Below are 60,948 nucleotides of genomic sequence, written 5' to 3'. Positions count from 1 at the left end.
TTGCAGCGGCACCTGCCCGTGGAGCTGAGGCGAGGGGGATTGTAGGCTGGAGCTCAGGGCAAGGCTCTGCCCCCAGAGGGTGCTGGCACTGCCCAGGCTGCCCAGGGAATGGGCACGGCCCCGAGGCTGCCAGAGCTCCAGGAGCCTTTGGGCAGCGCTGCCAGGGGTGCCCAGGGTGGGGTTAGGACGGATGATCTTTGTGGGTCCGTTCCAGCTCAGGATATTCCATGATTCTGTGATTCACCTTCCCACCCCAGCCCTTCCCCTGCCGAGCTGCAGGAGCTGTGGCTTTGCTTTAACCTCAGCTCTAAACCAGGCTCCGAGCTCCAGCTCCAGTGGGGATCCTCCGCTGACAGCCGTGAACCACATCTCACCATCAGGTCTCAGCATCCAGACAGCTGAAGTATCTTTATGATCATCACATACCCAGAGCAAAACACCCTTGGTCTTAAAAAAGATCATCTTTATTTACATTTTTCCAGTTCTTTACATTTGGGGGGTTAAAACCCAGGACAAAAATACTCCCCAGAAGCCGTGGTAAACATGGAAAACTGCGAGTTTACATTTCAAAACCCAGTTATAAATTGCACAGAAGTCTTAGGTTGTACAGAGCCATCACAAATTGTTGTATAAAACCCCAAAATCTGTAAAGAGAACCACAGGCATAAAGAATTACAGCCACGAGTAGTGGTACAAGAAAGGGCACAAGTTTTGTGGGTTTTACCCTGCCAGTCTCTCTTGGGGAGGAGGGATGGGACATTCCTGTTGCAGATAGTTGCAAATATTTTAAAATATAGAATAAAACCCAAATGGAGCCTAGAACACCCTGTATCTCCTGTCTTGTGCTGGCTCAACAGGAAAACGTGAAAATGTTCTAGCAGAAAATATTTGTTTTTACAAAACTCCTGGAAGTTCAGTGGAAAGCTAAAAAAGAATCATTGTCAAAAAGAAAGAAGAGCCTTTGCATCCCCCAACTCCCCTTTCCCCATCTCCTGCAGGCAATGGGACAGCAGATGCCAAAGCAAAGTTTAGTTTAGGACACAAACAACATTGAAAAAGCCAAAGGTATGGAGGTGGAACATGTGGAGAGCAGGAAAAGAACAAAACCATGAAGGACATAAAAGCAGCAGGGGAAAAAAAAGAACTGATGATATTTTTGGTGTTTTCCACTGGACACTGAGTTTGGAAACAATTAACTCACAAGCTTCTCTCGTGCCCCACTGCTCCCCCTCCCCATTTCAAACAAGCCCAAAAACAATTGCTTCAAAGATCTGAGCCAGGAATTAGAATGAATCCCTGCGTGCTGAAGTTCTTTCCCCAGAGCTGTGATCAGAAAAATGGGCTTTTCCTCTTTATTTCAGTGTTCAGCAAGAGGAGGGAGGGATGATCAAGGGCCTAAAGGAGCTCCCCAAGAGGTGGAACCTGAGAGGCTGTGGACAGAGGACAGAGGGGTTGATCCTGTCTGGAGAGGGTGAGTCCAAACTCAACCCCAGACCCAAACACTGGGTTTGCCCCACACCCAAAGCCCTCCCCAAGGAAATGCTGACAGTGCCACCTTGCAAGCGGCATCAAGGAGAGCTGGACCAACCCCTCCATCCTGCAGTGCTGGCCATTTCAAAGGGCTCCATAAAGCAATAGCCAGGCTCTTTGGGTCAGCCAAGGCAGGGCAGGAGGGGTGCAAAGCACTGATTGTCACTTGTAATGTCAATTCTCCTGCACAACGAGGCTGCTCAGAGCCAGCCCTGGCTGATGGCTGCTGCACCCTGCCTCTGAGGGGCCCTGCACAGCAGCTGGGCTGGGGAGCAGCCCTGGCCTCCAAAAGGATGAACACCACCCTGAGGTGTAGCTCCAGCCCATTCCTGCTCCCTCCACAGCAGCTGGTGGTGATGGACACTCCTCACCAGACAAGAGTGTCCCCATTTCCTCCCTGCTTTGCAAAGTGTACAGCAGGAGGTCCCAAAGACCAGTTTGTACCAAATAAAACTGGGGAGAGCAAGCTGAGGTGCACAGGAGCACTGCAGAGACAGGGCACAGCATGGGCTGGGTGGGGGCTCCTCCTCCCCAGCCTTCACCATGGATGGGCCAGTCCCAAAACAGAGGTGGAACAATCCCAAACAAAGGTGGAACAAGAAGATTCCCAAAACAAAGGTGGAACAATCCCAAACAAAGGTGGAACAAGGACATTCCCAAACAAAGGTGGAACAAGGAGGACAGCTGGGAGTCTGGAAAAACAGCCCAGTGGCTCTGGCCACAGCAACCAAACAGCAATCCCATTTTCCAGCCAAGGAACACGGGCTGGACACATCAGCAGCAGCTCAGCCCCAGAGATGGAGGAGCTGAGAGAGAAGGCCTGCTCCCAGCCCTTCCTGCCTCTCCCTGAGCCTGCCTGGGTCAGGAGCCTGTAGCCCAACCCAGCAGGTCCAGAAACATTCACAGCTCACAGGAATTTTTCCAGGGGTGTGGAAGGGATTTGGGTTGAAGGATTTGCACAGCCAACAGCAAGGAAGGCCATGGAGCCGCAGACTGAGCCAGGCAAGACTGGTTCAGCCAAGTGGGAGGAAGAGGAAGAGCACTGAGGAAGAGCTGTCCCTGCCTTCGGCCCATTGGGGATGAAGAATGATGCTCATGGCAGGCTGGACCACCCAGCAAAGGAGAGTCTGAACCATGGAAGCTGGGCAGAAGCATAAGCTGAGAAGAGAATGAAGAAGGATCTTTGTGTCTGAGACACAGATCACAGCCCAGGCTACCTGCAGTGACAACATTGAGACAACACCTGCATGTTTCAGCCATGGAATGACCAAAGTGGGATTGTGGGGAGGAGCCTTCTTCCACTTTCCATAAGTTTATCCCAAATGGCTCTTTAGGTGCTGGGGCTGGTGGTCTGCAGCCCTTCCAGCCAGACCTTGGCTATGCCATCTCCATCCTCCCAAAGGCAGAGGCTGCTCTCCCCCTCCTCCCCTCCAGGACTCCTGGGCCACTTGGACAAATCCTGGCTTTGGGACACGGGGCCTGAGAAGCAGCAGTGCTGCAGTGGCTGCTCTCTCCAGAGCCAAGCCTGTGGCACCAAATTCTCTCCAGCCATGGGGAATTTTGAGCCTGGCACTGTGGTCAGGCCACACCGTGTTTGTTTTCCCCAAGCTGCCTTGGCAGAGTTCACCACCCTTCCTGGTGAGAGCAAAAAACCCTTCATTTTGTAAGAAATCAGCAAGGTGCATTCCTGATTTGGCATGAACAGGCACATGGATCAGCATCAGAAATGGATGAAAAAGCACAGCATTTCTCATAGAATAATTTATTAAATACAGCATTAAAATTTGTATTTCTGAATTCAATCATTAAAAACAACTTCATCTCATATATATATATATATTTATATATATTCAGGGACAATGACAATCACTCTATCATCATTGGTGCATCTTGTGCCAGCACTGCTCAGAACGGCACCTTTGCTACACTACCCTTAAAGCAGTTCAATGCTTAAAAAAAAATAAAATAAAAAAGCATTTGCAAAGAAAGAGTGCAAAGCAGGGCCTGTCCCAGCTGCCTGAAGGGTGTGCAGAGGTGGCTGAGCATGGAGGCAGCAGCTGGAAATGCTCCTAAAGGTCTGTCAGGTATTGCCTGCCCAGCCTGGGGCCGTGTGGGGATGAGCTCTGAGGTGCCAAAGGTCTGGAGGCCACAACTCCAGCCTGGCTGGGCGCCTGTGGCTCTGAGGGATGTGGCTGTGGTTTCCTCAGCTTGGGCAGTCAGTGCTGTCAGAGCTAAACAAGGTGTGTGAGGGGAAAAAGCCCAAAAGAAAAATTGCAAGAAAACCCAGCTCGTTCCCCCAGGTGCCAGGTGCAGCAGAGGCTGCAGCTCCCCACGGGCTGTGTTCATTGTCACATTCTGCTCAGGCCCAGGGGGCACACAGCAAACCAGGGCCACCACAGGGCCCTGGCAGGGACAGCCACTCCCAGGGACAGCCCCACAGACAGGGGAGGGATCCCACGGGCAGGGCCCCTGGGCAGGCTCAGAGGTAGCATCAGACAGACTTTTGTGATTGATGGTCACTTAGCTGCAGCCTGGGAGGAGAGGGCACCCTGCAGGGACATGGATGTGGTCCCCCTGCTCCAGAGTGAGCAGTGCTGCTGTCCTGTGTGCCAGGGCCCAGCAGTGAGCAAGGGCAGGCTGTGTCCCACAGGGCTCTGTGGGGAGAAGGACACCCCATCCCACACCAGGATCTTCCCCAGAGCTCACCAGGGCTTATCAGCAAGTGTCCCCACGAGCCCCGCTGTGCCCATGGCCACTGACACTGCCATCACTGCCCCCCCAGCTCAGGTACAGTGAGGGTTTGTGCTTTTGGCTTTTCTAAAGTCCCTGACCTTCCGAACCTGCTTACTCCAAGAAACCTCCTGCTATCCTTAGGACCTCTGAGGACAAGGAGGAAGGGCTGTCAAAACCATTTGTGGAGAGCACACAGCCCCTGAAAGAGGAGAACAAGCCCACACAGCTCAGCCCTCCCTCAGAGTGGGGCTGTGCAGAGTCAGGAGTGTTTCAGATAAGGCATCGCAGGTGCTTTGATAGTAAAGCAGTTAGTGTTGACTACAGTACTGGAACAGGCTGGCCCAGGGCACAGGGCCACATCCAGCTCCCCAGCACTTGGAGGAGCTCCAAGGGGAGCTCCAGGGCCACATCCAGCTCTCCAGCAGCAGCAGGAGACTGCTCAGGTTCCCTGACCTCTCCTACACACATGCAGGCTGCTCTGGCTGCCCTTTTTGGTTTTTTTACCCCCTCCCTAGAAAGAGACTTCAGAAGCCCAGGCTGGGATGTGGCAGCTCCCCCCCAAAGCAGCCAGAGAGACAAGAAGACGCCTTGTGCTGTACCAGACTGTGCCACAGGCGGGTGCCCCGTGGTGCCAGGGTGGGCAGTGCCAGCGGGGTCGGAGCAGGGGAGGGCTAATTGCCATTGCTGATGCTGGAGTTGGCACTGCTGCAGCTCTGCTCGTAGGATGGAGGTGCCTCTGTGGGGGAAAGGAAGAATGAGAGGGGTTATGGTGGGTTTGGGATGCTCCTTTCACCCCAGTCTGTGTGACCCAGTGCAGAGTGAAGCAACCCACCGACACACACTCCCTGCCAGGGCCCCTCAGCCTGCCCAGCTGAGGTTACAGGGGGTTTGTAGGGTTTGAGCCAGCCAGTCCCATCCCTGCCCTGATGCCCATGGAGGTTAAAATCACCACCTCACAGTCTTGTTCTGTTCCTCCCTTTCTTTCCTAAGCATCCTCCTGTCTTCCAGCACCTCCAGATCACTCGTGCTCCATGTGCCCAAACCCAGGGCTGAAGTAACACACGGAGTGTTCTGTTACCCCAGTGCCAAGAGAGGGGCTCATTTGGGTACAAATGTGCTAACACACACTGCTGGCCTTGTCACCCCTGCACAGCTCCAGGAACCCAGCACAGGTCCAGGATTCCAGCACTCACTGCTGGCCTTGTCATCCCTGTAACAGCCCCAGGAACCCCACAGACACTGCTGGCCCTGCCACCCCAGCACAGCTGCAGGATTCCAGCACGCTGGGATTTCCCCGAGCTGCTCCACCCTGGACACTTTCTCAGCTCCCACCCCCACAGCTTCAGACCAGCTGTAGGCCCACTCCAAGTCAAACAGAAGATTTCAGTGACATCATTTTCCTGGCTGTGCTCCCACCAGCCTCACCACAAGCCAAGAAGTTTTTCTATCAGTGGGAGGCTGAAAGCTCTTTTAAGAACAGGGAGATCCTCTCACGACGAGCCCAGGGCAGGCCTGGGCGTGGATGTGGGAAGGACAGCTGGCTTTTACAGCTGGAAGAGGGGACTCCTCCAGAGGCTAAAGCAGGCAGAGAGATGTCACAATCCCTCTGACAGCAGCCTGCAGCAGACTGATTGAATCCCCAGATTCCCAGCAGTTCACAGCTAGCAGAGACTGAGGTAGGAGCTGTTTCCCCCCAGCTGCAGATCCCAGGAGTGCTGCTCACCATAGGGGTATCCCCACGTGCTGTACTCTGGGGGCAGGATGAGAGAGCTGGCTGTGGGGACAGGCACCACGTTCCCCTCAGCATAGTAGGGGACAGTGGCTCCCGTGGACAGGCAGAGGGTGGGGTGGTTTGGGGAGCCCGTCTGCTCCGAGTCCGCCCGAATCTCCTGGAAGCTCAGTCCTGGGGCGTAGCTGAAGGGCTGCTGCTGGGAATGGCTTTTGGTGGGGATGGAGACATTGTCCATGGGGTGATAGCCACTGGCAGCCTCCTCTTCCTCTGGGGGGGCACTGGGGACCACCACAGATGGGATGTGCTGGATGGAGCGGGAGGGGCTCAGCGGGACCCTGTTCACAGCAATGTTTCCAATGTAGATGGGGAGAGTGACAGAAACCTCTGGAGACTTGAGGGAAACCTGGAAGAGAAGGGAAAACAGTGGCATCCTCATGATACATGGCAATGGGAAGGTTCACCTGATTCCTGGAGCACCCAGACCACAGTGCTCAGCCTGGGAGGGGGCACAGAGCCACGGCCTAGCCTAGGGATACTCCAGATAAACTCACCTGGATGTAGTAGTCAATATGGATGAGGCTGCAGCCCTGCAGAATGGACTGGGGCAGTGCTGGAACCAGGATCTGCTCCTTCCATTCTGCATGTTTCCAGGCTTTCACCCCTGAGCCTTCCACCTCGGCGATGGTCCTCAGGTCGTAGATCCAGCGCTTGGATTTGTAGGCCACTTTCTGCACAGACAGGAGAAACACAGCTGGCTCAGAGGCTACAGGTGGTCTTCTGTCTCCCACAAATGTAAACCAGGACACAACCCCACCCAACTGCTTTGTCAAATAAGCACAAGCACAGACCTAAGGGGCATGTTCCAGAGCAGGATTATCCATTGTTGTGTGACAGACTCAGCAGGGATAAGCAAGACAAGTTCTACATCCTCTTTCCCCAGGAAGGCACAGAGGACCAGAGGTGGGGATTTGGCTGCCCCAGTTTCACAGAGGCCCCAATAGGGTGGAACAGCAGCACAAGGCAGAGGATGGCCCCATGGGCACCCACCTGGAGCAGACTGGCCACCACAGCGCCGGTGTCGCGGCCGGACTTGTTCTCGATGTCCGTGCGGAGCTGGATGGCCTGGCCCACGATGTAGCCCTTCAGGTCAGACGTGGCTGTCAGGACGATGTTGCCACTTTTCACAAGCTTGTAGTTGAACTTCTTGGTGATGGACATGGTGTTGGGCTGCTGCAGGATGGCACAGACAGAGGTGTTGGCTCAAGAGAGTCAGAGAGCCTCCGGGAAAGCACTCAAGAGATTCACAACAAGCAAGCAGAAATATTTGCATCTAAGAGGATGCAAAGAACCAGCAACATGGCAATGCCACAGACAACAGGTCTCACTTCTCCAGCCCCACAGATCTACTGTCCTATTAGTTGCTTTCCCCTCCAAATTTCCCCAAACCCAAGTGTCTCCAAGCACCTGGAGCTGTTGGCCAACATGTTTCTCTGCATGCTGAAAATTCAGATAAACCTTTCAAAGCAACACACACAAGGGTCAGAAATCACCTGGAGCAGGCACTGACACCAAGGCAGGAGAGATGAGGAGTCCTTGTCCTGCTCTTGCATAGTCACAGCACACAGAGCTGTCCAGCCACTCAGTGACTCCTCAGACAGCAGGACAAGGACAAGTGCTGAGTGTTGGCATTTCCAGCCATGCCCTCCTCGTCCTTACCTCAATGTCAGGGATGTCATTCAGGTTGAGAGGGCAGAGAACGTAGAAGATCTTGTTGCATTTGTAGTCCTTGGAGAAGCGAGGTGTGTCTATCACAGCTTTCACCTGATGCAGGACCTTGCCAAAAGGGCCTTCAAATGATGTAGGAGCAGAAGCTGGAGTTGAGAGAGAAAGAAGAGGTCATAAGGCTGAGCCAGGCCAGATTCTGAACTGGAAGTATATGCAAAATCCAAGTCTTACAGGGAAGGGCCTTCAGCCACTTTTCTGCATCTTACCTGGCAGCAGGAACTGGAAGGGAAAGTTGTGCTCTCCAGCTGTCAGGACCCCTGTGGAAACAAGAATGAAGTGTTCATGGGACAGGCTGAGAGGCTGTTACCTAGGAATGTGTGATCTGGGAGAGAGAAGCCACCACCCAGGAATCACACACCACCTGCTCTGCTGCCACTGCACAGCTCCAGATCCCATGGGCAGTGCTTGAGCCAACAGGAGCACCTGCTGCCACCCACCCCTCCCTGGGACAGCAGAGGTTCTGTAGGAAGATCTCCTGTAAATAAGGACATTTAGGGCAGGCTCTAAGTGATCCCAGTGCCACAGCAAGTGGTTATCCCAGGCTGTTGACACAGGACACAGAGCAGGGCTGCTGTGGGTTTACTTTTCCTCAAGTCAGTCCCCTGTCAGGCAGTCAGGGAGAATGTGAGAAATCACAGGCACTGTCTGAGAGTGGTAGAGAGTTCTGGTGGGCATCAAGCCACTCCATCCTCAGACACATACAAAGCCCTTCACAGACAGGGTTCAGGAGCTGGAACCAGAGTCCACCAACCCCTGGACCCAAGAAAGGACCTGCAATACCTCAGCCTGGCTGTTGGAACAACAGGAGCTCAGAAAAATATTGCTACAACATTAACCCTGGCACTCACTAACCACTGCTCTGCCTCGAGGGCCCAGGGCAGAGCCAAGATCCCGTGCATGGCTAAAACAACAGATTCCAACTCCCCAACTCCATCCACCCTCCAACACTCCCAGATCCCCTCCAGTGCAGTGTGACAGCTGAACTGAACCCACAGTGTGATCCAGCAGCTCCTGAGGTTGCCTTCAGTAAGAAAACCACCGAGGTTTATCCATATTTGTTAAATCCATGCATACACAAGAGGTTTTGTTTTTAGAGTGGCAGAGCTGAGAGGGAGACCTGGATGCCCAGTAAACTGAGCTGTGTTTGTTCTGCTTTGCAGGATCATTGCTGGAGGTAGCAAAGCCCTCTCTGGCTGGTGCTTTTGTTGTTGCAAGGCACGGGGAGGCAGCTTGGCCGTTAGCAACGCTGGCTCTGCAGAGCTGACAGAAACCGAGTCCTGTCGCCAGGGGATTAAGTGGATTACATGGAAGGGGGAGTGGGGAGGAGAAGAGTAAATCCCCCCCCACTGACACAGCAGCCCAGGCAGGACTTGGTGCATCATTCATGCTTTGAAAAGCCAGATCTCTGCCTCTCTGCTCGCTCTGCCACCCCATGGGGATGAGGCACAGTGAGTGTGTCCTCACAGTGCAGGGACAGAGGGATAAACAATCCAACACACACATCGTGGATCCTGCAAAGGGAGAACACCTCCCTGCAAAGGGACAACAGCAGAGATGGCTATTTGTACTCTTTGTACACTGTGGCCTCACAGAGAGGAGTAATATTTGCCCATTGCCATCACCTCCCTGCAGATTCCCCTCCTGTTCCCCGGACAAACCCGAGCTATGTAGGCTAAAATGCAGCACCCGGCGCTGTCACCAGGTGGAGGCACCAAGCCAGGCTGTGCCCTCGCTGCCAGGGCTGGGGCTCAGAGCTGGCAGGCCCGGAGGCAGCTGTGGGACCCCTGCCCTGCTCCCTCCTGGGCAGCCTGGCACAGTAAAGGTGCCAGGTGACCTTGGCTGTTGGGTCCGGGATAAAGCCTGGCTAATGTGAATGATTCAATGAACCCAGCCCTTGTTTGCTGCCCTGAGGATTTCTGTTAAGCATTGATCTTACACCCATTATCTCTATTTTAGAAAGCAAATGGGTAACTGGAATACATCGATTGTCCTGTGCAGCTTCTGCATTGCAGCACAGGGACTCTGCACCTGACAAGGAGTGGGAGCAAGGGCTGCTCCTGCCCTGCACAAGGGAGGGAGGTGGGAGCTCCAGAGGGCAGTGGCCACCGGGAGAATTCCACTGAGAATTTCCACCAGGAGAATTCCCAGCTGTGGGACATGCAGAGCCCCACATGAAGGTGCAGGCAGTAATTCTGAGTCTCCTACTAGGGGCATGAAAGTTCACAGTCTTTCCAGGACCCTTAGGATGAGCCCACAGACTCCACCAAATACAAGTCCCTATTCTACAGGGAAAAGAGACTGCCTATAACAGGCAGCACCATCCAAGAAGTCATTTCTGCCCAAGTCCTGCCCAGCTCAGGTGCACCAACAGAAAGCTGGGCTGGAAGTGAACCTGTGAGCACTTTCACAGTTTCTAACTCCCACAGCATCACTGAGCAAGGCCATGAGCTCTCCCAGGAACACGTGTGGGCAGCATCACCCTCAGAGGAGGTGGTTTGTGTGGCTCACTGGCACTGAGGCACTTTCTGCACAGGTAGCCCAAGCTCTGAGCAGGTCCCCAGGTGGGAACTGCCCACAGGTCAGCCCAGACCAGCCTGATGGTCCTGACCCAGCCCAAGTTTCCTGTTAGCTGTGATTCACTGAACAGGCTGCAACTCCCTCCTGCAGCTCCTGCCTGCAGCAAGCCGCCCACGAGGGCTGGACAAGGCCCTTCCTGCTCTTGGCAGCCAGACAGGAGATCCCAGAGCAGCCACCCCAGACTGAAGCTGCTCCTGCCACAGCTCACACAGACCAAGGGCAGCTCCTGGCTCATGGCCACAGAGCCCTGACCCAGTCCTGAGCTGAGCAGGGAAGCACAGGGAGCCCTGATCTCCACTCCATAGAGCAGGGAGATGCTGCAGGTAACTAAGAATGACTCTTGTTTACAGACCTGCTCCTTCCAGCCCACTCTCCTTCCCCAAAGAGGGAGGAGCATCTTTAGGCATCCTCTGTATCCCAGAGTGGGCATTCCAAGGCACCCACTGGTGCAGAAAGGAGCTCAGTGCCAGGGCTATTTCACAGACAACAGTTAACAAAATTAAGATGAAGAAAAGCCAGTGGTCCTGACTGAGAGAGGAGACTCCTGTGAAAGCACAGGCACGATCCAGAGTGCCTGGCAGTGTGAAAGGCAGCAGAGCCCACAGGTGAGCTGGGTCCTGCCTGCCTCCCGCTGCAGTAGAGGAAAGGCAGATATTCAGCAGGAGGAGGAAAGGCAGAAATTCAGCAGGAGGAAAGGCAGAAATTCAGCAGCAGGAAAGGCAGATATTCAGCAGCAGGAGGAAAGGCAGAAATTCAGCAGGAGGAAAGGCAGAAATTCAGCAGCAGGAAGAAAGGCAGATATTCAGTAGCAGCAGGAAAGGCAGATATTCAGCAGCAGGAAGAAAGGCAGATATTCAGCAGCAGCAGGAAAGGCAGATATTCAGCAGCAATCTGGGCTCCTTCTTGCTTCTCCTGCAGAGGCTCCTCCAGCACAGGCACAGCAAAGGCTCCATTTGCAACTTGGAATTACAAAACCATTTCTGTCTTCTGCCTGGTGGAAAGTTGGCAAATCCCAAACCAAGCACCCTTACAATGGGAAGGGAGGTGGCAACTTTGCTCCAAAAGGCTGAGCTTCCATTCCCAAATGCTGACTAATCTTGCTGTAATAGGGGAAATCTGCAATTTCCCTTGTCCCAGCTTCCCTGTGAGCATGGGCAGGGCACAGACTGACCTTGAGCCAACACCCAGGTACTTCTGCCATGGAAAACAGGAGCAAACTCAGCTCCCTGCAAGGGACGCTTGCAGTGTCAGTCCAGCACAGTGGCTGGACACTGTGTGGACACAGTGGCTGGACACAGGGCAATGTGTGTCTCGCCAGGCCTTGAACAGATCCCCAGATCAGAGCAGGGGAGATGCAACATCAGGCAGAGTGTCCAGAACCTTCCCACAACATCCCCTGTCCAATTCCAGCTTCCCAGCAGTGAGGGGAACACACAGCCCATGGGGAGCCACTCATCACCCCTGTGCCTCCAGCCCAGAGAGCTTCAAGCAACAATCCAGGACATTTAATGTGCTAATTCCATCTGCAAGTGGACTTTGTAACAGAGCCTGTTGTTGGCAGCAGGCAGGGCTGAGCTGGTTTCCAACCATGGTGGGGCCCATGGCCACCCCAACACCTGGGAAGAGCTGCTCTTGAGAGAGATCCATCCTCCTCCAGCACCAGAGGCTTTGCCAAAGCCCTCCCCAGCCTGGGCAGGGCACAGCAGGGCAGTGGGGGTTCAGCACTGCTCCAGGGGGCACTGAGACCCCTCAAACAGGGGCAGCTCACAGACCCTGTGAGGGGACAGGGCTGTGCCAGCCACGCCGAGCCAGCACCTCCCCATTCCCAGCAGCCAGAACAAAGGCCACAGTGTCCTCAGATGCAAAAAAGCTTTTCCTGAAGTTGATGTGCAGCTAAAAATACCTTGAGAAAGTCATTAGGCAGCAGAGGCAGCAGGCTTGGCAGGGTTCTGCTGTGGGGCCATACCTGCAGCAGCCTGTCCCCCTGATAGGAGCCAAGCCAGCAGAGATTGGCCACCCCCACACAGCCTTGGGAAACTTCCTCCCAGAACATTCCTGCAGGGAAAGAAGCTGCTGCCCCAGACAGCTTGGAGAAAGCTCAAGTGCAGATAGCAGGAGCAGTAACAACACACCCATAGTGCAGAAGAACCTTGGGGATGTCCCTGACCCCAGCAGAGATAGGGCTGGTGTCTCATTCATGGCTCAGCTGCTCCTCACTGGGGCTGGGGTTGTGCCACTGGATGTGGAGGAGTGCTGGAACATTTCATTTACAGAAAATTCCTTGATCCAGAGGGATCAAGTCTTCTGGATCCCCTACTAATGCTGGGGTGCCACCCAGAGAGACCCTGCCAGGCTGAAGGGGCTGGGCCTGTGGAACCTTGGGAAGTTTGGCAAGGCCAAGTGCAAGGTGCTGCCCCTGGGTCAGAGCAGTCCCAAGCACAGAGACTGGGCAGGGAATGGATGGAGGAAAGCCCTGAGGAGAAGGGTTTGGGAATGGTGGTAGATGAGAAGCTCAGTGTGCCCCAGCCTTGTGTGCAGGCCCCAGAAACTCCCCTGCCCTGGGCTGATCCCAGCGTGGGCAGCAGGAAAGGGGGGACTCAGCCCCTCTGCCCTGCTCAGACCCCACCTGCACCCCAGCCTTGGGGCCCAGCACAGGGAGGACCTGGAGCTGCTGGAGAGATCCAGAGGAGGCCATGGAGATGCTCCAAGGGCTGGACCCTCTCTGCTCCAGAGCCAGGCTGGCAGAGCTGGAGAGGAGAAGCTCCAGGGAGAGCTCAGAGCTCTGCCAGTGCCTGAAGGGGCTCCAGGAGAGCTGGAGAGGGACTGGGGACAAGGGATGGAGGGACAGGACTCAGGGAATGGCTCCCACTGCCAGAGGGCAGGGCTGGATGGGATATTGGGAACTGGGAATTGTTCCCTGTGAGGGTGAGCAGGCCCTGGCACAGGGTGCCCAGAGCAGCTGTGGCTGCCCCTGGATCCCTGGCAGTGCCCAAGGCCAGGCTGGGCAGGGCTGGGAGCAGCCTGGGACAGTGGGAGGTGTCCCTGCCCATGGCATGGAGTGGAATAAGGTGATTGATCTTTAAGGTCCCTTCCCACCCAAAGGCTTCCCTGCACAGCACAGGGCTGCACCTCTGCATGGCAAAGCTGCCACATCACACCCACGGGGGCTGAAACGACCCCATGTCTGCATTTACACTGTGAAACAAATGATCCAAGTCCAGTTCACTCCTCCAGAGCTGCTGAAAGTGTCTGAGCTCTGCTCTGAGCAGTGACCCCTCCCTGGCTGGTGCTGCCAGGCCCCTGCCCAGGCAGAGCTGGCAGCCAGAGGAATCCCCAGCCCTCCGAAGCCTTCATCCCTCCCTGCCCACACCCTGCCCTGCCTGCAGCTGCCCAAGGGCTGGGAAATGCCCTCCAGCAGCCTCTGCCTGGCACAAGAGCAGGGCTGGGGCTCAGGAGGAGCCAGCCCACAGGAACAAGGGCACAGCCCTACCTGCTGTGTCCCACCCACCTTCCCTTCCCAGGGCTGTCTGGCAGCTTTCTGTGCAAACAGCCCGGTCTGACAGCCCTGTGGGGCCAGCTCTGCTGGGCTGCACGTTCCAGCCAGTGCCACTGTGGGGACGCTTGCCAAATGCTCCTCCCAGGCTGCTGCCCCAGCCCCAGGTCCCCGTCTGGTGGTCACAGGTGGTGACAGCCACTCCTGCACAAGCGTCACGGCCACCATGACAAAACAGGGTAGCAGAAGGGAGTCAGGAGGTGCCTTGGTCACACAACAGACTCAGGTGAGCTCATTCCCCTCCTGTGAAGGCTCACACAGATGTGACACACAGCAGGCTGCAGGCCAGGAATCACACATGTGGCACAGCACAGACCTCTGCCTCACCAGGCTCCACTCACAGCTACGCACAGCAAAAGAGGTGAATAATCCCATTTATTCTCCCTCCAGCCCCCAAAGAGAAGGATAATATCAGCTCTGTAGCCACCTCTAGAAGCCTGGAAAGTGTCCCCACACCCCAGGGGACAGAGAGTGGCTGAAATGGGGCTCCTGCCCCAAGCCCTGTCCCTCCTTGTCACAGACATCTTTTCATGAAAAATCCTTTCCTTAGGATTTTTCCTCCTGAGAAGCTGAGAGACCTCAGGAACAAAATGCAAACATTGATTATCTGCTGCTGTGGAATGCAACAGGTGCATCTGTGATTGGTCTCGTGTGGTTGTTTCTAATTAATGACCAATCACAGTCAGCTGGCTCAGACAGAGGGCTAGAGACACAAACCTTTGTGATCTTTCTTTTCTATTCTATTCTTAGCCAGCCTTCTGGTAAAACCTTTTCTTCTATTCTTTTAGTATAGTTTTAATATATTATATATCATAAAATAATAAATCAGCCTTCCGAAACATGGAGTCAGATCCTCATCTCTTCCCTCACCCTCAGACCCCTGTGAGCACGGTCACACCTCCCCACCAGTCCCCGCTCCCCCCTGGCTGCTAGGACAGGAACAGGCTGCACCTTTGGAGCACACAGATTTTTTGGTTCCTCTAGCAGAGGAACAGCAGGCCAGACCATATGGCAGCTCCCCCCTGGCTATTTAACAAGTGATGCATTGACTGTGCTGGCCAATTCAAGGAGCACAGAAAGGTACCTGGTGCCTGCTGGCCCCTGTGCCATCACTTGCAGCAATGTGTCTTTCCTCCTGCTGCCTGAAGTCAGCCCTGGGGAAGGCAAGGTGCTGAGTTAGACTGATTCTGGTGCTGCTGATGCACAGCTTGAGTACTCTCCTGTCCAGGCTCTCCAGGCAGAGAGCAGGAAAGCAGAAGGTTTGTGTTTTCCACTTTGGGGAGGAGAAATGAGCAGCCCTAGCTCTGCAGTGTGCCACAGGAGCCCCAGTCCCCAGCTACAGGCAGAGATGTCAGTGTCACTGCAGTGCCAGTCCCCAGCCAGAGTGAGAGATGTCAGTGTCACTGCAGTGCCAGTCCCCAGCCACAGACAGAGATGTCAGTGTCACTGCAGTGCCAGTCCCAGCTAGAGTGAGAGATGTCAGTGTCACTGCAGTGCCAGTCCCCAGCCACAGGCAGAGATGTCAGTGTCACTGCAGTGCCAGTCCCCAGATACAGGCAGAGATGTCAGTGTCACTGCAGTGCCAGTTCCCAGCCACAGGCAGAGATGTCAGTGTCACTGCAGTGCCAGTCCCCAGCTACAGACAGAGATGCCAGTGTCACTGCAGTGCCAGTCCCCAGCCAGAGTGAGAGATGTCAGTGTCACTGCAGTGCCAGTCCCCAGCTACAGACAGAGATGTCAGTGTCACTGCAGTGCCAGTCCCCAGCCAGAGTGAGAGATGTCAGTGTCACTGCAGTGCCAGTCCCCAGCTACAGACAGAGATGTCAGTGTCACTGCAGTGCCAGTCCCCAGCTACAGGCAGAGATATGTCAGTGTCACTGCAGTGCCAGTCCCCAGCCACAGGCAGAGATGTCAGTGTCACTGCAGTGCCAGCACCGCCCTCACCCCTGTCCTGCCCTCTCTCCTCATCCACTTTTGCAGCCAGAACACTGAATATTAGATATAAGCAAGGGGCCAGAGCTCTTTAGCTCTCAGGAGGCTTTACCAGCATGAATTCTGTGCCAGGGCACTTGAGGTGGCGCTGAAGCTCTAGCACAGGACTCAACCCAGCCTCTGGTGAGTGGAGTTAATACAGGGGATTACAAACTGCCACAAAGGAGGGAAATGCACACATTGGCTTGTGCCACCAGCAGGCACAGGTGCCACAGAGGGAGCAGCCAAGAGCCAGAGGAACAACCTGCCAGCAAGCACAGGCAAAGCCAGGAAAGCCTCGGTGCTGAGCTCCAAGAGAGCTCTCCTGCTCTGTGTGGCAGTGATGGAGCACAGCCCCAGCAGGCTCCACACTCCCTGTCAAGGCAGCAACTCTCTGCTCCAGCTCTGCAAACACACAAACACACAGCAGGAACAACCCCCCCCATGGGTAATGCTGCTGAGATCAACCTTTCTGTACCACAGGAGGTGCAGCAAAGCACTCAGCACTGAGGTGAGGGCTCCACTGCACACAAACCCCTGTGTCAGCAGCTTCCAGAGACATTCTCAATGAATTAGCAGGATCTGGCAGTGTGGCAATGCTGCAAAAACCCCAGAGGATTAACTGCTCTACTGAGGCAAGAAATTGGGAAGTGCTGAGGAAGCTGCTGTGACCCAAGGCAACTGCAGAGCCCTGAATGTGGCTTTCCTGAGCTGAACCTGCAGTTCCTGCTCTGAACCCAGCAGCACAGCATGGCCAGGAGCTGGCACCAGAATATCCTCAGTGCCTCAGCACTGCCCATGGACACCCTGCTGCTGTCCAGGAGCATCACCTGCTGCTCTGAGACCTCCTGCTCACACAGAACAAGCTGCACAAGTCTCACAATTCTGTTTAGTCAGGTCACCAAGACTTTTAAATTCAGCTGGGAGCCAGGATTGTTACCCTGTGCCAACTGCTGGCCATGAAGATGTTGTGCCAGGCCGGCAGAGAACCACTCCAGGGAAGAGGTGATGCACAGCTGCCCCTTTTATAGCTCTGTGCAAGAAATGTGCCAGCAGAGGAAGCATGTGGAGCTGCCAGGAAATCCCTGCAGTGCCTTCAAGCTAACTAACAAGCTGCCAAAAGAAAGGTCAGCTGGAAATTACAGCCAGCTCCCTGCATGAGTTCAACTCAGGTACAAGGAGGGAATGAAAAAAACCCGAAAATGTACTTACAACCTACAACCCTTCCACAGGGCAAGAGTTGTGTGTGCAGCTGGAGATGCAGGCAAGGAACAGCCCCATGGGGGTACAGGCACATGATGGACCTGCTCCTGTCTGGCTGAACAAGGGCAGAGGCACAGCAGGGAGGGGGAGAGGAGCAGGAGGCTCTGCAGAGTGAATCACTCCATTATATTGGAGCAAGAGAAGCAGCTCTGTGTCCCAGAGCTGGGTACAAGCAGTGCCATTCTGTGCTCGCTGCCACTCGATCCCTGCACTGCTGACACCTACAGAAACCCCACAGCCCCCACCCCACCCCTCTTGCCTTTCTTTGTAAAAGGAAAAATCAACACCAGCGAGCAATCAAAGTCCAAGTGGGAAAAGTAAATACCCTCTTAGCCTCCCCCTCCAGGAGGCAAGTAACAACCCCCCTGTGACCTCTGTGGCACAGCAGCAAACAGAGCAGTGAGAGGCTCTGCAGCAGCTGGCACACTCCACACTTCCCAGCAGCTTTGAGTTCATTAAACCCTTGGCCTGTGTGTGATTGCCAAGGCTACAGCACAGTCCCCTGCTCCTCAGGGCTGCCTGGGCACCGAGGATGCCCTGCTTGGGTGGGGACAAGCCCTGAGGGGAGCAGGGTCCTCTGCAGCAGCACTCGTCACCAACCTGCTCCAGTGGCACAGCCAGGTCCTGCACACCCTGTTCCAAGGTGGGGAGAGAAAGGAAAGCGCCTTAAATAAGTGCCAAAGTGGGCATCTGGGTTATTTCAGGGCCTGCCTCCTTTAACATGCAATGAAAAAACCCCAAAGCAGTGTGTAATACACAAAGCAGTGGTAATACAAAAAGCAGTGTGCAACACAAAAAGCAGTGTGTAATACAAGCAGCAGTGTGTAATACAAAAAGCAGGGTGTAATACACAAAGCAGTGTGTAAGACAAAAAGCAGTGTGCAATACAAAAAGCAGTGGTAATACAAAAAGCAGGGTGTACTACAAAAAGCAGTGTGTAATACAAGCAGCAGCTGATGCCAGAGGACAGGCTGCCCCCTCACTTATTTCAATGCAAAGGTGTGTGGGAGGAGAAGTGTGGAGTCACTCTTGGAGGCTTACAGAGAAATCTGAGCCTCGACAGTTTTGCAAACTCCTCTCCCCTTCCCCCCACGTGTCCTCAAAGAGCACAGATCGGTGTTTTTGGAAGCTACTGCTCAGGATGTGGGAAGGGATAGAGCAAGGCAGGCTGTTTGTCAGCTGAGCCTGCTCCCTGCACCACCTCCTGTGTGCCAGCACTGGGGCTGAGCCACTCACCAGGATGAGCAAGACAGAGCCCCATTCTCTGTGTGGCCTTGGGGACACCTGGATCCTTCCTCAATCCAGGCCAACGCCATCAGACTGGATGAGCCCCTTTCATGAGAGCTGGGGATGGTGTCAGAGGCCAGCCTGGAACCACCCTCTGCCCCAGGGCACAGCCTGGCTGCCAGTTTGCCCCCAGCAGGGACATGCTGCTCCTCCTTACCTTTTTTTAAAGGCACTTGTTCAAAAACAAGAAGTAACAGCATTTCTGTAGTGGGGGCAAGGCAGGAACAGAAGAATCCTCTCAGGCAGAAGCAAATTCCTCCCTTCCCCAACTCATTTTCAGCGGTGACATCCCCAGTGTGGACAAGGCCTCTGGGGGCATGGCAGGCAGGCAGCCCCTCCACCTGGCACCAGGGCCTCCCACAGTCCCACCCTCCCTTTCTGCTGTTTGCTTTGTGGTGGGAGAAGGTGGGCACAGCCAGCCCACACCTGGAGTGACAGGCAGGGATCCACCCTGGGGGGTTTGCATGGATTTTTCTTGGGTTGTTGTTGTTAATTGCTGCTGTTAAGATGTGCAGGATGTCTCTGCTTCAGCCCGTGTGTCTGAAGAATGAGTCAGAGCTCTTCAGTTTTTGGTCTGGAAGTAGTTTATTAGTTCTTATCTATAAAGTTTTCTTTCTGCTCAGCAGGGCAGCCATAGGCACTCTGTGTTGTCCTTTTATACTACAAACTACGTATAACATATTTACACTGAATTCCCAATACCCATCACCTGTGTTAGACAGTGCACTTCTACTCTAAACCCATCCCAAAGTGCCAACAGCACTGCAGAAAATGGAGAAGAAGAAGAAGAAAAAAGGTTGGGCACGCCCAAGTTCCTCCATCTTGTCTCCATAATCCCCATACCAAAAATCCTAAAATCTACATTTTCACCCTGTGATCATTTTGTTATTATACTATTTAAACTTTTGTGACTTTCAGGTCCTCATACAAAGCTGGTAACTTGCTCCAGGGGTCATAATGAAACCCACAGGTGTTTTGGGCTGTGTGCCAGGGTCTCTGAGTCCCCGCGGGGGTCGTCAGCAACTCTGGACACCTGGAGGGATGCACTGAGCTCTGACAGTTTTTATTCTCCTGCAGGACCACACCAGATGCCACCAGTAACCTTTGCTTGTGGTGCTGTGTCATGGGTGGCTGCTGGTGCTGTGTGCTGGAACTGTGGGCCAGCAGCTCCTGTAGGAGCCCTTGCTTGGAAATGCTTCCAACTCCCCCATCTCACCCTGGGCTCCTGCCACCATCATCAGTGACCTCCCCACCCCACAGCCCAAGAGCCTGCAGGCCAGCCTGCCTCAGTTTCCCCTCCCAGCTGGGTCAGCCCTGCAGGGAGGCACCCAGGGAACACCCACGTGGGACACTCCATCTGTCTGGAGCTCCTTCATGCTTTTTCAGGAGAGGTCAGGGCAGCTGAGAGCTATTCCTGGAAAGCCTAAAAATGCCATGGCTGAGTCAGCACCGAGGCTCTGCCTGCACCAGGCCATGGAGGGCTCCCCCAACAGCCCTGCAGGGCTGAGCTGTGCCAGGACACTGCTGCCAGCAGCCCCTCAAGGAGGCAGACAGACAGACAGGCAGGCAGACACAGAGGCAGGGAGGTGGAGGAGCAGCCCAGACACACACAGGGAGGGCTGTGACAGCAGACAGCTCTCTCTCTCTCTCTGTCCCTGTGCTGCAGGCTGGAGCAGTGCCAGCCCCCAGGGCTTTTGTTCCACATCCCTGCAAGCCAGCACAGCAAATGCCAGGGTCAGCTTCAAAGCCATCTCTGCTGGGGGACTCGGATCTAAAGGCAGCATGGACACTGTCCCATCTCCATCCCACTGCTCCCCTCCACCCTCCCAGGGCCCAGCTGTCCTGCCTGGGTGCAGACATGGGACAAACCTGCAAGTCCAGGGCAGTAATTCCTGAGCATGAAGGGCAAATCCCCCATGGCTGCAATCCCACGTACACAGGGACTGCCCACCCTCTCCCCCTCTGCTGGGAATCAGGCTGAGAGCTCTCAGCAGCTGGGTCCACACAACTTTATGGACACAAAAAGCTGAAGAGCAGAGTCAGTGACTGTGAGTACCCAGCACACTGCTCCAGACCAGCTGCTGATACCTGGGCTGGGCTTTCCTCATGATCTCACTGCAGCTCTGCAAGGCAGGACAGGAACAGCACCACAACACCTCAGTTTCCAATCCCACAACTCCACAGGGGCAGAATTTCCCTTCAATTCCCTACACCTAAGGTAAACCAGGCACTGCTGTTTCTTGCCTCACTGCCTGCAGCTGTGGCAGCTCTGGAGACATCAGCTGCCCCTTCAGTGCCACTCACAGCCCAGGCTCTGTGAGCAGCTCCAGGGCAGAGCCAGCAGCCCAGCCCTGCTGCCAGCCCCAGGCTCTGCTCAAGGCTGGCAGAGCCTGTGATACCAGTGGGTGACAGAGAGGTGTACAGGAGTCTGGGTCCCAGAAAACCAACAGCCAAAAGATCAGGGTTTCCCATAAACACTTCAAGAACTGGGACTACCAAATTTTGGCCCCATTTGGATGTCAGGCCTTCAAAGGGCACACTTCAGCACAAGGTTTTTCTGTCCATCCTTCCCAGTTCACTCTAGTCCTAGTAATCAAGGGGATGGCTCCCAAGGGCAGCCTCACAAGAACTGACTGCCAAAGCAGCTATCAAAGTTTTCAGAGGCTGCAAGCCCCACAAACAGCACACCCACCTCTTCCCACTCCACCTTCCTGCCCAGCTTGCCCAGCACACAGATCTGACCACAAGATCACAGCTCTCCCTCCAATCATGAAATATTAGAAACAAAAGTTGGAAGGAGCATTTCTCAGTGCAGTTGCAGGTTTAAACCTCTCCACAAGTCCACACTCAGTTGCAGCCTTCATCTCCTAATTCATCTAAGTCTGCCACAGACATGTTTTATGAAAAATCCTTTCCTTAGAATTTTTTCTCCTGAGAAGCTGAGAAGCCTCAGGAACAAAATGGAAACAATGGTTATCTGCTGCTGTGGAATGCAACAGGTGCATCTGGGATTGGTCTCATGTGGTTGTTTCTAATTAATGGCCAATCACAGCCCAGCTGTCTGGGCTGTCTCAGTCAGACACAAGCTTTTGTTATTCTTTTTCTATTCTTAGCTGGCCTTCTGATGAAATCCTTTCTTCTATTCTTTTAGTATAGTTTTAATATAATATATATCATAAAATAATAAATCAAGCCTTCTGAAACATGGAGTCAGATCCTTGTCTCTTCCCTCATCCTGGGACCCCTGGGAACACCACCACATAAGCCCAATGGTGTGCAGCACCTTACAGACCCCTGGGACTGTACTCCCACCCTGACACCACAGCTGGGCTCTCTGTGCTCAGCACATCCAGAATCAGGCAGGAATGGTTCCCATTGCCCTCCCAGGCAGTTTATCTCTGACTGCAGCCCCCAGGCTGAGAGCCAAGAGCCAGCCACCCAACTATCTCCCCTGGCAGGGACCTGAGAGCCAGCAGCCCTCTCACCAGTTGCTGCAAGAATGAGCTCAGTCTCCCCTCGATGCTGAAAGCTCTGCTTGGGAAATTGCTGAGCTAGCAGAAACTGCCATTTCAGTTTTACCCGTTTCCTGTTACTTGACAAAACAGCATCAGAGGGCTGAGCTCCTGCTACCCTGGGCTTTTGCCATGTTCCTGCTACAGCCACTGCCTTCAGCAGGTGAATACTGGCACATCTTGATTTCAACAGGAGCCAGGGCACAGCATGAATTATTTGTGGTAAGGCTGACCTATTTATCAGCAGAAAGACAGCATTCATTCAGGCCCAGATCCCCCAGAGGCTCTGGTGTCGCTTTACCCACAGGACAATACAACCCCATCACTATTTCTGTCCATCTCACTGGGAGCAGGGGTAACTGCCCTAGGCTGATCCTGCCACGCTCCCAGAGCTTCTCCTGGAGCACAAGTGACACATCCACACCCCCTTTCACAGCAAACCACTGGCTTCTGCTGACCAGCTTTGATCAGTCTTGTGTGAGCACCATAAACACATGTGGGAAGCAGAGCAGGGTGAATGTTGCAGACATGTTTTATGAAAAATCATTTTTTTTAGGATTTTTCCTCCTGAGAAGCTGAGAAGCCTCAAGAACAAAATGTAAACAATGATTATCTGCTGCTGTGGAATGCAACAGGTGCATCTGTGATTGGCCCATGTTGGTTGTTTCTAATTAATGGCCAATCACAGTCAGCTGGCTTGGACAGAGAGTCCAAAGAAACAAACCTTTGTTATCATTCCTTCCTATTCCATTCTTAGCCAGCCTTCTGATGAAATCCTTTCTTCTATTCTTTTAGTATACTTTAAATGTAATATATGTCATAAAATAATAAATCAAGCCTTTTGAAACATGGAGTCAGATCCTCATCTCTTCCCTCAACCTGAGACCCCTGTGAACACGGTCACAGGTGAATTCACAGAGAATTGAGACAGGGAGTCCCTGTGACAGCTCTGCTTCAAAAAGACCAGGGTGAACCCACAGAGCTTGAGACAGGGAGCAGTCCCTGTGACAGCTCTGCTTCAGGCAGACCAGGCCAGAGGATGCCAGCAGTGTTTGCAGGGTGGCTGCCAAGTTCTGCTCAGGATCCTTCCCTGCACAGCTCCTGCTAAGCTCTTGTAGTGTCTAACCCTGGCTCCCATGCTCTGTGCACAGGCCAAGGCAGCCTGTGAGGGGTTTTTCACATTGAGGGGATGCTGAAATCTTGGTGATGTGTTTCTGTAAAGCTTCTCTGAACTCAGATCTGCACCAGGCCTTTGGGGACCATACCTTTGTCTGCCAGGGACAGCGTGCTGTTGAAGTACTGCTCCTCCACAGTCCAGGCTGTGTCATTGATCTTGTTGGACACCCCACAGGATCCAATGCAGCTCACCTTGATGGCTGTGGAGAGACAGGACACACGTCAGCACTGGGAGAAAGCAAAAGCTCAGGCTCAGACCTGCCTCAGGTACTGCACTGTGCAGGAGCAGTGCTCATGAAAACACTCACATGGTGGGAAATTGGAGCAGAGGAATCAGGCCATGCTTTCATTCCAAAAGTGGGTTTTCCAGCACTCCCAGCACAACTGAGCACTCCCTGCTACCCCAGTGCTATTTCTAGGTACTACCACCTTTGAAACCCTCAAGCTGGTTTCCTTGCACTGAGGAAGCCCTTAGCAGCAGTGACTGCAGCTCCCTGACAGACAAACCTCTCTCCCAAATGCAGCAGTGTTCCCTCCCAAAACGTGCACCAGCCTTGGCACTCCGGCTGAGAGCAGAAGCCTTGGGTGTCACTGTCCAGACAGGGATGAGCAGCCAAGGACTCTGCTGCTGCTGCCACCCCACAAGGAGCCAAGCATCCCATTGAGGGTCTCACCATGCCTGGGAGGAGGGAGCCTGGCATCCCATTGAGGGTCTCACCATCCCTGGGAGGACAGACATGTTTGGCACAAGCCCATTCAGCAGCTGAACAAGGGCTTCAAAGAGCCCTGTCTGAAGCAGCAGCAGAGAGCTGAACCCCCCAGTGCAGCCTGAACAAGCTCTGCTGCTTGTTTGATTGCTTGATTTCACAGCCCTGTCACCCTCAGAGGGCATTCCCAGCCCCTGGGAGCCTGCTCATGGGTTCAGCTTTAATGTCTTGCAGCAAAAATACTTTGCCATTAACACTTGTCCTGCATCAGGACCTCCAAAATGTCCATGCACACATCACTTCCCAGCCAGCCAGCAGTTCTAAGGGAGTGGTTTCCTCCTCTGTTGGAGACACAGGGCTCAGCAAAGCCACACAGCAAGGTCTGGAAGCACCAGAGGGGCCATCTGACCCTCCCAAAAGCAAGGACAGTAATTTGAGCTATGTTTGTGCCTTGCCTGGAGAAAGTCACCCCAAGAGCTCAGCCTGCAGCTCTCAGAGGAGCTCCCCACAGACATTTTCAGTTAGTCTTGGCCAATACTCAGCAGGTTGAAATTAGATTCTGATGTCGACACTGGACCACAGAGACAGACAAACGTGACAGACTGGCCTTGCTGCACAGCAAGAGATGATCTGCACTGCTGCCCCCACACAGGGAGGACACAGGCAGACCCATCATGGCACAAACAGAGCCCTCAGGGCTGTCCCAGTCTCAACACCTCCCACCTGAATCCCATCAGGTTTTGCAAGAGCTGGAGCCCACAGAAGTCCCTTACCCCAGTGGCCAGGTGAATAGTTCTGCTGGCAGAAAGGTGACAGGATCCACCAGACAGACTCTTTGCCTGTTTGACCCATCAGCTCTCCTGTGTTCCAGCTGCATCCACAGGAAGCATCTCCCTGGGAGGCAGGTGGCCAGTTTGTGTGGCTTAGGAGCTCTCCCCTCCTCAAATGTCCTCAGCCCTGTTGATATCAACACCTCCACCCACCAACCCAAACACTGAGGGCTGGATGTTATTGCTGCTTGCAAGCACCTCAAAAGGCTCTCCAGAGCACCTGCCTGGCCAAAGTGACTGACCCAGGACAAGGTGAGAAGACCCCAAAGGCCAAAGTGACTGACCCAGGACAAGGTGAGAAGACCCCAAAACCAGCCCTCTCTGCAGGGGCAGCTCATAGTTCATACCCCAGTCACAGCCAGGGGGTCATGCAGACAGGTGGAATGAGCTCCTCAGGGCTCAAAGTCTGTAACCCCACAAGGAAGAACAGCCTCCCCCTCAGATCTCCTGCCATACCCCCACAGCTGATGATGACTGTGAGATGAAGAGCCCCTTGCAGTCCAAATGTTGTTCTACACTCAAGGACAAAGGATAAGCAGCTCCAAATGCCAACTCTCATCATCCAACATCAATAGAGCAGCGAGGCTGACACATCACTGCCTTGTGTCTGGGATGTGCTTCAGCATTTGCAAGGCAGGCAAAGATCAGGATGGCATGGCCTGGGATGGGAACTCCCCCAGCACAGCACAGAGCACACCTGAGCTGATACAGGTGAACTCCTGAGGTGAACCATCACAATGAGCCCTCCCCACATCCCCAGGTGACATCCAATCCTCTCTGTTGGCAGGTGGCAGAGCCAAAGCCACAGACGGGCCTCAGCATCAGGAGCAGGAAAGGCTTTAGCAGGGTGGTGTCCTGTGTATCTACACATTGGTGCCAAGCTCGGAGCTACTGCCACATCTCTGGGCTCACAACAAGCCTGTCCCACTCTGAATTAGCCCACAGAACACAGATGGATCCAGTCAAACCAAGCCCAGACTCACCCACTCCATTCCCTCATTTTCACACAGGAGATGTGAGCAAGAAAAGCCCAACCAAAAACTGGAGAACATTCACATCCTCCAGGAGCAACAGCCCCTGAGCAGGCTCCCCCTCAGCCTCCCTGCACAGCAGGAGTTTACAGATCAGCACCATCTGTTCAATGCCCAGATAAGGGGCCCACAGGCTCTGATTGCAGCCTGATCCTGCACTGTGGTGAGGAGGCTCTGCTGCTCCAGGGAGGCAGGTGGGTGGGGATGCTCAGGAACCCAGGCTGTGGCACAGCTCCCTTCCCACAGCACACAGGCTCAGCAGGCAGGGGCAGTGGGTTTGCAGTCTGACACCCAGAGCCAGCCCTGGCTGGGGCCCTGCTGCCATGGTCAAGGGCTAAAGTCAGACCATGTCCAAAATTCCCTCTACAGCTTGCTGAGGGGTTTTCCAGCACAGGAGCTGCCAGCTCCAAGGCTTCCCCATTAACCACTGACATCCCAAACTGCATGGTCACAGCCAGCCTAGAGGGGAGGGACAGTCCCCAGAGGCATTGCTCTGGGGCTCTGAGGGTTTCCAGTCCCTCAGCCCCACCAAACCCTCTCCAGCCACATTCCCTGACCATCACTCACCCTGGGGTTGCCATTCCAACCCCAAGCAACAGAAAGCAGCATTTCAGGCTGAAAAGTTTGAAGGAATTTCCCTCTCCCCTTCCCTCTACACCCCCAAAGTCCCCAGTGTCCCCTCACCAGGCACACCAAGTCACCACACTTGGGACAAGCCTTGGAGCAGCTCAGAGGGCAGAGATTTGTTACACAGCATCTTCTCCAACCTGCTCCAGACACATGAACTCCCCATACCTCACTGGGGAAAAATGGGGTGGACAATAGCTCTGAGCTATTGCCCCACAGCTGACAGTGTGGCTGGACACAGGGATTGCACAACCCACCTCATCCCCCAGGCCCCTGCAGGGTGGGTGATGCTGTCCAGGAAAGCCACAGAGCCCCCCAATTTCATGCCCAGAGCAGGAAAGACTGGCAGCTACAGGGCCAGGTTATCTGGGAGGTTTCAGAGGTGCCTGGTTAAACAGATCAAACCATTCATCTCACTCCTAACCAGGTTTTGGAGCAGTAGACCATAAAATCAGCCTCTCCACGAGCATCCCATGAGCAGAGGGAGATACTGGGGACTTGCCTGGCTCGCTCTTGTACAGGCTCCTGCCCACAAGCAGGAGGAGGGACAGGGATGTGTGACAAGCACAGCTCAGGAATGTGGCTCTGGGGGCAGCTGGAACCCAAAAATGGCACTGTCAGGATGGACCTGGCAAAACCAGCACCATCACAGCTGCTGCAATGGAGCCACCTGAGCACAGAGATTGTCAGGCTGCCTGTCAGGAAGCAAAATGCATAGTCTGAGCCTTTCCAAGGAAATCCTGGAAGTGCCAAGCTGCAGACAGAGGAAATAAGAATAGTTTGTACATCAGAATAGGCCAGTTCCAGTTATTAGAGACCCATTAAAAATGCCTCTGGATTCCAGGGCTACCAGTGGCCCCAGTCACCTCCCTCCTGCTCCCTGTTTACCCAGGCTGATTTGAATAAATACAGGAAAAAAACAAAGTCCAAAAACTGTAAGGGGAGGGGAAGGGGGAGGCAAAGAGAAGAAATGAATGATGAAGCCATGCAGAAGGCAAGAGCCCTTCACCCCAGAGTCCCTGAGGGACTGAGGGAAGCGGGCAGCTCCACATCCAGCCAGACACATCTTTAGCAATGCGCTGCAGCACGCGCCAAGCGCTGGAAATAAAAGGAGACAGCTCAGCCATATCCATCTCTGCACAAAGTAAAAATAGAGATGCCAGGAGCTGGGCACGTCTGCCTCCTTCCAAGGTGATTTAAGGAGAGCAGGCATAGATTTCAAACTGCTTTTTCTCCTCACCCAGTGAGTTGCCCTCCTCAGGGGAGCTGGTGTGGCACCTTGGGCACGAGGAAAGGACAGCACACACAACCCCTCCTCTGCCAGGGGCATGGGGTGTGTGCACATCCCCCTCCAAAATCCAGCCATGTGCTGAGCCAGCAGAGGCTCTATGGTCACCCTGCACTCAGCCCCATTCCCAAGTGAACTTTCAAGTGCCACCTGTGTCACACACCTGCTACAACAGGTATGGGCAGAGGGGGAGGGAAGAGGCTGCTGCATCTTGGTCAGCTTGGATTTTCTAGGTCGGGCAGGGGAAGCAGCAAAACCAGTTTGTAGAATCATTAAATATCCTGAGCTGGAAGGAGCCCACAAAGATCATTGAGCCCAGCCCCTGTCCCTGCCCAGCCCCCCCAGCAGCCCCACCCTGGGCACCCCTGGCAGCGCTGCCCAAAGGCTCCTGGAGCTCTGGCAGCCTCGGGGCCGTGCCCATTCCCTGGGCAGCCTGGGCAGTGCCAGCACCCTCTGGGGACAGAACCTTGTCCTGATCTGCCCTGCCCCTGACACAACCTGACACAGCTGGAGGTGGCTGTTGCAGTTGGCAGCAGCTCAGGCAGGACAAACAGACCCTCCTGTCATTCCCTTTCCTCTGCGAGGACAGATGAAGAGCTGGCAACTGAGCTCTGAAATGGCACTGAAATGGCATTTACACACAGCCTGGGGTTTTGCCAGCTGAAGCTCACCCAGGTCACCACGTGGCCTCAGCCATGTCTGCTGCACCCAGAGGCTCCAGCTGTCCCTGCTGCAGGGCAGGAGGGGCCCAGCCCTGCACACGTGGGATGAGATGGATGGCAGAGCCACACAGCACAAGGGACCAGGGCACGCTTTAGTGACAGAATCAGAGGGCACCCAGGGACTCAGATACCCTCTGGAAAACTCCTGCATGCCTGGATGCAGCTAACAAGGGAGCAGAGGAGGAGAAAGTGCTGTGGGAGTTGTGGGAATCAAGTGAGTGTGCATCAGAGAAATCTTCATTTCATGGGAACCAGCCACAGGAAGGCAGAGCCCCCCTCCCTCATCGCTCTCCATCAGAGCCATGGCAGACAGTGATCACCAGATTTTAACAGATTCTCTCAAGCTGCCAGGGACTCTCCAGAGCTGCAGGGACTCAGAGCATCCAGGAGCTGGGAATGAACCATTTTCCATCCCAGGGAGCAGGAGCAGCCTTGGGAGAAGGGGGTGAAGGATCCCCCTGAGCCCCAGCCCCTCCCCAGAGCACGGCAGTAGGGACCTGGTTTTGGCAGAAGGATGGGCAGCAGGATGTCACCTCAACACAAATCACCGCTGCTCCACCTTGGAGTGACACCTCTGGGTTCACAAAGATCACAAATTTGGATTCACCCTGAGATCCTCCAACCCTGCATCTGTGTGAAGATAAGGGGTCTGAGGTTCCCCACACTATCAGCCAAGCAGGCCCAGATAGCAGTGGGAAAATGGGAAGCCTGGGAGAGAGCAAGACCCACAGGCAGAGCAAGTTACTCTCAGTTTGTAATCTGTACTATCAGACTGGGTAATTCTTAGAAAAGTTCCATGAGAAGTGGACACCAAGAGGGGCAGGATGAGGTTTTTCTACTGGTGGCCTTTATACAGAAGCACACCCAAACAGCTCCAGACAGAAAGGACTGAGCAGGAAGGCTGGGAACTCACGAGATACACACAAGTCCCTCGTGCATGAATATATTGAGACACTACTAATTAAACCAACAGCTCCTAATTAAATCTCAGCTGTCCCCATCCTTCTGGGTCCATCCTGTCAGTTCTTGAGACACAAATAGTCTTGAGTATTTCACAAGCCAGTGAGGCAAGAGCAGAGCTTACAACAAGTGCTGGAGGCAGCAGCAGGTTTGGCACAAGGTTAAGGATTGTCTGGGGAGGTTTTTGTCTTCTTCCTTCACAAGAACGCAGGACAGAGCAGGAAAGGGATCTGACCCCTAACATGGAAGGAGAGGAGTTGTCTAGAAGTGTAGTCTGTGCTTTCCATCTCAAATCAAACCCAAGCCTGTAGCCAGGCCCTGGGAAGTGGCTTGTCTGGAGCTGACACACAGGGAGCAGCATCTCCCACAGCACCAGCAGCTCCTGGAGCACTTGGCTGCTGCTCCCCGTGCCTTGGGGCTCATCCCACCTCCCACAGCCATCACAAGCTCTGCTCAGAGGCTCAGACAGGCTCCCAGTGAAATTCTGAGCGGTTGCTGTGTCTGACCCCTCTCTGTCCCACAAACTTCAGCATCATTTAGCCCCCAGGAGCAAGAGCAACCTCTGCTGTTCAGCCATTCCTTCCCCAGGCTGGCACTTGCCCTCTGCACCTACAAGGGGTTGGACCAGCCAAACCCCTCACAGCAATGCATAAGAATCCATGAATGTCAAATAGAAAAACTATTTCTGATCTCTCTCTTTTAGAACTTTTTTTTTTCCATTTCTGAACATGTAGAATTCACATGAACTTTGTATTTTTTGAGTTTCACACCACTTCATTCAAAAACTCTCACACCAATTAATCCTTTAATTTCCTTGAATATATCTTTTTTCTGTCAACTCAATATTACAAGCAGTTCCTAATGCCTTTTTTGTGCCAAGAAAGTTCCTGAAAATAAATCCTTAACTGTCAAATATCCTGTTTCTTACAAGACACATTTAGACTGATGATTTCTGAAGATCTATCCTCTTTAAATTGTTCAATTAAATTATTTTTTAGAATTATTATGCTTTATTTTGGGGTTTTTTTAGAATTATTATGCTTTTTTTTTTTTTTTTAATTCTTTGTGCTATATACTTTTGGGCACAGATTTGTTACTCAGCATCACAAGGTATATTTTTTCTGCTTTATACTTTGCATCTCACATTCTAAGAATAATATTTTTCCTCCCTGACCTTTCAATGTGCTGATTCTCAGGGCAGCAGAGGCAGCCCTGCAAATCCAAGCTCAGTAAATGTGATCCCAAGAGCCAGCAGTGCCTGTTGCCCTGGCTGTGGCAATAGGGCACACCCTATTTTTTATTTATTTTTTAGAATTATCGTGCTTTATTTATTTGTGGGTTTTTTAGAATTATTATGCTTTATTTATTTTGGGTTTTTTTTTTATTCTTTGTGCTGTATACTTTTGGGCACAGATCTGTTACTCAGCATCACAAGGTATATTTTTTCTGCTTTATACTTTGCATCTCACATTCTAAGAATCACATTTTTTGCTCCCCACACTTCCCTCCCTGACCTTTCAATGTGCTGATTCTCAGGGCAGCAGAGACACCCTGCAAATCCAAGCTCAGCAGATGTGATCCCAAGCAGTGCCAGTTGCCCTGGCTGTGGCCACAGGGCTGTCTGTGTGTGTCCAGTGCCAGGCTGAGGCAGGAGGACACACCTGAGTGTCCCACCCAACCTGCAGGAAGCCCAGAACCCCCTGAAGAACCCCACATTGTAGGAAGGCTGAAAGAACTCCTCAAAACAGCCTGGAAAAACCACCTGTAGCAGCTCCAGGGGAGTGACAGCTCTGCCACAGGGGCAAAGTGACCCACAGCCATTATTTCTGCTGTGCATTAATCATTTCAGCCCAGCCTGAGGAGGGGCAGCAGTATGGACACACAAGGATGGCCTCATTCCAGCACTGGGCAGGTGTGGACCTGCAGAAAAGTAGAAAAAATCTTCTAAGTCCTTTCCCAGGTAGGTCAATCGTTCCCCCCATTAGGAGCATTTGCTTCCATCAGGCTGAGAGCAGCAGGAAAACCCACATTTTCCAGCTCCTCCCCAAAACCAAGGGTCAACATAAATCCTGAGACAAAAAAGCCAGCTCTTGGGCTCCTGTTTAGAACAAGCTCCTGCTCAAACCAAAGGTTTTTCTCCCTTGTGGAGCAGACAGGTTTATTTATAGCATCACAGTGTTTTATCAGCACGCTGGCTGCCCTCAGAGGAAGGGGGTCATCTCGAACATCTGGAATTAAATCCTCAGCTGAGCACACTTAACAAGCCTGGCTGTGCACACACTGGGCTGCAGGGGGAAAACTCAGCAGAGAACAAGGCCACACAGGCTGTGGCAGGGGGATGAACACGTGCCACCAAGTCTGTGCCTCGGATGTGCCAGAGGCAGCTCCTTAGCAACAGGCATGAAACAGCACAGCACCTGCACTCAGGGCCTGATTGAGGGGCTTCACCCCATGCAGCCCCTCAGCCCAACCCCACCGTGCTGCTACAACCTCCTCACTGCTCCCCAAACATGCTCCAGAAGGGGATGCTGGGGTAATCCTTTCTCCAATACTGCCTCTTGCAAAACCAGGACAAGTTTAGGACTTTTTCTAAGCTCCAGACTGATGTAGGCCCCAGTGCTGAGGCAGACTGGGGAACAGGAGGGGAGAAGTGGTCTTGCTCTGCTTGAGAGCCCACAGTGGCAGAGGTGGTTGTACCATAACAGCCAGGCAGGGCAGAGGCTGGACATGTCCTGGCAGTGCCTCAGACCAGTTTTGGGAGCCCAGACTTTGATCCCATCCTAAACAGGTGGCACAGTCCAGCAGAGTGCCACAGCCAGGGCACAGGTCAGCGATGCCATTCCTCGGGTACTCCTGCAAGGAGAGCAGCTGTGCCCCACCCCAGCATGCTGAGGGACCATCCTCCTCCTCCCAGGCCAGGCTGGCAGCCACAGGCACCCTGACAGGCTGGGAACAGCCAGATCAAACAGCAGTGAGAAACTGCTTGGCACAGAGAGGCAGATCTCACATCTCCCAGGAATATCTCCATGCCAGCCACCCACCTGAGCCACGCTGGCAGCACTCACAGCCTCCTCCTCTCCCACCCATCCCTCCAAGCACTGGAGGGGAAAAGCAGAGAGGTTGCAGAGGAGCAGAAGGCTGGAGGAGAGATGGAGGCAACATTTCATGCAGAGCTTCAACTGCTCCAGGGTGTGAAGCCAACTTTTATCTCAAAAGATTTCTTTCCATTCTGCTAGTCTGGACAGAAATTCAGAGTGGGAAACTGTGACCTGTTTGGGGACTGCAGAGCCTGCCCTCCTCCTAGAACTGCATTTGAGGCTCACTTCTGTTCAGGCCATCCATGAGGATGCAGCCTCTGTTGCTCTCAGGGATGGACTGGGATGGGACCAAGCTCCAGGCAGCCAGCACAGGAACATCTCATATTTAGGATCTCATTAGGGCCCAGAAAAGTTTTACTCATGCTCCCCTGCACAAGACAGATTGATTTTAATAAATTTAATGTAGATTTAATTTACTCCATCTTTCCCAGGGGACCTAGGTAATAAGCTGGATTTGGTGAGCCCTGAATTTAAGTAAGCTATCCTGTTCAAAGTGAAATAAGGCTGTACATACAAAAGCAGTCAGAGCATCTTAATCTTCAGCACTTGGCCCCTAGAGCAGCCCCGTGGGAAGGGAATGCAAGTCCCACATGCCCAACATGCAGCCAGACAAGTGGAACAGAATCAGCAGCTCAGCCTGGCTCACAGGAATGCTGATGGATGCCAGGACCTGCCAGCACTCAGCACTTCAGCCAGACAGGGACCACAGCCACCCTTCCTCAGACTGAGCAGTGCTAAAACAGAAGTGAGGAATGTCATTTTTTTTATAGCTTGCCCAAAGTGAAATAGGTTTCCACCCAGCACTTAACACTACTTTAGGCCAGAGGAGTTAAGATATTCTGGTACAATTGACTTGGCTGTCTAAAAAAGGAAGAAACTCCACCACAACCTACCACAGAGCCCTGCAGGTTCTGGGGGAATGTGCTGGATGCTGATGTAAAAAAACACTCCTTTAAACTGATGAACAAACTCAATTGTTCTTTCCCAGCAAGTGCAAAGCCTGGCACCTTTTCCCACCTCACTGGCAGAACAACTCCCATGGAAAAGGAGCAGCTGAGCTCTCTGATGTGCTGGGAACACACCTCTGTCCTGGGAACACGCCTCTGTGTGACCCCACAGCCCTGCCCCACTCTCCCCACAGCCTCAGCAGGTCTGACAGCTCTTTGCCCAGACAGCCCCTCTGCCCCCACCATGGAGCATCTCCCTCCACACTGGTGCAGCAGCCACTGCAGGAGATAAACAGGCACTGATCAGGTTTCCCTGCTCACCACAAAGGGCTTGATTCACCAGAGCCTACTCCCTTTTCAGACTATTTCTAAATAAATGCTTCAAAGACTTCTGGAAATTCATGCTTAACAAGCTTACTGTAATTCCAGAGCAGCAGGGCTCCTGTGGGCCAGGCTCTGCTGTAGGACTGAGTCACGCTCATTTTCTTCTGACACTCTCAGATACCCTTTCCTAAGAGGTAAGGCTACAAATCCTGTGGGCTGATGCTCATTTTGGGAGACCCTCACTGCCACCCACAACACAGCCAGGCACAGCTCTCCTGGCCTCAGCAGCAGACAGCCCTGCAGATGTAAGGTTCAGCAGAGATGACACTTCTCCATCCCCTCCTGGGGCTCAGGGGATGCTCCTGGGCACTGATTCCCCATCACCCACTCTCCAGATGAGGAGCAAAGTCAGCCCAGCACCTGGTGGGCAGAAGATCTGTCACAGGCTGGGCACCCCTGGGGCTGCAAGGACTCAGCACAGAGCAGATTGTCACAACCCAGTGTCCTGAGCAGTCCCCTGCCTCCACAGCAGGGGAAGGATTAAAGCAGCACACTCAGGACTGCTCAGCCATCCTGGGAACAAGAGTTTTGGTGTGAGGGGTTTGAGCCCACTTACAGGGAAAGGAGGCAGGAGCAAGGAGTCAGGCAACCACATCAGGGTCTGCCCTCCTGCACTCCAGGCACTGAACTCCCAACTCAGCACACAGAACTGCTGAGACACCTCCAAATGATTTAGTGCTGCTGCAGCTCCCAACAAGAGCCAGCAGCCAGCTCCCCTCCTCCTAGAAGGGGAGGTTTTTTCCTGAAGAGCCTTATTTACAAGCAGTAAAGCAAGCCTGCATTTAGTGCCTCCTCATCCTGGCTGGATACCAGCACAGGCAGGTTCTTGCTGGGGAGGCAGGAAGGCACAGCATGGGATGAGAGATCCCAGCCCAGGATGACAGATCCCAGCCTTACCTGCTCCCTGCTGAAGATCCCAGCACAGGATGAGAGATCCCAGCCCAGGATGAGAGATCCCAGCATGGGATGAGAGATCCCAGCCTCACCTGCTCCCTGCTGAAGATCCCAGCACAGGATGAGAGACCCAAGCCCAGGATGAGAGATCCCAGCCTCACCTGCTCCCTGCTGAAGGTTCCCCATTGAGCTCTCCTGCACTGCTTTTGCACATCTCAGTTGTCAAGAAATCTCCCAAGCCCAGCATCTTCAGAGAAAACAGCCAGAATCCACTTCACTAAGCAGAAGAGCTGCTCCTATGATTTTCTTTGATGCCATTCAACACAAGCAGCTGGATTCTCTATTTATAGCAAGATCATCAGTTTGGAAAGACGACTTATGTTCTTGTTATCACCAGAGCACCAGATACATAACAAATCCTCGCTGTGCTGGGAGTGCTACAAGTTGGTAAGAGAGTCCTCATGGTCAGGCTGGGCTCCTCAGAGATCCAAGCAGACAGAAAAGGAACATCTGGGACCTGAGCTGCACCTCTGGCACTGACATTCAGACCCCTGCTGATAACCCCCATTGAGGAGGCTCCAATTTCTACCCATACACTGAGCATTCCTCTCCAGAGCTGTTACCTTCCAATCCAGTTTTATCCCACTCTTATTGCAGGGAATATTTGGGATTCTGGAGGATGTTTTGGGAAGGGATGGACAGTGAATTGCTGCAGCATTGTTACCTCTGGTCTGAGCTGCCTGAGCCAGAACGACTGTCAGAGAGCAGAGTGCTGTCAGCAAGAACAAAGGAGGGGAAGTCATGAGCATTAGTGCTCCAGAAATGATTCATGCTTCTTGGAAACAGATTTTGCTACAGATATCTGACAAACTCCGGTTTTTAACAAAGATTAAGGTGCTCAGAGATCAGGGTGGTTTTAAACCATATCTCTAAATAATTCCAGGTTGGCACTAGCTTGCAACCCTCATCTTGTTGAGGGGGACAAAAGCAGCTCAATACTTACCTTAGGACACCCCATATCCTCTCCACTGCCATCATGCAGCATCTCAAGATCCCAATATACCTGTGACAATTTACTCAAGCTATGGCCATTCCTCTGCACAGAGCAACACCCAGCCATAGGTACCCACATTGGGGTGAAAGGCCTCTACCCACAAACTTAGGGACAGCAAAACACCTCAGTCCCAGCTGACTTGTGCACCCCATCACCTACTTTTAATTTGCCATAGAGAGAGTGGGGAATGGGGAGTTGCTGTTTAAAAGCCATCACAAGCAGACAGAAGCCTGAACACCTTTGTGGTGTGGATCCATTTCAACTCTGGTTTGGATCCTGAGCACATGCAGGCACAACTGTAGAAATATGCTGACTGGCAACAGTCTGGTCCTTTGCTCATTTTCTCCTCTCCTAAGCACTCTGCATTTCTGCACGAGATATTTGAAGAGTGACAGATTTTAAGAGCAGCACAAAGAGGCAATTAACTTCCACAGCAATTCCTGTTGCCAGATTCCAGAGGTCACAGCAGTAGCCTAAAGGCTGCACATTGGATATCTCAGCAATCAGCCCTCAAGAAAAGAGGCACTAAACCAAACCCAGCCTGTGACAGGTTTGCTAGGCCACTTCAGGAGGAGCTGCCCTGAGCAGGAGAAGGAAAAGACCTTCCTCTGTGCCTGGCAGGAGAAGGAAAAGACCTTCCCCTGTGCCTGGCAGAGCATCTTTCTCTATGCTCTGGCACAGGTCTGCAGCACAACCCAATGACCCCATTCCCTTCATCTCTTGGAAGAGCCTCTCTGGATAGTAGAGGATGATCCACATGTCCATCCTCCTCTTACTGGCCATGAGAGCCTCTAGCAAGACTTCACCAAGCCAAGTGACAGCTCTGTGTCTTCTACACACCTACTTCTTCCCTGGGGATGACTTACAGCACAAAGCATTCCACAATAGCTCCGAGTGGAGCACACCCATCCATGCACCTCCCTGGCTGCTCAGGGACAGGGAGCTGCCTTGGGATGAGAGGGATGGAAACCCACAGGCTTCCTCCTCCCAGCCAGGGAGCCTCCCTGCCGCCTACCTGACTCCAGCCCAGAAAGACAAGCTGCATCTCTGACGGCTCTGCGCCGCTCCAGGGAAGGGATAAGCACTCACACCCCGTTTGTCACACTTGGAAGCAAATCAGACAGACAGAACTCCACTCCACTTGTCCTCCCATTTTGTTAAACAAGGGATGGGAGGCTGTGGCACGTCTCCCTGCCAAGGAAAGCAGCGAGCAGTTTTTCAGCTGAGCAGGAGCGGGGAGAGCGGCTCACTGCAGCAACAGAGACACAAACCCAGCTCGTGATTAGTTATTGACTCCAGAGGAGTTGCAGCTCTACCAGCAAGCCAGCCAGGAGAGCAAAAATCCCTCTTTTGTTCCCCAGCCCCAGACAGACTTGGCCACACAGCTCCCTGCTGTCTCACTTCACACAGTGAGAAAAGAAAATTAATCCTGCTCCCCTCCAGCAGGAGCCATCCAGCCTGGGGGAGTGATGCTGCAGAGCCATCCCTGAGCATTCCTGAGCCTCATCCTGGCACCCACCACTGCTGGTGGATACCAGACAGCTCAAGGACCTCGTGGGACATTGCCAGGATCAGCAGGGACAGTGCCCTTCAAACTCTGAGGCCTAGCTCAGCTCTCCCCACAGTGCCCCCCAAAGCAGGAGCAGCCATGGGGTCCCTGCTGCCCCCATGGTGAGTAGGTGACCCAGGGATCCCTGCTGCCCACACAGGGATTTCCAACCCTCCTTTACAGGAGAGAGCCAGACCCCTGTGCAGGGACTGAATCCACCTTTTCCCAAGCCAGAGCCTTCCTGCAGGAACAATGTTTCCCACTGTACCAGAGGTCAAGTGGTAGGAGAATCATGGCCAACAAAGTCCTTTGGTGTCATCCCTTCCCCTCAGGAAGGGCACAGGTCACACACACGTCAGAACCATCAAACCCAAATTTCTCCCTGCTGCCCTTCTAGGGAACAGGAGTTACCTTAGTTTGGACACCTGACCCAGGATTTCAGAGCCCTGCTCTTCATCCCCCTTCCCCACCAGCTTTCTCTGTCCTCCATAGGAGAATATTTACTACATTTAAGATCAGAGAAGAAAATTATGATTCATGGGCTCTTCTCTCTGTGGAAATGGGAATTATGTATCTGTATTTCTAGAGCATGAACAAACATGAGTACTTGTGTCTATAGCTTTGTAGATCAAGGAAGTGATTTTAAAGTCAACTCATCCCTGCATAAACCTGGACAGCCAAATAACAGAGTGGGGAATAGCAAAGTGCTGAAATCTGCCCAGGAAAGCACTTGCTGTTTCTTTGCTCTTGGTGACCTGGCAGAGAGGGCTGTTATTTTAACATTATGCTGGTTGAAGCCTCACTGAACGACAGGCAGGACCAAAATAATCCACATGGCCCCTGGAAGCCACAGAGTTGAGAGGAAAGTGCTCCAGCATCTCCAGGCAGCACAAGCCTTTGTTCCCACATGCTCCTGCCAGCAACCAGGACTGCCTGCCCTGCTCCAAGTGAACTGGCTTCCCTCCTCCTTCCCCACAAATTAACTCCATCTCCAGCTGTCCCTGCACAAGCTTCCTGTAAGATTAATTATTCTTTGTACACACACGTTTGATGATTTACCCAGCAAACCAGGCACAATGATAAGGAATTCTCCATTTCCATCAGCGCTCTCCCCTGAGGCTCAGAAGTTTTCTGGGCAGGTCCTTCACCCTGGCACAGGCACAGGAAGAAGTGTGACTCCTCAGAAGGCCCACGTGGGTCACCAGGACCAGTCAGTGTTTGTGATGCTGCTGCAAGGTCAGCTGAAGAAGATGTGCTCCTGAAGAGCCCTCACTGCCAGTCAGCAGGGCTGGCACTGACGCCAGTCTGAGTGGGAACATGAATGATCCCAAAAGGTGTGTCCCCAGCCACGCTGCCCCATGACCCAGGATTTCTCCTGTCTTTAGCAAGGCACAACGAGCTGTGTTTGTTTGCACTGTCACCTTTCAGAAGGTGTAATTTACAAGAGCCAGAAGTCACCGTGTGAGGAGTCACCTAGAGGCTGGTTCCGGCTGTGACCTCGCACACCAAGCACTGAGGAGTCACCGCGCCGGGCTCAGGAAATGGAAAGCACCAAATTCAAATTGTGGGGCTGTGGGCCAGACCTACCAGGGGTGAGGACTTTGTGACTTCTCCTGGAAGCAGTTTATTAGCCTGGAAAGTCACAGTTGGCCACAGAAGGTGTGTTGGGGGGGTATATGTACAATGTAAGATGAGTTGGTGCCACCCAGCTCTCCCCACAGCCCAGTAGGAAGCCAGAGTCTGTCGGGCTGTCTGATCCCTCCAGTGCTGAGCCCACAGAGCTCAACAGGGCTCACAAGTCCCTTTAAGAGCTCTTACAGCAGATAGTCACCTGCTGGAACACCAAAAGGATGTTTCAGCAGCTACATGAGCCTCTTCCTCTGAGGGTGAGACATTTCCTCCATCCAGAAAGGAGAGGGTGCCCAAGAGATCAAGTGTGGAGGGTTTAAGCACCAGAGACCATGAGATACACAGCAGGAGGGAGAACACACAACAAAGAGTCACTTTGTGCTTGGCAGAAGTTGGTTTCACATCCAAACGTGACTTAACTGGGTGAGTTCTGACACGAGTAATGGAAAGTTTCTACCCCAGCTCATGAAGCCACTGTACAGGAAACAGCCTAGAAGAGCTGCTCAGTGACCTTAGCACAATAAAAGCATCAACCACATGGAGCCCACCTCAGATTTTGGCTGGATGCTCCTGACAGCTTTCCTAGAGCTCAGCTACCCCAGCTCTTACCAAAATCCCTGCACTAACCCCAAACACCAGATCCCACAGCAAAAACCTTCATGAGTTCAGGAACTACACTTAACAGCAGACCCTGATGCTTCTCAGAATCAAACCAATAAGGAAGCAGAAGGAATGTCTAGAACAACAACACACTTTTCTCCTTCCCTACAACACCACCAGGAAGCAGAGGAGAGCTGGTGTAGAGCAGAACCTGGCAGGTCCTCTCCAAATGGGAGTTGTAGAGGCAGCAGCGAGTAACTTTGGCCAGCCGGCAGCACAAGGGGCCAGCACACCAAACCCTGCAAGGCCAAACTCCTGTCCCTCCCAAGAAGCACCTTCAGGAATGGGTGGAAGGCAATGGGATGGGCCGAGGAGGGAAGTCAGCCAGACTTCAATAAAACATCTTTGCTGGAAGTACATCTGGGAGTACTCTCCACTGAGATAAACGCTGGATCTGCAACTGTTTTGCTCTGACAGGAGCTAAACAGGCTACAAGTTTACACATGTCCTAGATACTTTTTTTTCCACCAGGAGTTTCCAAAAGCTATTGCAGACAACTGGGAGAGGTGCTCTCAAAAGCAAGGCACAGACAAGCATAGGCACCATCATTGCAGGCTGACAGCTCTTGAACAGAGACTTCGCATTTTACATTACTCGGTCTTTTTTTCCCCCTCCAATAATTTGTTACAAAGGAAGCAGCATGCACACACAAGAAGCAAGCAAGACCTCAGGGAAAACAGCAAATTGGTTCACATTTCCACAGCGCTGAGCACAAAGCTGACTTGCAAATGCGAATGACTTCTCCCAGGCGGGGGAGGAAGCTCCCAGTTTGGATGATCCGAGCCCAGCCGCTCATTTCCCCGCAGCCCATCCCCATCCCTGTGCCCTGACGGACGGCACCATGGTCTGAGCCTCGCGTGGAGCAACAACAACAACCCCACAGCCCAACACGTCCTGCTCCAGACCACTGCTGCCCAGCGGGGACTCTCAGCACCTCGTACACACCGCGGACATCTCCCACACCAGCAGAGCCACAACACCCAAGTTCATTCGAGATGTTACAGCACGGCTGCTCGCTGCGGACGGTGCCTGCGAGCCTGGGTGGGTGCCGCTCCTGCCAGGACACAGCAGCGCCCATGTCCCCTCTCCTGCCGAGGCAGGGGTGCTGCCCACCGGGACACGGCATCGCCCACCGGGACACGGCACATCGCCCACCTCCTGCCATCCCCCTGCCCTAGCACATTCGGGCTCCGTCCGCCCCAGGGGCACCAAGCTCGGGGTTCGGGCGATGCCGGCAGCCCTGGGAAGCCGCAGGACTCGGGGAAAGCAGGACGGGCGAGCCCCTCCACCACCTCCCGCTGCCACCCTGGGCACCCGCCAGCTCCGGAGGCTGCTGTGGCTCAGCCCCGCGCTGAGCTGTTTTGGGAAGGGGGTTGGGAGGATGTTTCCTTATTTATGGGATAGGAGCAAAAAGTAAGAGGAGGAAGCGGAGGAGGAAATAATCCAGCAGGTTGCTCCCATCGGCCCCTCCCGGCCGCCGCATGGCAGCGGGGGCAGCAGCGATGGGGCAGCCCCGGAGCCGCCGGTTCCCAGAGCCGGGGGAGGGAGCCCGGCCGCTCCCCAAGGCTCCCGGCGGGTCAGGTCAGCCCGTGAACCCCTCCCTGGGATATCCGCCCCGCCGTGTGGCCCCGCGGGCACAGCAGGGCACGGCAGGCCGCGGGCTCACCTCGGTACTGCAGCGAGCCCGAGAGCCGCACGGTGACGGTGCCGGCCAGCGGCTCGCCGGGGCTGTAGACGACGCGGCTGTCGCCCAGGCGGATCTCGAAGAGCTGCACCTTCCCCATGGCCGCGCCGGCCCGGCCGCTCTCCTCCTCTCCGCTCGCTCGTACCTGCGGCCCGCGCTGTGCCTGCCCCGGCGGGCGGGACCGCCCCGCGCCCGCCCTGCGCCCGCCCCGCCCCGGCCGCGCTGAGGGAGCGGGGCGGGCCCGAGGCGGCGGCCGGGTCGGGCCGGGGGCTGCGGGTGGGTCCCTGAGTGCCGAGGGAAGGGGGCAATTGTGCGGCCAGGCTGAGGGAAAGGAGCAGGCTGTGAGGCTGGGCTGTGAGGGAAAGAGAAGCTGGTGGATCCCTGACTGCTTTGAGGGAAGGAGCAGATTGTGAGGGAAGGAATCACTTGTGGGGTCAGGCTGTGAGGGAAGAAACCACTTGTGGGCTCAGGTTCTGAGAGAAAGGAGCTGTTGTGGGGTGAGGCTGTGAGGGAAAGGACTGGTTGTGGGGTTGGGCTGCGAGGGAAGGAGCTGACTGCCCAGCATGGGGCCATCTTGCCTGCCAGTGATCCTTGCTCCCTCTAATCTCATTTCCTCTCTGTAATTCTCCAGGCCCAGCTGTCACCTCTCCCTGCTCCTGTTTTTATAACCCCAGTGCTTCAAGTGTCAGTAAGAGGCAAGTACAAGGGACCTGACAGCAACCTGGGACTGAGGAGTCGGTGATGACCCCACACTCTCTGTGGATCTGTGGGTGAAGATCAGGGTGTCCCAGGAAGCCAGCAATGACCAGCACACTTCATACCTTTGCCATGTTCCTCCCTCATCTCTGCCTGATTGAATAAAAACCATCTGTAAAACCCACACCAAAGGCAGCGCCGGGAAAAGGCACCTCCCGGCCGCTGGCGAGCAGGCTGTGTACACAGGCAGAATGAATAAGTGTAAAAGGAGCTGTTTATCTGCAGAGCACACCCAGCCCGGACCTGGCTGGACAGACAGACATCCTCCCACGGCCCCGCAGTGACACCACCCTGGGTATGTGGGGCTGTGGCAGCCTGAAATCCCTCACACAGCACCAAAGGAGTTTGTGTGCCCCGGGCACGCAGGGCTCCTGCTGGGAAACCTTTCCAGGCCCTCCCTCCTCCTGTGCTTAGGAGCTACCTCTGTTTCCAGGCTGCTGCGTGTAGTCACAGGCTACAGACACGCAACAGCCTTGTGCCAAGGCTTTCTGCAGCTCCTCTCCTCCCGCAGGGCGTACCCTGGGATCTGTCCGCACGCCGCTCTCCTTGTGCTGCCCTTAGCTGCTGTTTTCCCAGGCTAAGCACGCCAATTTGCTCCAGCCTTTTTATTTTGTAAGACGAGCCTGCAGCCTCTTTCATCAGTCTCTGCAGCCCCTATTTAGCTCTGCCAGCAAAACCAAACAAATTAGGAGAAGGGAGGAGGGGGGGGTGAAAACACCCCTGAGCTACAGCAGATTTTACTGAACCCTCTTCCCCCATGGAAACCGGCCAAAGGTTCGTGATTTGAGGCACAACTGGGGCCACCCCATCTCTGGGGCAGCACTGGCACCCTTGCCCCAGAGGGATACCACACATGTGACTACTCAGGGTGGAAAAACCTTCACCAAACCCGAGTCCCTTGTGCCATGCCACAGATTCTCCTGACATGGAGATTTATGTGCCTTGTTTGCAGAGAAGTTAATTTTAAGCACAGCAAAGTTGCTCGCCCAAGGTCACAACGTGAGTAAAAAGGATTCCTGCAGCAAGAGCTGAACAAAAGCAGCCAGGCACAGCTACAGTACTGCAAGGGTTTGTGCTAAGATACACAAGGTCCCTTGTCATGTCATGGCCAGCAATGATCCCACAGCACTGATCCATCCCCTGGATCACAGCTACACTGGGCAGAGCAGTCTGTAAAATGTAACTGCATGGATATAACTGAAGCATGGAGAAGAGAAGGCTTCAGGGAGACCCCATTACAGCCTTCTAGTACCTTAAGGAGGATTTAAAAATGGAGAGTAACTTTTTATATGAGTAGATAGTGACAAGACAAGGGGCAGTGGTTTTAAACTGACAGAGAGAAGGGTTACATTGGATGTTAGGAAGAAAGAGCTTTACTTAGAGGGAGGTGAGGCCCTGGCACAGAGCAGCTGTGGCTGCCCCTGGATCCCTGGCAGTGTCCAAGGCCAGGCTGGACAGAGTGGGAGCATCCTAGGAGATAGTGGAAGGTGTCCCTGCCCATGGCAGGAGGTGGAATGAGATGATCTTTAAGTTCCCAAACCAGTCTGTGATTCTATAATTCAATGTATTCAATGCCTGCAGTGCCAGGGCACCCATCATTCCCCTGGTGATGCCAGATTCAGCAGGATTTTACTCATTGCAGTCAAATGTGTATTTACATTCCTGCCTTCCTGCTCACCCCAGAGTCATTCCACTTATCTACTTGTGTGAGGAGTCACTGGAGTTAAAACTCAGAGCAGTTAAAAAAAAAAAAGTAAGCTAAAGATATTTGGTAAACTGCAACAGTTTGCTTTCTGATATTTTTGACTATTGTTTTGGTTTAAAAAAAATGGTTTGGAGAGTTTTGTTGTTGTGGTGGGAAATCTCACTTCCTCTGCATTCTGTGTGTTCTCCTTCCTCCTTTTCCCTTTATTAAAAGGGAAATTTAAAAAGAGAGAAGGAAAATGTCAAGACACGCTTTAGAATAAAATTTTCCTTTCAGATGTCACCACATTCCCCTAACTTCAAGGAACATGAAATTTTCTGACAAAGAGCATAGTAGTTATTAAAAGGAAAAAATTATCAATAAACCCCCCTTCAGAAGCACCTGAGCCGAGCTTTGCCAGCAGCACAGGAGCTGGGAGAGCAGCTGTGAGTGGTGTCACATGTGGGAAAAATGTGCCCACAGAGGGCTCAGCTGTGCCTGCAAGTGTGAGACACACAAACCTCCATTATGGAGTCACAGGCATTGGCTTGTGATTGAATTTGTTCCCCTCTTGTCTTTCCAGGAGTTCCCAGCTGTGCCTGCTGACACGGAGGAGGCACAGCCCCACCTGACCGTGCCTCAGTTTCCCCCGCGCTGGGGCTGCTCGGGGAATGAGCAGCGGAAATGCCGGGGCATGGCTGGGCCGTGAGTGATGCTGCGCTAACCACGGGAGCGCGGCGGGGCGAGGCAGCAGCGAGTACCGGGGGCAGTTCGTGTCTCGGGGTCACCTCCACCTGCCCTGGGCTCCGGTGGCTGCAGGGGAGAGGGCCGAGCCCGGCAGGGGCTGCCCGGGGACACCCGGAGCCTCTCCTGCTCTCTTGTTACAAGACCAGGCTATCTCTCCGCCCTCAATTCTCTCGCTTTTGCGTTTCCAGCCTCTCCCCCCGCTCCTACTGGGTTTGGCGAGGGCGTGACTCGCTGATCCCACCGCACCCCATCAGGGCAGGCACCGAGCGGCTGGGATGGAGGGGGAAGTAAAGCAGCTGAGCTTCGTGGAAGTTGACCTTTAGGTTTCTTATTTCTTTCCCTTGAACTAAAATACACAGGTGTAAACTGCCATGGAGGGCTCCCTGTGCTACCTACACCACTGACACTATTCCTGTCTACATAAAATCCATTACCCTAATATATTTATATTACACTAAGGTTTATTACCTTTCTAAATAATTTCCCTGCTTCACTCAGTGCCTCACCGTTTCTCAGCTGATTTGCTGGAGGGTAAACTACGTCATCTGATACCAAGAGCAACAACAACAATTACTCATTTGTCTCAGGCTGTCACCTCCCAGCAGTTCAGGCAGAGGTGGTACCGTTCAGCCACACCTCCCTGCACACCGCCTCTCCTCACAGGAGGCCACAGCCAAAGCCCCCTGTCCCCCTCCTGTGGCTTCATCACGGATACTGTCCCCCTTCTCTGGGTTCATCAGGAGGCCACAGCCAAAGCCCCCTGTCCCCCTTCTATGGGTTCATCTACAAGGCAACTCCCAGGCAGCTTCCCCAAGGATGGAGTTGGATGTCCCACCGCAGGTGTACAAATCTCTGGGCTCAACATGTGATAGAATTATAGACTGGTTTGGGTTGGGAGGGACCTTAAACACCATCTCATTCCTCTCCCCATTCTACATTTTCCTCCACACCAGGGTGCTCCAAACCCTGTTCAACCTGGCCATGGAACTTCCAGGGATAGGGCAGCCACAGCTTCTCTGGACAACTCCAGCACAATGTCCTGGGACTCTGCAGCAGCTCCCCACTGCTGCTGGAACTCCACCAGCCTCTTGGTCTCACCAAGCCTCCCAGACACAAGGGCCACCAGCCCACCACAGCCCAGCCCCTGGGAGGATGAGAGGAGAGCAGGAGGCAACCAGAAACCACCCAGAGCACAGAGCCAGGAGGCACCACTGCTCAGGGGCTCTGCAGGGAGGCCAGGCAGCTGCTTTGGGCTCCATCCCACAGAGGCCTCACCAACTGTACCCCAAGACCGTGCCCCAGGCCTCACCCAAAGAGTAAGAGACTGAAACGTGAGTGGCTCTAACAGCATAACAAATAACATTGGCTTACCCTCACACTGAGAGCCTGGTGATGCAGTAACTTGACTGAAACACCACCAGAGGGACTGCCCTTCACCAGGTGAGAGAAACCCTGCCATGCCATTCCCCAGCAGTTTGTTTCCAATGTTCATCCCCTTAGTGCCAGCATGCACACCTGCTCTCCAGGCCAGCTTTGGCAGCTTCATCCCTTGCTTCTTGTTCTGCTGCTCTCTGATGCCAGAGAGTCCTTTGGTGCCACATCCTTTCTCCTTGTGACAGTGTTTACACACCGGAATAAACACTCCTCTCAATGTCTGTGGTAAACAGAGCAATTTGAGCTCTTCAAGCCTCTCTCTGTAGAGCATTTTCTCCAGCCCCCATGTTATTTGCTGGCTTGTGTCTGTGCAAGCCCACAGGCTGGCATTTGTGTGTCGACTGAAATGTGTGTGCAGGAGCAGCCTCCCACACACAGACACGTGCACAGACAGGAGTCAAAGCAGTAAAGCTCATTTGTGTCCCTGCACACACAGAGACACACACAGGCCCTTCAGCTCTCATCACTGGGGCCAGCTGAGCACCCCTGGCTAACACACAGGGTGTTCCTAACCTGATCTTCTCCCCCATCCATTAACCCTCATCACTGGGATTCTTAAAGCAGCTCCTCCTAATCTCCCCTCCAAACCATGCAGAAAGATGAGGGCAGGGAGAGCAAGTCCCCAGCTGAGGCACTGAAGTCCCATGGCCCAGCTGGCACCCATCCCCTTCACGTGGGTGCTGAGGCTTTGATCACTTAATGCCCAGCCAGCACCTGGCAAGCCTCACTAGCAAATCCTTAGAGAGAGACAAGGCATTAATTACTATTATTATAATTCTAATTGCACTGCCTGGATTTCTGATCTCCTTTGCTGGAAGAGTTCCCGTTGCTCAGCATGAGCCTGGGGTGAAGGACTGGGTGGTGGGACGCTTGTCCTCCCTTCCCTGGGGGGTTCAGCATCTGCAGGGATGGCAGATTGCTCACACAACTTACAGGGTGTGGGAATAGGAGGATTCACTTGACCTCAGTGATCCCAGTGGGACCTTGCCTGAGAAAAACTGAAACCACAGGCTGAATTCTCATACTGCAGCGCCACTCAGGATTTTGAATTTCTCCCTCACTGCAAAAAGACATTTCACAGATTCATGGAATATCCTGAATTGGAAGGGATCTACAAGGACTATCAAAGTCCAGCTCCTGGCCCTGCAGAGGACCACACCAAGAATGACACCATGTTTATGAGGGCCAAGGAAAGCAGCAGTTGCTTTTCCAGAGCTAGGAGCAGACTGAGGTCAAAGGATCATGGAGTTTCCTCCAGGGAAATGCTGTGGGAGCAGGGCAGCCCCATCCCAAGTTATCTGCCATCCCAAGAGATGTCCTGGGCAGGCACAGGGTCCAGCAGCATGAGATCACTGAGGTGCAAGACATTTGGATGCTGTATTTGTCCTGGCTCTCATGCCTTCCTCCCCTTCACTGCCCAGTTTTTCTGCTTCCCTTTTCTCCTGTAACAATATCTCAGCATGGCTGCCCAGGGCAGTGATCCACTGCAGCCCCAAAAACAGCTCTTCCCACACTCCTGATGTTTGAGCCCATCTCTCCCAGTGGGGAGCTCACTTCTCCACCACAGACTCATAATCAGGGAAGGGACATCTCAATAGCCACTCCCAGGCAAGGTCCACAATCACACTTCCTGCAGCACTTTCACCTAAATCCACTGAATTCTTCCCAGAAATGTCTGAGGAACACTCCCACATTGTTGGCTCTATCACAGAATCCTGTGACAGAGAGCCAGTGACAACAGTGGTGACGTGAGACCACCACTGCTGCCAGCCAGAGGATTGGATCTCTGTGTGGCTCAGCAGCCCCCTGCTAGGATTAATTCACTCAAGCAGCCTAGCTGTCCCAATTCTAGGTGATAAAAAGCTTTGACATGGCCCCTGACCCACATGCCAGGGACAAAAGTCACCAAGAAATCCCTCAACTCTCCACACAACCCAGGAGGAGGTGTCTGGGGACAGGAGATGGTGCACCAAGGGTCACATCAGTGACACAGCTGGAAACCCCTGGGGTGCAGGGTCCCCACAAACATCCCTCCTCCTCTCCCACACCTGTTGCCTGTGACAGCTCATAGACAATCCCACTCCCCCTCTCAGCTCACATCTCCTCACCTCACTGAGAAAAACACTTCATTTTCCTGCTCCTCCCCAGTTACTCCACGTGTCCAGAGCAAAATACAGCAATCTCCAGCATGGAGAAACATGTCCCAGCAGCTGCTCCTGCCGGAATGCAGAGTGCAGCCCTCTTGGCACATCCTGAGCAGGATGTCTGGACCAAAGCATGGCTTGGTGCAGGAGCAGATGCACCCAGAGGAGCAAGGCTCAGGGCTGTCATCTTATTGCAAGGGTTCCATACAGTTGTCTCCTTATCACAGAAGTTTCATATCTTCTTGATGTTTCTCATGGGTATCTCCTCAGAGCACTGCCCCTGTCTTCCTCACAAAGCAGCCAACTGACTCCAGTTCCCTTCTCAACCAGCCACCCACTCTTTTATAGCACTCTTTTTTTCATTGCTTACAGTGTGGCCTGTTAAAGTCAGGCCTATTCCTAATCTTTGATAATTGGCCCAGCTGCAACTCCTTAGGGGTAAGATTACTTTCCACACTATTTTCTGATATTCTATCCCACTACACAGGGTGACACTGATCCCCCTCCTCCTGCTGATGTGAGTGGCTCCAGTGGCATGAACAGCCCAACCAACACCTGGTGACACAACCAAGAGTCCCTTCCAAACAAAACCACCTCTTTGTGGCATTAGGCTACATGCAGAGCCCTCCCCATCACCAGGGCCTGGGGAGGGGACAGGATGGCACCCCAGCAGTGCTGACACAAGGACCAGAAAACCACCCAGAGCCGGGCATGCAGGGGAAGGAGTTAATGCCTCAGCCCAAGCTGCTGCTGTGGCTGTGCCCGAGGGCACCGTCAGCCACAGCACATTTCTCTTTGTGCAGTAATGCTTTCCAAAGGAGTTTGCTGGCTGGCTGCATCAGGGAGGAATGCTGGGGGAAAAAGCTGGGAGAGCAGAGGTGTTCTCCACGCCACACCCTGCTGCTCCTACCCCTGATCATGAGGCTGCGGAGAGCAGAGGTGTTCTCCACGCCACACCCTGCTGCTCCTACCCCTGATCATGAGGCTGCCCTGGGATTGTCCCTCACCAGATATTTCCCTTTCCCAAGCCATCATTTGGGTTTCCATGAGCTAATAGCCAGACTCAAAGGTCACGGCTCGGGCCAGCTGGAGCTGTCACGCGGCAGGTGAGTCACACCTGGCAAACCCACCCTGGCCAGGGCAGGAGCAGCACTGAAACACCTCCAGTGCCAGGACAGGAGCGATGCTTCCCCGTGCACAGCCTGGCACAGGGCTGCTTGCATGAGGTGAGTCCCTGCCCATGCCAGAACCCCCAGCCTGTGCCATAGCCAGCTGAGCTGGTGGCAGGTAAAGCAGCAGAGCTCTACAGTGTGCTCTCACCCAGTGACCAGGCAGCAATGGCACCTGTGCAGCAATGGCATCTGTGAAGCAATGGCACCTGTGCAGCCACTTGCTCTGTGGCCCTCGTACTGGGCCAATTGCCAAAAATCTGTCACAGACATCCTTTATGAAAAATCCTTTCCTTAGGATTTTTCCTCCTGAGAAGCTGAGAGACCTCAGGAACAAAATGTAAACAATGATTATCTGCTGCTGTGGAATGCAACAGGTGCATCTGGGATTGGTCTCATGTGGTTGTTTCTAATTAATGGCCAACCACAGTCAGCTGGCTCGGACTCTGTCTGAGCCACAAACCTTTGTTATAATTCCTTCTTATTCTATTCTTAGCCAGCCTTCTGATGAAATCCTTTCTTCTATTCTTTTAGTATAGTTTTAATATAATATATATAATAAAATAATAAATCAGCCTTCTAAAACATGGAGTCAGATCCTCATCTCTTCCCTCATCCTAAGACCCCTGCAAACATGGTCACAAAAATCAAACTCACTGTCCCCAGAGGATGGAGCAGCTCTGACAGGTTCTATCAGCAGCCCCTGGACACTGCTCCTGCCAGCAAGCCCCAGCTCTCTGCACAGAGGAAAACTGCTGATCCCACCTCCACAGGTCCATTGGGGCTGCAGGGTGGTGACAATTGAAGTACAGGTGATTTTGGTGTGGCCCAGGGCTGGCCCTGGGGAGGCAGCCAGCACCTGTCACCAATGGGACAGTGATGGAAAGAGCCACCAGAGCATCCCCAGTACTCTGCCAGCCTCCACTCCTCCCACACGGGTGGGAGCAGAGCAGGGTGAGCTTCTACACATCCCTGTCCACTCCCCCAACTCTGCCTCTCTGGGGAAACCTGCCAAGGCACCACCACCCAGTTTCCCCACTGGAAAATGGGAGTTGAAGTCACTGTGCTGCCCCAGGGACCTGTCCTGACACAAAATCGCAAAGGAGCACATCAGGGGCAACACAAGACCCCAAAGGAGCACATCAGAGAGCCTCCAGCACCCAGGGGAGGTACAAGGGTGCAGCCTGGCAGAGAAACACCCAGTGGGTGCAGCCAGGAGGGCAGAGCCTTGCAGACCACATACAGACATCCAAGAGGTCCATCCATCAAACTGGAAGCCAAGAGCAGGTCAGCTTGTTCCAACAGCATGAGTCAGAAAGCAAAGGAGGACAGAGCAGCAGTGAGGGATGTACACAACCCTAACTGCCTCTCCCTTCCCCAAATTTTGTGGCAGTGAGAAAACACATGCTGAGCACTGAAAGGCTGGTTAATAAACATTGGGACCTTGGTCTGAGGACAAGGAGGGGAAAGAACTTGGTATGCGTGAATTAATACAGCCAGGATCACTGTTAACAGCATGCTTCAGCTCTCTGAGAACACGTGGGTGAGGTGAAAACATCCCTGGCACAGGGTGGCTCCATCTCCATGGAGCTCTCTCCAGGACAAGACAATCACCCCAGCTACATCTCCCCAGACTGATCTCACCCCTCAGGGTTGGAGTTTCCTTATATATCAGCTGCTGCCAAATCTGTCAAACTTTTACTTTCCCTGAACTACAATATCACAGTTCTATTTTCCCACCCTCCCTTCATGTTGGGAGCTGAAGATGGTTTAGAATTAAACCAGTTCTTCTATCAGCAGCTGTTTCCCAACAGCACCCACCACCTTTGCATACTCCTGCCCTGGGAAAATATCACAATCCCAACCCTCTTACAGCTATTCTTACAGAGTCCTTCTAAAACCTGCCTTGCATTGACATTGCAGGCCCTGAAAACACCTGCCCTGATGGGAGTCAAGGCCAACAAATGCATTCAATTTCTGTTATCACAGTCACCAGGCCAGAGCAGCACCAGGAGAAATAGCTTCATCTATAAATACCAGGAGAAAGCTTCATTTGGGTTTGGATCATCTCTCCACTAGACACCTGCCTGGCTGGCTGCAGCTACAGCCCAGCTGGTGTGGAGCCTCTCCCTCCTTCTCTTGGGCAGCTCTGCTGCTAGAATTTCACTGCTGGCCTCCCTTGCAACCCAAGCACCTGCTGAAGCTGCAAAGATCTTAAAGGAAAAAGAGAAAGGCATTATAGCACTTGCATCTCATCATCTTCTCACATTCCACCACTGGCATTGTTCCTCAGCAGCTGCAGGAAGTAAGGATTGAGGAAGAAATTTAATTCCCCACACCCAACACTTGATTTTCTCCTGTAGGCCTTTGTACAACCCCCTCTCCCACCCATCAGGCCACAGCAAGGGCCAGGGGCTCCCAGAGGTCCAGGAAACCAGAAGAGACCCCTCAGCTCCAGGGCAGAGCTCACCAGCAAACCCTGTCCCTCTGTTCCCAAGGAACCCATCCAGGAGGGTAGAACTGTTCATCCAAGAGTCCAGATCATCAGGAAAGTGCCCTACAACAAGGCAGGTCTGAAATGAAGCCAGAAGGATGAGGCCAGGTCAGGGTGAGGGCAGCCAGGGTGAGAGCCAGCCTGGGGATCTCCTGGCAGCTCTGCAGTCCATGGGTGAAGGTCTGTGGGCCAACACAGGAGAGCCACACACCCCAGTTCAACTGGAACAGAGAGTGATGGCTCTGACAGAGCTCAAAAACATCTCAGGGCCCATGGGCTGGCATCCAGGTGAGACTGGGATCCAGGTGGGGCTGGGATCCAGGTGGGGCTGGGATCCAGGTGAGACTGGGATCCAGGTGGGGCTGGGATCCAGGTGGGGCTGGGATCCAGGTGAGACTGGGATCCAGGTGGGGCTGGCATCCAGGTGGGGCTGGATCCAGGTGGGGCTGGGATCCAGGTGGGGCTGGGATCCAGGTGAGACTGGGATCCAGGTGGGGCTGGATCCAGGAGGGGCTGGGATCCAGGTGGGGCTGGATCCAGGTGAGGCTGCTCACAGCCATCAATGCCTGCTGGTCCTGGCATCCCGTGCAGCTCTCAGCCTGCAGCTGGTGGGTGCTTGTCCTGGATTTCCTGGCCCTGTTCCCCCAGCAGCAGGACTGAGGGCTCAGGAGGGTGCTGGGGTGAGCAGAGGGAGCTGCTGCAGGTCATTAAGGGCTGTAGGAGTGTCGGGGGTAGGATGGTGGGGATGGATGGAGATGAGAGATCTCTGCTGCCAGGTCTGGAACTTGGGGTTCATTGCAAAGGGCCTGGGTGCAGGGCCCTGCTGGGAGCTGCCAAACACAGCTCAGAGCAGGAATGAGAGAAGAGAGGGGGAGAGAGGGTGAGAGGTAAAGAGAGTAAGGGAGTAAAAAAGGTAAGAGCGTAAAAGGGGTAAGAGAGGGATAAGAGCATAAAAGGGGTAAGAGTTACAATACTATAAATCTTCTGTGTTGAATATTCTAATTCTCACTAACCAATCTAGTACAAGATACAAATCCTATAGCATTTACATACAGCCTATAAGAATCATTACATTACCATACTGTGTTACATTTTAAACCCTACAAACTCCTCTTTGGGCCCCTTCTGCCAAGCTGTAGGGTCTGCTCTGACCCTTGGGCCTGTCTGCAAGCAGAGGGTGTTGTTCCATCAAAAGGGGATCACCTTCAGCTGGCCACACCATTGTTTTCCAGTTGTTCAGTAACTGAGGGATCTCAAAGCTTGCTTTCATTTCAATCTCACTTATAGTTTCCATATTCTCAAAATCTTTTTCCAGGCAATCATATTTATAAGGCTTTCCTGTTTCATCTTCTCCAACAAAGGGCTCCTTTGATGAGGCTGCTCTAGGAACACCTGGGGCAGCTCTGTTCTTAGCAGAACTTTCTCAAACCAACAACCAAGTGCTGCTGTGAGCTCACAGGGACTCTGCCCATCCCAGTGTGACTGAGACAAGCAGGGGCAGGGCCTGGTGTGCTCTGCACTGTCACAGCCTCTGCTGCCTTCTCTCCCAGGAGCAGGAGGACAGGCCTGGTGGCTCCTCTCACACCCAGGTACAAGCCCCAACTTAACCCAGGCTGCTCACCCTGAGGCCATTTGTGCCACACAAACATCCCCCAGATGACAGTGAGTGCTGCCCCAGGGCACCGCAGTGCTCCGGATTGCTCAGCTTTGCACCATCTAGATTTATTCCTTTTGCAGCAGCAGCAGCAGCCAGGCCCTGCCATGGTAACAGGCTTTCCTGGAAGGTCTGATTGCTGCATCTTCCCAGCAGTGAGGAAGCAGCAGGTCTCAGGCAGCCTGACCCCTTCCTCAGAGCCCCTGGGACCGAGGATGTGGAGAGGGATTCAGCAGAAGCAATGCAAGAAAAGCCAGTGTGCATTGCCAGGTCACTGCTGCATCTCAGCAAGACACCGCTGTCACCCGGGGTGTCCCCAAGGACTCCCCAAACAGCCCACCTGCAGCTCAGGTCGGGCTCAGGGGCTCTTTAATCCCACATTTTTGGGGATAAAACCAAGCTGAGAGCAGCTGGCTGCAAACCCAGCGCCAGCCTGGGGGCCAGGCTTGGGCCAGGAGAGCCACACGGGGTTAGTGGGGCCTGGGGCCAAGGACCCCCCAGCCAAACCTCCCCCTGGCTCTCTCTCCATGGTGTTTGTCCCCCTCCACTCACATTTCAACAGCAACAAATTGCTGCTAATGAGCCGTGTCTCTGTGTGAGCTGAGAGCCTTGGAGATCAAAGATGCTCTTACACAAAACCAAAATATCATCAGTGGCCTTTAAAGGCCAGACTGAGCTTCTCAGGAGAAAAAAAAATTCAATTTTCTGTAGATCTAATTTGAAACCATTTTAATACTCATTAAGATAGAGGGACCCAAGCAGATTGTGTGGGCTGGAAGACAGGGAGAGAAAAAAAGGAGTTATTATTGACATTTTAGTTTAGGTCTTTATTCTATCTAGAGCTCCCTGCTTCTCGGCAGCAGCTTTGAATAATGCTATTGTTAGCACTGGAACTGTAATTCCACTATCCTTTTTATAACTGGCTTGGAGAAAAAAAAATAAATCCTGAAGGCTTTCACTAAACTCAAAGTAATAGAATTTATAGTGGTAAAAAGAGACTTGAAAAGGGAGAAATGTGCAAACCTCTGCATTGTTACTCCAGTCATGGGGTGGCCATGGTGCCCACCCAGCCTGGGCAGCCTCTCTGCAGCACCTTCCTGGGGTGCCTGGTGAAGGAAGGGACCCCAGGGAGGCTGGATGAGGGTATGAGGATGTGTCCCAGCTTGGTCACCCAGTGGAGCCACACCTCAGAGTCTCTTATCCACCTGCAGGGTCACAGCCCTGGGGACATCCCTTCCTGAGGGGTGACATGTCCCTCAGCAGCACCAGCTGGGTTCCTGCAGCCCAGGGCTGGCATGGCGAATGGATACAGCCCCATGGAGACTTTATTTGCCACTGTCTGTGTGGAAATAGAAGATTTGTACTTTCCCCATGAGTGAGGGTGGTCCTGGGGGCAGGTGGGCATGGTCAGAGCCCAAACCAAAGGAGCTTGATATTTTGGTGGTGCTTGTCTCCCTAAAAGTACTGCCAACAATTCTGCCAACAATTTCAACAATTAGATGCAGGCAAAGGTTTTGTTGCAATCTCCTCCCATCTGACTAACTTGAATTTTGCTTTACAGCAGCAAGAAATTATTTATTAGCAGATTTATTTTCCTTCCCCTCCTAGTATTTCATTGTATTTCTGCAAGGTGTACAAAAGCCAAATCCAATCTGGGATCAGATTGTCTTTTGGTCATAGTCACTGCTCTTGGCGTTGTGGCAGCTGCTGGATTTCTGGCTATCAAATATCTTTATTAGAGTAGAAATATGTGAAGCAGAGATCCATGTTTTATACAGCGCCTTCTACAGCCTGAGAGGAAGGTCGGGCTCCTCTCCCAGATAACAAGGATGACAAAAAACAGCCTCAAGTCGCGACAGGAGAGGTTTAGGTTGGATATTGGGGATAATTCCCTCATCAAAAGGATTGTCCGGCCCTGCCCAGGACAGCGGTGGTGTCACCGTCCCTGGAGGGTTTTAAAGCCGTGTGGATGTGGGGACATGGGGACGTGGGACATGGGACATGGGTGGCCTCGGCAGTGCTGGGGGACGCTGGGACTCGGCGATCCGGGCGGATTTTCCCGGCACGAACCGGGCGCTGCTCCCTGCCATCCCTGTCCGCGTCTGCAGAGGGCACCAGCCCCTCAAATGTCCCTGTCACCCCCGCGCCGGGCGGGGACACCGCGGGGACAGCCGGGATGCTCCGGAGAATGCTCCGGGTGACGCCGACCCAGCCACCCAGGGATGATCCTGGGGAGCACTCTGGGTGACACCAACCCAGCCACCTTGGGATGCTCTGGGGAACACTCTGGTGACACCAACCCATCCATCCAGGGATGCTCAGGGGGAATGCTCCAGGAGACACCAACCCAGCCACCCAGGGATGATCCTGGGGAATGCTCCGGGTCACAACCACCCATCCATCCCAGGATGATCCTGGGGACAAGGACCCAGCCACCTCGGGATGCTCTGGGGAATACTCTGGGTGACACCAACCCAGCCACCCAGGGATGTTCCTGGGGAATTCTCCAGGTGACACTGCCAGGACAGTCGGGATGCTCTGGGGAATACTCTGGGTGACAATGACCTATCCATCTCGAGATGCTGCTTCAGGAGAACCCTGGATAACAGTGACCCACCCACCCAGGGCTGTCCCTTAGTAGAGCCCTGCAGAACAGTGACCCAGCCACCCAGGACAGACCTTCATGGAGCCCTGGATAACAGTGACCCAGCCATTCAGGACAGTCCCTCATGGAGCCCTGGATAACAGTGACCCAGCCATTCAGGACAGTCCCTCATGGAGCCCTGGATAACAGTGACCCAGCCACCCAGGACAGTCCCCTGGTTAGCAGTGACCCAGCCTCAGCAGCCCCATTCCAGGCAGGATCCCAGCTGGGATCCCAGCACTGCTCCCACCATTGCAGTCCAGCACAGAGCACTGGTGATGTTGGCTGCATCTCCTCCCAGCATTGTCCAACCCTTGGATGGGGATGGGGACACCTTAACCCCTGCCATGGCCTCAAGGCTCAGCCCCATGGCTGGCTCCATCCCCAGCACCTCACTGAACCCAAAAATCCACCTCCAACAGTGGCAAACACAACAAAACTATTGGAAAAATTCTTGTGGGAATGTGTTGTTGTCCTTGTTTCCCCAGTGCTATGGGCCCTGTGGGTGGGAATCACTTCTGCTTTAAGAAAAAACCAAAACCCTGACATGTGTTTTCTGGCCCAGTCTGACCTCAAAAAAGCACCAGTGAGAAGATCTGTGTTTTGGCAGAGGATAGCATGAATGCCTCCAAGCACACAGTGGCTCCTGGCATGTGGGGACAAGACTGAGAAAAGCCCAAGAAGTGGCTTTGGGAGAGCTCCTGGCCAGCCCTGGAGCCTCACTAGCCCACCCTGGAGAGGATGGTGCTGGTTGCAGGGGAAGGCCAGGGTGAGAGCCAGAGACACAAAAGTTTGGCTGTCCCACAGTGCTGTGTCCAGCCACAGATGTTCCCATGCTGGGAATGTGAACTCACATGATTCCCAAATTTGACAGTGTCTGTACAGCAGCATGACGAAAGCTGAAGTGCTTCAGCCACTGGTACACCCAGGGAAGCAAACAGGAGTCTTCCCATTCCAAATTTAGCTCTTTATTGATTTTCCAGCTGCATCCATCAGTCATTGTCCCAGTGCTCAAATTACCCATTAGAGATACCATAGAAATTAGAGGAACACAAGACAGGCTTGTGGTTTTGATGAAAAATGATAAACATCCCAAACAACAACTTCTGGAAGGAAAATCCTTCCTTTTTTAGGGCGGGGACTGGGTTGCATTTATTCTTGAACAGCTCAGAGGCACAGAGGGCTCCTGGCTGCTTGCAATCTGGGGCTTGACCATCTCCCATGGCCCTTTTCCCTGTGCCACTGGCAGCACTGTGCCCTGCAGGAGGGACTCAGGGGCCCCCCTCCAGCCCAGCTCGTCACCTGTGTCAGATTCAAAGACAAACATAAATCAAGTTTCAAAATCCACATGGCTACACTGGATGTCCTCTGTCCATGCTGCTGCTTCCTCTCACATATAGTGACTCCCTGCTGGCGACTGCAGCTGGGTCACAGCCTGCAGGTGGCCTGAGCCGTCTGAGATGTCCCTGGGATTAGGGGGATGGCCCCTGTGCTTGTATCCATCACTCCACAGCTGCATTGCAGAGGGACCCAAGGGTCTGGGACTGGAGGTTCTGTTGACATCCCATCTAGGTTTAAATGCCCTGCCTGGGGGTTTTACTGCATGAATTTCATAGGGTGTGGGTGAATGGCTTCAAACTGAAGGAGAGGAGGTTTAGGTTACATATTAGGAAGAAATTCTTCCCTGTGAGAGTGGGGAAACCCTGGCACAGGGTGCCCAGAGCAGCTGTGGCTGCCCCTGGATCCCTGGCAGTGCCCAAGGCCAGGCTGGATGGGTCTGGAGCAGCCTGGGACAGTGGGAGGTGTCCCTGCCCAGGGCAGGGAGTGGAACTGGATGGCACCCTTCCACCCCAAACCCTCCTGTGTTCTATCAATAAATCTACAGCCTCCACCTTGTGAAGAGACTCCAAGCCAAGGAGCTGCAGGTGACCCTGTGGCTCACCAAGGCAGCAGGGGGAAGTCCCCAGGGTCCCCTGCTGCACGCAGAGGTGTCCCCAGAGGGGAAGGCTGTGCTGGCTGTGCCCGGGGCTGGCTGTGCTGACTCAGCAGCACACACCCTGTGTAAACGCCCGCCAGCTGCTGCCCCGGCCGCTGTTTGCTCAGCCTGCGCTGCTCTGTTTGCCTTTGGGATCACGATGGAAGGAGATGGCCTTTGGTCCAGAAAATGAGGCAAGGCAGCTCCAGGCACCTGCCTCAAGGATCCTCCAGCATCTCTGCTCCTCCTGCTCCTGTCCAGGCTGCTCAGTAGCTGCAACCCACCAGCACCACCCAAATTAAAACCTCCACGGAGCTCTAGGAGCCACAGGAAAATGCACTCACTACAGCATAACCCAGCTGCCACGCAGCCAGGAAAATTATTTATTATCATTTCCTTGCAACAGAGATATGGGAAAAAAAAAAAAGCACCCACCCTCCTCAGGTGCAAACAGCAGCAGCTGCAGCATCCACGTTGGAATCTATGTACATCACAGTGTAAAGTCCATCGGAAAAAAAAAAAAATTCAATCCAACCTTTTTTTTTAAAAAAACCTTATGACCTAAAACCAGGAACCAGAACAAACAAAGTAGTTGAGAAAATAGCTTGGGCCCCTCCCTCTTGCTATAAAATACATATTTCTAAGGCGAAGTTTCACAAGACCAGAAGCGAGGTTCCTAAGAAGAGTCTGAGCTCGCAGCTGAAGACACCGCACAGGCACAAATCCCACGTGAGAAGCTGCTGTAGGCACGAGAACCTCCACCCACCCCGGTGCCTCAGTGCTCAGCATAGTCCTTGGTCTCCACGCCGGTCTCGTTGAGCACCGTCGTCCTCATGATGGCCTCGGTGACGGCGTAGGGGTCGCAGTTGGCCGCCGGCCGCCGGTCCTCGAAGTAGCCGTAGCCGTCCTGGCCCACCTGGCGCGGGATGCGGATGCTGGCGCCCCGGTTGGCCACGCCGGCCGAGAACTCGAAGATGTTGGAGGTCTCGTGGTGGCCGGTGAGGCGCCGGGAGTTGTCCCTGCCGCCGCGCGGGTCGTACACGCAGATGTGGTAATCGTGCCGCTTGCTCAGCTTCTCGATGGCGGCTTCGATGTGCCTGTGGGAGAGCACGGGGGGTTCAGCAGGTCCATTCACCCCCTCCTCCTGTGCAGGGACCAGGACAGCCCAGGGGATTCCTCATGTAATCAGCTGCTCTTAAAATAACAAGCTTGGATAAACCCAACCCTGCCTGATGCAGCCACACAGATTCCATATGGCCCATTTGCTTCCATATGGCCCAGGACACCCCCAAGCTCCCAGGTGTCATAGACATCTTTTATGAAAAATCCTTTCCTTAGGATTTTTCCTCCTGAGAATCTGAGAAGCCTCAGGAACAAAATAAAAACATTGATTATCTGCTGCTGTGGAATGCAACAGGTGCATCTGTGATTGGTCTCATGTGGTTGTTTCTAATTAATGGCCAATCACAGTCAGCTGGCTCAGACTCTCTGTCCGAGACAGAAGCTTTTGTTATCATTCTTTTTCTATTCTTAGCCAGCCTTCTGATGAAATCCTTTCTTCTATTCTTTTAGTATAGTTTTAATATAATATATATCATAAAATAATAAATCAAGCCTTCCGAAACATGGAGTCAGATCCTTATCTCTTCCCTCATCCTTGGACCCCTGTGAACACGGTCACACCCAGGTACATCCCAGGGAGCCCCCAAGGACTCCTTTGAGTCCTGAGACTCCCCTTGAGACCCCCCAGGACTCACTTGAGACCCCCCTCTCTGCGCATCTCCTCGGTGCTGTAGTTGGTGTGACACCCGGCGCCGTTCCAGTTGCCGGTCATCGGTTTGGGGTCCAGAGTGGCCACAACCCCAAAGTCCTCGCAGACACGGTGCAGGATGAACCGAGCCATCCACAGGTGATCCCCCATCTCAATGCCTTCACACGGGCCCACCTGGAATTCCCACTGGAAGGGGGAGCAGATGCACAGGTGAGGATGGGCAGGTGGGCGCCTCCACAGCCACCACATCCCTGCCACACCCAGCCTGGACTGCTACCCAAACAATCAGCAACAAGGATGGGGAGCATTGAGGCAAGCAACAAAACAACTTTGACATGCAAAAAAAATGGGAAGAAACTGCTCATTGCTATGTAGAGCAAATCAGAAGGGTTTTAAATCAAAACAGAGGTAAACACATCTGAGGCTGGAGCTGCTGGGAGCAGGACCCCAGCCCACACTGCAAACAGGGCAGAGGATTAACCAGGAGCCTGTTAGTCCTTCCCAGGGCTGCTCCCTGCCTGGCTGGAGCCAGGGTTGCACCACCCACGGTTACTAAGCACAGGGTGACGTCTTTGTGGCTGCTGGCATGGCAGAGCCTGAGCCCAGGATGTGGAAGGCAGCCAAGGAGGACCCTGAAGAATTTGGGGCAAACAGTGGGGTGGGTAAAAGTCCTGCCTCAGCTCCACTGCTGATAAGCCCCCGCTTATCACTGCCACATCAGCAGCAGGACAGTCAGGGCTGCAGGTCCCAGTCAGTCTGGCCACCTGCTTAATGCAATCAGGGGCTCCCTGCTGCTCACTCCTAGATAAACCCAAATCCTCCCAACTGCTCCCCAAGGCCATGTCCCACCCCAGCTTCCCAGTTCCAGAACAGGGCTCAGACCCCATCACTGCCATGCTCCTGCAGCCCACCCCAGCTCCCACCCACATCCCTGCTCCCACGGGGAGCTCCCAGCTCTGCTCCAGCAGCCAGGGCTCAGGCTGAGCTGTGCAAGGAGCTGGGGTGAGTTAGGAGAAAATCAAATGCACATTTCCATTCCAGCAGTGCAACTGCTCCTAACTAAGCAAAACCGATGTGAGGAGTCACTGAATTCAGAGTTCCAGAGGAGTTGGGAGTTGCTGGGTCTTTCCAGCCCCACAATATCTGATCCATCCCTGGGAATGGGCGGCCTGGGGCCATGCACACCTACCTGGGAGGGCATCACCTCGGCATTGGTGCCACAGATCTTCACCCCCGCATAGAGACAAGCCTTGTAGTGGGACTCCACGATATCACGCCCGTACACCTTATCAG

The 60,948-nt window shown here is 53.6% G+C and overlaps 2 protein-coding genes across 4 annotated transcripts in view; both read right to left on the bottom strand.

Moving 5' to 3' along the window:
* Positions 1–478: 478 nt before the first annotated feature.
* Positions 479–41,322, bottom strand: ARRDC1 (arrestin domain containing 1). Its single transcript, XM_059486619.1, has 8 exons — positions 41,166–41,322; positions 23,209–23,319; positions 7,987–8,037; positions 7,712–7,866; positions 7,043–7,225; positions 6,547–6,723; positions 5,987–6,398; positions 479–4,999 (listed from the first exon to the last, which is right to left on the bottom strand). Exons 1-8 carry the CDS (start codon positions 41,281–41,283, stop codon positions 4,935–4,937), a joined length of 1,272 nt encoding a protein of 423 aa, XP_059342602.1. The 5' UTR covers positions 41,284–41,322; the 3' UTR covers positions 479–4,934.
* Positions 41,323–58,228: 16,906 nt separating this feature from the next.
* The window catches only part of LOC132082163 (glutamine synthetase), a 22,703-nt gene continuing 19,983 nt past the window's right edge, over positions 58,229–60,948 (bottom strand). For all 3 annotated transcript variants that reach the window (XM_059486279.1, XM_059486278.1, XM_059486277.1), the window contains 3 exons: positions 60,845–60,948; positions 59,642–59,841; positions 58,229–58,981 (listed from right to left, as the gene is read on the bottom strand). The exon at positions 60,845–60,948 is cut by the window's right edge and continues 24 nt beyond it. In XM_059486279.1, coding sequence (XP_059342262.1) covers positions 58,660–58,981; positions 59,642–59,841; positions 60,845–60,948 — 626 coding nt within the window. In that variant the 3' untranslated portion in view covers positions 58,229–58,659. The remainder of the gene's footprint in view (positions 58,982–59,641; positions 59,842–60,844) is intronic.

Source organism: Ammospiza nelsoni, chromosome 20 (assembly GCF_027579445.1).
Source record: "Ammospiza nelsoni isolate bAmmNel1 chromosome 20, bAmmNel1.pri, whole genome shotgun sequence".
NCBI classification, from domain to species: Eukaryota; Metazoa; Chordata; class Aves; order Passeriformes; family Passerellidae; genus Ammospiza; species Ammospiza nelsoni.
This window is presented reverse-complemented; position numbering and strand designations above follow the sequence as displayed.

Coding starts and splice junctions, on each gene's coding strand:
- ARRDC1 (XM_059486619.1), bottom strand. CDS start 41,283: ATGGGGAAGGTGCAGCTCTTCGAGATCCGCCTGGGCGACAGCCGCGTC. Junction 8,038..23,208: donor GCTGTCCCTGGCAGACAAAG/GTATGGTCCCCA, acceptor TTGTTTCCACAG/GGGTCCTGACAGCTGGAGAG. Junction 7,867..7,986: donor CTTCCAGTTCCTGCTGCCAG/GTAAGATGCAGA, acceptor TCTCAACTCCAG/CTTCTGCTCCTACATCATTT.